The sequence below is a fragment of the Oncorhynchus tshawytscha genome, linkage group LG07 (assembly GCF_018296145.1).
Source record: "Oncorhynchus tshawytscha isolate Ot180627B linkage group LG07, Otsh_v2.0, whole genome shotgun sequence".
NCBI lineage: Eukaryota > Metazoa > Chordata > Actinopteri > Salmoniformes > Salmonidae > Oncorhynchus > Oncorhynchus tshawytscha.
This window is the reverse complement of record NC_056435.1, coordinates 3,837,430-3,906,637: the sequence shown is the minus strand read 5'-3', so window position 1 is coordinate 3,906,637 and position 69,208 is coordinate 3,837,430. Positions and strand designations below refer to the sequence as shown.

Below are 69,208 nucleotides of genomic sequence, written 5' to 3'. Positions count from 1 at the left end.
GCGACAGGCACACACACTCCCTCCATGTAGGATCACACATAGACCCTTGTTTTAATCAGCACACACACTCCCTCCATGTAGGATCACACATAGACCCTTGTTTTAATCAGCACACACACTCCCTCCATGTAGGATCACACATAGACCCTTGTTTTAATCAGCACACAGTTTGGTCCCATACATCTTTATTATGGTCTTATTATTAACCACCCACTTCATACATGTGTGTGAGTGTGTGTGTGAGTGTGTGAGTGAGTGTGTATGCGTGAGTGTGTGAGTGTGTGTATGTGTGTGTGTGTGTGTGTGTGTGTGTGTGTGTGTGTGTGTGTGAGTGTGTATGCGTGAGTGTGTGAGTGTGTGTATGTGTGAGTGTGTGTATGCGTGTGTGAATGCGTGAGTGTGTTTATGTGTGAGTGTGTGTGTGAGCCACGCGTAGGCCAGACTACCTCCCATGCATCTTTCTTTTCCTTTATTATAATGAACGATTGGTACAGCACCCCTGTCTCCGTGACAAATGAACACCTTGTTCTCTGTAACCCAAACTGTGATCCTCTGTTTGTTGTAACGCACCAGAGCAGTGCTTGAAAAATAGCTCCCTCTGAAATAGGCCTTCTACCTGACCTGGGAGAGTTACTGTATTCACACAGGACTACTCTTATTGTAATCTATTCCTATGGGGTTAAGTAGGAATAAGTTGGTTTATTACATTTTTTTATTTGACCTTTTTTTAACTAGGCAAGTCAGTTATGAACAAATTCTTATTTACAGTGACGGCCTACACCGGCCAAACCCGGACGACGCTGGGCCAATTGTGCACCACCCTATGGGACTCCCAATACAGCCTGGATTCAAACCAGGGTGTCTGTAGTGACGCCTCTAGCACTGAGATGCAGTGCCTTAGACCGCTGCGCCACTTATATCACCTTTACAAGCTGCATTGTCCAAATCTACAATTGGATTGAATCCCAGACATAGTTTCAGTCACCAGAAAAGTTGATAATTGCGTAACGTTGGTTTCCTGATGTGAAACCTTCATGTTCTACATAATAAGACATTCTGGCTTCCTGTCCTTGTAAATGAAAGGTAGTCTTTAGAAATAATAACTCAATCGTTTCTACTTTATAGTGTGGACCTACTGTGGTCATTGTGGAGAGGGAGGAAGAAAGAAAAGAGAAAGAGCTAGACAGAGAGAGAGAGAAACAGGGAGAGAGAGAGAGAGAGAGAGACACAGGGAGAGAGACAGAGGCAGAGACAGAGAAACAGATACAGAGAGAGAGAGAGAGATAGAGAGAGAGAGAGACAGGGAGAGAGAGAGAGAGAGAGAGAGAGAGAGAGAGACACAGGGAGAGAGAGAGAGAGAGAGAGAGAGAAACAGGGAGAGAGAGATACAGAGAGAGAGACACAGAGAGAGAGACAGGGAGAGAGAGAACAGAGAGAGAGAGACAGGGGAGAGAGAGAAAGAGAGAGAGAGACACAGGGAAGAGAGAGAGAGACAGGAGAGAGAGAAAGAGAGAGAGAGAGACACAGAGAGAGAGAGAGAGAGAGACAGAGAGAGAGAGAGAGAGAGAGAGAAACACAGGGGAGAGAGAGAGAGAGAAACAGGGAGAGAGAGAAACAGGAGAGAGAGAGAGAGAGAGAGAGAGAAACAGGGAGAGAGAGAGAGAGAGAGAGAGAGAGAGACACAGGGAGAGAGAGAGAGAGAGACAGGGAGAGAGAGAGAGAGAGAGAGAGAGAGAGAGAGACACAGGGAGAGAGACAGAGGCAGAGTGGCAGAGACAGAGAAACAGATACAGAGAGAGATACAGAGAGAGAGAGAGAGAGAGAGAGAGAGAGAGAGAGAAACAGGGAGAGAGAGAGAAACAGGGAGAGAGAGAGAGAGACACAGGAGAGAGAGAGAGAGAGAGAAACAGGGAGAGAGAGAAACAGAGGGAGAGAGAGAGAAACAGAGGAGAGAGAGAGAGACACAGGGAGAGAGAGAGAGAGACACACAGGGAGAGAGAGAGAGAGAGAGAGAGAGAGACAGAGAGAGAGAGAGAGAGAGAGAGAGAGAGAGAGAGAGAGAGAGAGAGACACAGGGAGAGAGACAGAGGCAGAGTGGCAGAGACAGAGAAACAGATACAGAGAGAGATACAGAGAGAGAGAGACAGCGAGAGAGAGATATAGAGAGAGAGACAGACAGACACAGAGAGAGACATTACAAGAGTATTTCCATTCACCATTTAAAGACAATATAGTGTACAATTATGGTCTAGATCAGTGGTTTTCAAACTTTTAGTCCCGTACCCCTTCAAACATTCAACATCCAGCTGCGTACCCCCTCTAGCACCAGGGTCAGTGCACTCTCAAATGTTGTTTTTTGCCATCATTGTAATCCTGCCATACCCACAATATACAATACATTTCTTAAACATAAGAATGAGTGTGATTTTTGGTCACAACCTGGCTCGTGGGAAGTGACAAAGAGCTCTTATAGGACCAGGGCACAAGTAATAATAGAATAATTATCAATCATTTTGCTCTTTATTTAGCCTTCGTTACATATAAAACCTTGTTTGTGAATAAAAAATGGTGAATAACTCACCACAGGTTAATGAGAAGGGTGTTCCTGAAAAGATGCACATAACTCTGCAATGTTGGGTTGTATTGGAGAGAGTCTCAGTCTAAAATTATTTTCCACACACAGTCTGTGCCTTCATTTAGATTTCATGCTAGTGAGGGCCGAAAATCCACTTTCACATAGGTACGTGGTTGCAAAGGGCATCAGTGTCTAAACAGCGCGATTTGCCAAGGCAAGAAACTCTGAGCGCAACCCTATCCAGGAATCTGGCAGTGGCTTCTGATTAAATTAAATTTTCACAGAACCGCTTGTTGCAATTTCGATGAGGCTCTCTTGTTCAGATATCGGTAAGTGGACTGGAAGCAGAAGGAAGGGATGACGAATCCAGTTGTTTGTGTCATCCGTTTCGGGAAAGTACCTGCGTAATTGTGCACCCAACTCACTCAGGTGCTTCGCTATATCACATTTGACATTGTCCGTAACCTTGAGTTCATTTGCACAAAAACAAATCATACAATGATGGAAAGACCTGTGTGTTGTCCTTGTTAATACAGACAGAGAAGAGCTCCAACTTCTTAATCACAGCCTCAATTTAGTCCCGTACATTGAATATAGTTGCAGAGAGTCCCTATAATCCTAGATTCAGATCATTCTGACAAGAAAAAACATCACCCAGATATGCAGTCGTGTGAGAAACTCGTCATCATGCAAGCGGTCAGACGTGTGAAAATTATAATCACTCAAGAAAACTTTAAGCTCGTCTCTCAATTTTTTTAAAACGTGTCAATATTTTGCCCTTTGATAACCAGCACACTTCTTTCTGTATGTTGTAAAAGCGTTACATGGCCGCTGCCCATATCATTGCATAATGCAGAAAATACATGAGAGTTCAGGGGCCTTCCTTGCTTTATTAACAAAGTTCACCACTTCCACTGTAGTGACTAAAACGTCTTTCAAGCTTGCCTGTCCTCGCCACTCGGTAGCTCACCTTATAAGACACTTCTAGCCCCTTCTTATTAATGGGGTCTGTTGCTTTTATACATTAATGGTATCTGTCTTACTACTCAAAAGTAGTCTTTATTCTTGCTCAAAAATCTCCCGTGGCTTATTTTTTTTAAATAGTCATGTTTCGTTTGTAAATTTCTGCACAGAAGTGAAGGTTTCCCGCGTGAGAGTAACGGTTAATGTGATTGGATGTTAATTATTTGACTAGGCTACCTGTATTTGACATTGTGTTGTTATTTCGCTGAACACTAGATGGTTTCATTGTATTTTTTGGCAGTGAAACGAGGGTACTCAGGCCTGGAGGGGTCAGGGACGACAAGTGGATACGATGCCATCCGTAATTTCGACTAAGACATTAATGAGCGAGCTAGGACGGACATAGTCAATATAACTATTTGTTCAGCAAAAGAATTCAGAACATGGGCCGTTCTTACAGTGTTCTCCCTGTACACCAAGTCAGAACCGTAGGATAAATAGATGGGGCATATAAACAGACAATGAAAGCTCTTACAATATTCAGTGATTATATTTATCTAAAACAGGTTATAGGCTATTTATACACCACCAAGTTAGAACAGTAGACAAAATGAAGAGGTGAAAATAGACCAAATTATTAGGGTGAGGCACATTGAACGCCATTTGGGTCTTTGCGTGTCAAAAAAGAAACACGTCACATAACACTATTTGACGCGTTAAGTCAAATCAAATGTATTTATATAGCCCTTCTTACATCAACTGATATATCAAAGTGCTGTACAGAAACCCAGCCTAAAACCCCAAACAGCAAACAATGCAGGTGTAGAAGCACGGTGGCTAGGAAAAACTCCCTAGAAAGGCCAAAACCTAGGAAGAAACCTAGAGAGGAACCAGGCTATGAGGGGTGGCCAGTCCAGGAGATTATAACAGAACATGGCCAAGATGTTCAAATGTTCATAAATGACCAGCATGGTCAAATAATAGTAATCACAGTGACAGGTCAGGGTTCCATAGCCGCAGGCAGAACAGTTGAAACTGGAGCAGCAGCACGGCCAGGTGGACTGAGGACAACAAGGAGTCATCATGCCAGGTAGTCCTGAGGCATGGTCCTAGGGCTCAGGTCCTCTGAGAGAGAGAAAGAAAGAAAGAGAGAATTAGAGAGAGCATACTTAAATTCACACAGGACACCGGATAAGACAGGAGAAATACTCCAGATATAACAGACTGACCCTAGCCCCCTGACACATAAACTTTTGCAGCATAAATACTGGAGGCTGAGACAGGAGGGGTCAGGAGACACTGTGGCCCCATCCGATGATACCCCCGGACAGGGCCAAACAGGAAGGATATATAACCCCACCTACTTTGCCAAAGCACAGCCCCCACACCACTAGAGGGATAACTTCAACCACCAACTTACCATCCTGAGACAAGGCTGAGTATAGACCACAAAGATCTCCGCCACGGCACAACCCAAGGGGGAGCGCCAACCCAGACAGGAAGACCACGTCAGTGACTCAACCCACTCAAGTGACGCGCCCCTCCTAGGGACGGCATGGAAGACCACGTCAGTGACTCAACCCACTCAAGTAACGCGCCCCTCCTAGGGACGGCATGGAAGACCACGTCAGTGACTCAACCCACTGAAGTGACGCGCCCCTCCTAGGGACGGCATGGAAGACCACGTCAGTGACTCAACCCACTCAAGTGACGCTCCCCTCCTAGGGACGGCATGGAAGACCACGTCAGTGACTCAACCCACTGAAGTGACGCGCCCCTCCTAGGGACGGCATGGAAGACCACGTCAGTGACTCAACCCACTCAAGTGATGCGCCCCTCCTAGGGACGGCATGGAAGACCACGTCAGTGACTCAACCCACTCAAGTGACACTCCACTCCTAGGGACGGTATGGAAGACCCAGTGACTCAACCCACTAAGTGACGCGCCCCTGCAGGGACGGCATGGAAGACCACGTTAGTGACTCAACCCACTCAAGTGAAGCGCCCCTCCTAGGGACGGCATGGAAGACCACGTCAGTGACTCAACCCACTCAAGTGAAGCGCCCCTCCTAGGGCGCATGGAAGACCCTCCTAGGGACGGCATGGAAGACCACGTTAGTGACTCAACCCACTCAAGTGACGCTCCACTCCTAGGGACGGCATGGAAGACCACGTTAGTGACTCAACCCACTCAAGTGACGCGCCCCTCCTAGGGACGGCATGGAAGACCACGTCAGGGACTCAACCCACTCAAGTGACGCTCCACTCCTAGGGACGGCATGGAAGACCACGTCAGGGACTCAACCCACTCAAGTGACGCGCCCCTCCTAGGGACGGCATGGAAGACCACGTCAGTGACTCAACCCACTCAAGTGACGCGCCCCTCCTAGGGACGGCATGGAAGACCACGTCAGTGACTCAACCCACTCAAGTGACGCGCCCCTCCTAGGGACGGCATGGAAGACCACGTCAGTGACTCAACCCACTCAAGTGACGCGCCCCTCCTAGGGACGGCATGGAAGACCACGTCAGTGACTCAACCGGCATGGAAGAGCACTAAGTAAGCTTTTAATTTAACACGTCAAATAACACAATTCTATTACAGAATGTTGCGTGTGCTGAGTTTACACCTGCAAGCCAAGCACCACAACTACTAAAGTTATGTGTTTACAATACCACGTTGGTAACAATAGACCCAATTATTAGGGTGAGGCACATGGTCTGCTAACAGCTTACTTTCTTAGCTACAGTATATATATCTCTCTGCCATATTACGTCATTTATGCAGCAGCATACAACACATTTTTGGACTCACCTTGTTGTGCTGTGCTCACTTGAACAGGAAGGTGGTGCGGCTGTCCATCGTGGGAAAATTTTGACATCAAACTTTGTCATCAAAGTCTGGCATCCTCTGGATTTAGGGTGGGAACATAACCACTCCAAAACAAAGCCACTCCATTGAATAGCAGGCTAACGTTAGTGGTTTCTTTGAAACACTTGCAGTTAGTCAGTGTTCCTTCCAAACGACTCTTTGTTGAATTTGCAATTTCCAACTTGTTGTGTAATCTTTATGCCGATGAGCACCGATACAGTTTATCTATAGTTTCTCATCATTATTTATCTTCATATGACAAGGATTAAAAAGGATTTGCCAGTAGATTGTTGACAACTGATGTTGACATGATCAGTCCTACCAAAGCTACTGTAGATATAACGTGATTTGATGTCATTCTACCTGTGGCCAATGACCTTGAGCCTTCTTGGATGGGCACTTCTAATATAACTCTATGGCAGAACCCAAGATAAAAAATTTTTTTAGCTCTAACCTTAGAATTGGGGATGTACTGGCAAGCCCCCCCCCATGTGGTGCTCTGCCCCACCTGCCCTGAATGACAGGTCACCACTGTATAGAACACAGATAAATAGATGGGGAGATAGTTAGATGGGGAGATAGTTAGATGGGGAGATAGTTAGATGGGGAGATAGTGAGACCAAAGGAGAATAAATTGCTAGGTGGGATACATGCTTTAGGAGTGAAAGTGAGCGAGGAAGGGAGGGAGAGATGGAGAAAGAGGGCAGAAAGGGGATGGAGTGCAATTCTGAGGGGTGCTGTGGCAGTGAAACAAGGGGTGCTGAGGCAGTGAAACAAGGGGTGCTGAGGCAGTGAAACAAGGGGTGATGAGGCAGTGAAACAAGGGGTGCTGAGGCAGTGAAACAAGGGGTGCTGAGGCAGTGAAACAAGGGGTGCTGAGGCAGTGAAACAAGGGGTGCTGAGGCAGTGAAACAAGGGGTGCTGAGGCAGTGAAACAAGGGGTGCATATCGCTGATGTCAGATAGCAAGGTTGCTAGGTTGTTTTAGTTTAACTTTGTGAAAATATGTGTATTTTGTTTTATATGACTTTATTCTAGTTGAATATTTTGACAGTGGGAGGCTAGGAGACATTTGTGTTGTATAGTATCTTTTGGCACGTCATTTAATTTCTTGCCACTGCAGGCAGTAATAGATAAGGTGATGAATCAGGTTATTTGTTAGGTCAGGTTTCAATTATAAAGTCAATCTCAATGTGACTTGGATTTAAAAGGAATAACGACAGGTGCAAAAATATGGTGGAGGGAAACTATCCAGCCCATGTTTACACTAATCCAATGCTTTTTAACTTTAGCAGTACAAGAAGAATCAAGTTAGCAACCTAGCCAATGTTTCCCCTGTTCAGTTATCTCTCTTGGACAGATTCTGCGGGATACGTAAGGATAACCAGCAGCAGTAGTTTTGGTGTTTAGGTTTTTTTGTCACTGGTTATTAGGACAGATAATGATTTGGCAGGTGTTAGCATCTTTAGAATTTCAGAAGGGGAGGGGACATTCCGCCTAGAGACATGCCCGTAACGTGCAAAGATAGAGGATGGAGGTCCTCGTTCCAGTTCCACTCCTCGTTCTAGCATCTCTTCATCGCTTCTCTTAATATGTATGGACCCAGAAGTTAATCGAGCAGCTGACCAATTACGCAAGGCTTTAGTTTTAACCAAGATTAGCGAAGCATTTAGCTGGCTGATTCAGTAAACCCCCTAAAAGCTTGAAACCCCCATTCAAACCCCCATACGATTTTTGCCCAAAGTTTCGAGAGAAAAAATCTAACTGAACATAATTCATGATGTTTTTTTATTTGACTTTAGTTTGTTTTGAAGTCAAATATAATATTTTCAGTTTAGTTTTAGTTTTTCAAACGGGTTTGTTAATTATTTTATTTCATTTTACTTTATACTTTTTTTCAGATCAGGTTTTCCTTTCAGTTTTCGTTTACTATAATAATCTTGACACACACACACACACACACACACACACACACACACACACACACACACACACACACACACTGACACAACGCCTTTGTTCAGAGGAATTCATTCAGGTTTTAGTGGTTCAAATGATAACACATAACACTCTGTCCTGCTCTTTCTTTCTATCTTTTTCCACCCATCTGTGTTTTATCAGTGACCTTGGCCGTAGAGCCACCAGGTATATTAAAACATTTATAGCCAGCAGCCTGGGAGAGTCCTGAGGGGCTAGTAGAGGTTTATAGGCCTAAAGCAGTCCACCACACACACCGTACCAGCATACAAGCATGAGCACTCGGACACAACAAGGCCCCTCCTCTCACTCTACCCCTCTTTCACCTTACCCCTCCCTCCTCTCTCTCTCCCTCCTCTCTCTCTCCCTCCTCTCTCTCCCTCCTCTCTCTCTCTCTCCCTCCTCTCTCTCTCCCTCCTCTCTCTCCCTCCTCTCTCTCTCTCTCCCTCCTCTCTCTCTCCCTCCTCTCTCTCCCTCCTCTCTCTCTCCCTCCTCTCTCTCCCTCCTCTCTCTCTCCCTCCTCTCTCTCCCTCCTCTCTCTCCCTCCTCTCTCTCTCTCCCTCCTCTCTCTCCCTCCTCTCTCTCTCTCTCCCTCCTCTCTCTCTCCCTCCTCTCTCTCCCTCCTCTCTCTCTCTCTCCCTCTTCTCTCTCTCCCTCCTCTCTCTCCCTCCTCTCTCTCCCCCTCTCTCTCCCTCCTCTCTCTCTCTCTCCCTCCTCTCTCTCCCTCCTCTCTCTCCCTCCTCTCCCTCTCTCTCTCCCTCCTCTCTCTCTCCCTCCTCTCTCTCTCCCTCCTCTCTCTCTCCCTCCTCTCTTTCCCTCCTCTCTCTCCCTCCTCTCTCTCCCTCCTCTCCCTCTCTCTCTCTCCCTCCTCTCTCTCTCCCTCCTCTCTCTCTCCCTCCTCTCTCTCTCCCTCCTCTCTCTCCCTCCTCTCCCTCTCTCTCTCTCCCTCCTCTCTCTCTCCCTCCTCTCTCTCCCTCCTCTCTCTCCCTCCCTCCTCTCTCCCTCCTCTCTCTCTCTCCCTCCTCTCTCTCCCCCTCCTCTCTCTCTCTCTCCCTCCTCTCTCTCCCTCCTCTCTCTCTCTCTCCCCCTCTCTCTCCCTCCTCTCTCTCTCTCCCTCCTCTCTCTCTCCCTCCTCTCTCCCTCCCTCTCTCTCCCTCCTCTCCCTCTCTCTCTCTCCCTCCTCTCTCTCTCCCTCCTCTCTCTCTCCCTCCTCTCTCTCTCCCTCCTCTCTCTCTCCCTCCTCTCTCTCCCTCCTCTCTCTCTCCCTCCTCTCTCTCCCTCCCTCCTCTCTCCCTCCTCTCTCTCTCTCTCCCTCCTCTCTCTCCCTCCTCTCTCTCTCTCTCCCTCCTCTCTCTCCCTCCTCTCTCTCTCTCCCTCCCTCTCTCTCTCCCTCCTCTCTCTCTCCCTCCCTCTCTCTCCCTCCTCTCTCCCTCCTCTCTCTCTCTCTCCCTCCTCTCTCTCTCCCTCCTCTCTCTCCCTCCTCTCTCTCCCTCCTCTCTCTCTCCCTCCTCTCTCTCTCCCTCCTCTCTCTCCCTCCTCTCTCTCTCCCTCTCTCTCTCTCCCTCCTCTCTCTCTCCCTCCTCTCTCTCTCCCTCCTCTCTCTCTCCCTCCTCTCTCTCTGTAAAGGTTATAGTAGCTCCATGAATAAGCTGTAGATTTATTAACCTGCCAACTCCCAACAATCACTGTGACCGGGCGCTCACACAAGCACGCTGACTCGCTCACTCACTCGCTCACTCACTCACTCACTCACTCACTCACTCACTCACTCACTCACTCACTCACTCACTCGCTCACTCACTCACTCACTCACTGACCCACTCACTCACTCACTCACTCACTCACTCACTCACTCACTCACTCACTCACACAAACACTATGGTAATGAAACCAAAATGACACTGTGATAATAGTTTGTCCTGTGAATATTGCCTAAACTAGACATACTCACACACTCAGCTCTCCTCACTGCATCTCTCTGGTTTTCCTCACACCTAAAAACTCAGTCGCAGGAGTCTCCTCACCCCTTCTCCACCTCCCCCTCCCTGTGTGTGTACTCAACCATTCTTGTCACCCCTTACCACTCATCCTCACCCCTCCTCCTCGCCCTCCTCCCCTCTCTCCCGCTCCATGCATGTGTACTCCCCCTTCACCCCTCCCCCTCTTCACCCCTCTCCTCCCCCTCCACTTCTCCTCACTCCTTTCCTCTTCTCCTCCCCCTGCCTAGCCACCCCTCCTCCCCACCCCTCTCCTCCCCCTCCACTTCTCCTCCCCCTGTCTACCCACCCCTCTCTTCTTCACCCCTTTTCTCCTCCCCCTGTCTACCCACCCCTCTCCTCTTCACCACACTCCTCTCCTCCTCCCCCTGCCTGTATGTGTATTCAGTTCTCCTCTCCTGAGTCAGAGGTGTTGGGTTAAATGCGGAAGACACATTTCAGTTGAATGTATTCAGTTGTGCAACTAACTAGGGTATCCCCCTTTCATTTCCCTTTCCTCACCCCTCGTGTGTGTACCCTGTCCCAGAGGTGTTGGTTCATAGTGAGGTCAACCTCCAGTCAAACCGTCTGGATTAATATTTCACTAGGAGACTGATGCATATTTCATCACATCCATGTCTTCCCCATGTCACACACTCTTCAAATTACCCCCCTCTCTCTCTCTCTCTCTCTCTCTCTCGCTCTCTCCCTTCCTCCTTGTCCCTCTATCTTTTCCATTGTCATCTCTCCATTGTTACCTTGTGGATTGTTCACTCTCTCATGGTTGTTCTCTATTAAATGTAACACGTCGACAGATTGTCCACAAATGGTTTAACTGCCTGTTCAGTGGTTTAACTGCCTGTTCAGGGGCAGAACGTCAGACTTGTACCTTGTCAGCTCGGGGATTCAAACTTGCAACCTTTCGGTTAACTAGTCCAACGCTCTAACCACTAGGGTACCCTGCCACCCCTATACAAAGAGTTTTATTGAACAATTATTTGAGCTTAATAGAGTTGATAAGTAGACAATACTATCATAGTATTAGTAAGACAAATTCCTGCAGACTGCCTGGATTGAGACAGTATATAGCATGAAATAATGAACCCCAGTGGTCTGCTTCCTGTATGTCTAAACCACATCACCTCTCTACCACGACCTTCTGATGCCTTCCATCTGATCTCCTTCAGTAGGTTACGCAGGCAGGCAGGCAGGCAGGCGCGCACACACACACACACACACACACACACACACACACACACACACACACACACACACACACACACACACACCTCGGCAGAGTGCATCAGATGCTTTTCGGTAGTAGTCTCAGTCAGTGAACTCTGGCTGACCTAACTGATAACTGGTTTCACCCAGCTACGACCTTACACACTCTAGTGTCTCCATCACACCCCTGGAGAGCAAGATACACACACAAAGGCACACACACAAACCAACACACTCACTTTGCACGCTGTCGTGATCTCCAGTCCAGTTAACTGGTGAGAAAAAAGAGACACAAAGAGAAGAGATGAGAGGCTAGATGGTACAGATTTAAGCAGCCATGAAGCCAGTGAGCTCTGAGGTGTCCTGTCAGTTTGAAGGAATGTGTCTTTAGAAATGATGATGAAACACCTCGATTGTCTCTCTCTCTCTGTCATGTTTTAGAGAAGAGATATTGAGGGAGGGATTTAACAAAGAGAATAAAAGAGAAGGACGAGGGTTGACAGAGGGGAGGGGAAGTACTGTAGGGTGTGTGTGTGTGTGTGTGTGTGTGTGTGTGTGTGTGTGTGTGTGTGTGTGTGTGTGTGTGTGTGTGTGTGTGTGTGTTGTCAGGGCGATAAGATGCTCTCCGTTAACAGCTCTGATTTTCTCTACATTTCCAATTAACATGTTTAATTAATAATGAAAAGCTCAATCTCCAAACACACACATGAACACACACACACACACATGAACACACACACACACACAAACACACACATGCGCAGGGAAAGAGAGAAAGAAAGAGGACAGACAAAGGGAAAGACAGAAAGGTTAAGAGGGAGAGGAAAAGAAAGAAAGAGGGAGGGAGTGGTTGAGAAATGGAAGAATAGAGGGATAAATAGAAAGGTCATTAGAAATGGGTAGAAAACAAGAGAATGACAGGAATGGAGAGATTAAAAGAAGGCAGGAAAAGAGAAATGGAGGGAAAGACAGATAAAGGTTAAGAAGGATTTCTGTAATACATGTTCCTTATTCCGCCATCCAGTCTTAATAGCGGTCTTACCACTTTGTGACGTAACCTAGGTTACCAAACACTGTAGTTTGACAGCAGATATCACTTACCACACACCACACACACACACACACACACACACACACACACACACACACACACACACACACACACACACACACACACACACAGCCCCCAGGTTCCAGTAAATGCAGTGCCAGTGTGATCGAAGTGATTGCTGGGTGGGAAATGTAACGACACTATCATTCCCAGGTTGTGTGTGTGTGTGTGTGTATTCTGTTATCATTCCCAAACTCATCATACCCAGGTAATTTCCAGCTCTAGCTCCTGCAACGGTGCTTAACTTAACACATACAATCATGCGTACACACACACACGTGCGCCTCCACTTGTGCATGCCACACACACAGACACACACACACACACACGTGTATAGTGATGGCCCTAGGGTACCATCTAGTGTCTAAAATGTGTGTGTGACGGGGGAAAATACGTCTCATGTCTAATCTGACTCATATTCTCACTGTGAACTATGGAGAAGAGGGGGAAGGAGATATACAGAGAGATAAAGAGAATGTGACTTTGGGGTAAATGAACAGGTAAAGGGGGAGAGAGAGAGGAGGGGGTATGAGAAAGGGAAGGGTGGGGGGGGCGAGAGAGAGGAGGGGGTATGAGAAAGGGAAGGGTGGGGGCGAGAGAGAGGAGGGGGTATGAGAAAGGGAAGGGTGGGGGGGCGAGAGAGAGGAGGGGGTATGAGAAAGGGAAGGGTGGGGGGCGAGAGAGAGGAGGGGGTATGAGAAAGGGAAGGATGGGGGGTGAGAGAGAGGAGGGGGTATGAGAAAGGGAAGGGTGGGGGTGAGAGAGAGGAGGGGGGTATGAGAAAGGGAAGGGTGGGGGGGGCGAGAGAGAGGAGGGGATATGAGAAAGGGAAGGATGGGGGGCGAGAGAGAGGAGGGGGTATGAGAAAGGGAAGGATGGGGGCGAGAGAAAGGAGGGGGTATGAGAAAGGGAAGGGTGGGGGGGTGAGAGAGAGGGGGGGTATGAGAAAGGGAAGGATGGGGGCGAGAGAGAGGAGGGGGTATGAGAAAGGGAAGGGTGGGGGGGGCGAGAAAGAGGAGGGGGTATGAGAAAGGGAACGATGGGAAGAAGGAGGGAGAGATTTTAGGGTCTACTGCACTAAAAGCATATGGAAACACGGTGCCAAACTCATTATCCACACACAGTGTACACACTTCCCTTGACTAAGCAGAATTGACCTTTCAATACAGCCAACCACTTACCGCAGTGTGTGTGTTAGTGTGTGTGTTAGTGTGTGTGCGCGGGCATATGTGTGTGCAAGCGAGCATGTGTCTGTGTGTGTGTGTGTGTTAGTGTGTGTGCGCGTGGGCGTGGGGGTTATCAGTAGTGTAAAGGATGGGTGGTAATTGAATACCTGATGGATCACCTGTCACTTCTCTGTCCTCCATCCCTCCATCCTTGTCCTCTCCTTTCTTTCAATCCCACCATCCACAGCTTCAAGTCAAATCAGCCGTCAGCAGTGTAAGTAGGCTAAAGGCCCAGGTGTGTGTGTGTGTGTAACCCCCTTATAACGGCGCCTAGAATCCACTTCTTCCAAAGCAAAGACGCCTTTGACAGCATTTTGTCACCATTTCTTTAATATATTTAAAGAGGTTGCAGAACTACAAATACAAGCAGGTGAAGAGTATTTACACACAGGTCTCTTTCGAACAATTTATATCCTGAAGACAGACAGAAAATACTGTAGTGTCACAGCACCAATATACCTCCGTAGAGTGAGTGACTACGGGTACAACATTAACAAAATATAGAGGTCATAAGGAATTGTTTTGATAGAGAGAACATTCTCCAGAAGAAATGATAGAAAAAAATTGTAATTCCTGTTCATTCAATGATTTACAGTACAAACATAATTTCAGTGGCTTCAAACATCTTATCACATCTCCAACATTTCATCACCTTCCAGGTCAATCAAATCACTCTGGAGACATGGTTTAACGCAGTCAGCATTTGTTTGAATTGCTGTGTATAGAGTATCATGGATTACTGCTCTGGGCAGAAGTTCCTATTTTAGCACAGATCTAGGATCAGCTTACCTTACCAAAATGGAACATGAACCATTATGGTTAAAAACATTAACCTGACCTTAGATCAGTGTCTGGTGGTGACTTACAGCTGTAATCCCCTCTCTGTCAGGTGTAGAGTGACTAGCATGGTGGTTTGCTATACCAACCGTGGGAACGCAGTGAACCAAGGAACCAACACACACACACACACACACACACACACACACACACACACACACACACACACACACACACACACACACACACACACACACACACACACACACACACACACACACACACTGAGTTAATGACATTGATATTTTTATAGGAGGAAAAGTGACTACTGGAACTGTGTGGGAGGAAATAAACACTCCGGATATCTATGTAGGGAGGGAAGGGGGCGAGGCGAGGATGTAGGGATGGAGGGAGGGAGGGGGGGGGGCATGTAGGGAGGGAGGGAGGGGGCATGTAGGGAGGGGGCATGTAGGGAGGGGAGGGGGCATGTAGGGAGGGAGGGAGGGGGCATGGAGGGAAGGAGGGAGGGAGGGGAGGGGATGGAGGGAGGGAGGGGGCATGGAGGGAGGGGGATAAGATATGGAGGGAGGGAAAGAAAGATGTGGAGAGATAGTGAGGGGAGAGATGGAGAGGATGCTGGTTGATTTCTTTCTAGATGGATCAGCACAAACCTGTGGGAAGAAACACAAGACATGAAAGAATGAAACCACACTGTGTCTCTTTCTCTCTCTCCACTCTCTCTCCACTCTCTTACTTTCACACTCGAAGGCCTGCAGGACCGTGGTGTATGTAGGACCCAACCAGGAAGTGTAACTACCCACAACCCTGAGCAGGTGGTGGGTGGAGTCAGAAAACAGGAGATCTGATTGGGTGTAGCCTACTGAGCTGAACATGGTGGTGTTCCCAAACACATTCTATAGAGAGAGAAGAGAGGGGGAGAGATGTCAAAAAAAAAGTACACACACATACATACTTAGACAAGCGCACACACACACCTGTAGACGTTCCAGGTATTTCCAGACTCTACACTTGTCCTCTAGGCGTACCACCACAGCGTTAGCTGGTACCACAGCCAGGTGACACGTCTCATGGTCAAACGGCCCAGCCTCGCTGCCATCCGGGCACAGCAGCTTCAGGTCCTCCAGTTCCAGGTCCATGGCCCATGATTCCATATTGTTGCCTAGGGTAGAGTAGAAGAATTGGTGAAGTGATGTGAAGGAGGCTGACCAGAAAAACTATGAAATACTGACACTTAGTGTCTCGAGCGAGAAATACTGAAGTTTGTTTAGAGAGGAGACATTCTGAATGTTGGTGTTTGGTTAGATTTCAGACTCTCACCATCCATGTTGTCAGAAATGGTGGTGTGTTTGACAAATGCCACATCACCCAAATTCTCAGCCACACACCTGGAAGAAAGACTCAAGTCAAACACAGCTAGTTAAATAAGACACTGTTTCTCAAACCAGTCCTCTGGGATCCACAGCAATTCGACCTGATTCAACTAATCAAGGGCTTGGTGATTTGTTGACTAGTTACATTTGTAGACTGGTGTTGGAATATATCAAATATGTGGGATGGTTAGGGGCCCCCATGGACTGATTTGAGAAACTTTCAAGAAGGAGAAATAGATCCTTTCCTCCTCTCGTCTCATCCCTATCGCCTCTCCTCCTCTCCCTCTCTTCCCTACCTCAGTGACCCAGCCTCCCTCTCTCTCCTCCCTACCTCAGTGCCCCAGCCTCTCCCTCTCTCCTCCCTACCTCAGTGCCCCAGCGTCTCCTCCTCTCCTCTTCTCTTCCCTACCTCAGTGCCCCAGCCTCTCCCTCTCTCCTCTCCTCCCTACCTCAGTTCCCCAGCCTCTCCCTCTCTTCCCTACCTCAGTGCCCCAGCCTCTCCCTCTCTCCTCTCCTCCCTACCTCAGTGCCCCAGCCGCTCCCTCTCTCCTCCCTATCTCAGTTCCCCAGCCTCTCCCTCTCTTCCCTACCTCAGTGCCCCAGCCTCTCCCTCTCTCCTCTCCACCTCAGTGCCCCAGTCTCTCCTCCTCTCCTCCTCTCCCTCTCTTCCCTACCTCAGTGCCCCAGCCTCTCCCTCTCTACTCCCTACCTCAGTGCCCCAGCGTCTCCTCCTCTCCTCTTCTCTTCCCTACCTCAGTGCCCCAGCCTCTCCCTCTCTCCTCCCTACCTCAGTGCCCCAGTCTCTCCTCCTCTCCTCCTCTCCCTCTCTTCCCTACCTCAGTGCCCCAGCCTCTCCCTCTCTGCTCCCTACCTCAGTGCTCTAGCCTCTCCCTCTCTCCTCTTCTCCCTACCTCAGTGCCCCAGCCTCTCCTCCTTGCCCTCTCTCCTCTCCTCCCTACCTCAGTGCCCAAGCCTCTCCCTCTCCTCCCTACCTCAGTGCCCCAGTCTCTCCTCCTCTCCCTCTCCTTCCTACCTCTGTGCCCAAGCCTCTCCTCCTCTCCCTCTCCTCCCTACCTCAGTGCCCCAGCCTCTCCTCCTCTCCCTCTCCTCCCTACCTCTGTGCCCAAGCCTCTCCTCCTCTCCCTCTCCTCCCTACCTCTGTGCCCAAGCCTCTCCTCCTCTCCCTCTCCTCCCTACCTCGGTGCCCCAGCCTCTCCTCCTTACCTCAGTGCCCCAGCCTCTCCCTCTCCTCCCTACCTCGGTGCCCCATTCTCTCCTCCTCTCCCTCTCCTCCCTACCTCTGTGCCCAAGCCTCTCCTCCTCTCCCTCTCCTCACTACCTCAGTGCCCCAGCCTCTCCTCCTCTCCCTCTCCTCCCTACCTCAGTGCCCCAGCCTCTCCTCCCTACCTCGGTGCCCCAGCCTCTCCTCCTTACCTCAGTGCCCCAGCCTCTCCTCCTCTCTACCCTACCTCAGTGCCCCAGCCACTCCTCCCTACCTCTGTGCCCAAGCCTCTCCTCCTCTCCCTCTCCTCCCTACCTCGGTGCCCCAGCCTCTCCTCCTTACCTCAGTGCCCCAGCCTCTCCCTCTCCTCCCTACCTCGGTGCCCCATTCTCTCCTCCTCTCCCTCTCCTCCCTACCTCTGTGCCCAAGCCTCTCCTCCTCTCCCTCTCCTCACTACCTCAGTGCCCCAGCCTCTCCTCCTCTCCCTCTCCTCCCTACCTCAGTGCCCCAGCCTCTCCTCCCTACCTCGGTGCCCCAGCCTCTCCTCCTTACCTCAGTGCCCCAGCCTCTCCTCCTCTCTACCCTACCTCAGTGCCCCAGCCACTCCTCCCTACCACAGTGCCCCAGCCTCTCCTCCCTACCTCAGTGTCACAGCCTCTACTCCCTACCTCAGGGCCCCAGCCTCCTCCTCCTCACCTCAGTGCCCCAGCCTCTCCTCCCTACCTCAGTGCCCCAGCCTCTTCTCCCTACCTCAGTGCCCCAGCCTCTCCTCCCTACCTCAGTGTCCCAGCCTCTCCTCCCTACCTCAGTGTCCCAGCCTCTCCTCCCTACCTCAGTGTCCCAGCCTCTCCTCCCTACCTCAGTGTCCAAGCCTCTCCTCCCTACCTCAGTGCCCCAGCCTCTCCCCATCTCCTCCATACCTCAGTCCCCCAGCCTCTCCTCATCTCCTCCCTACCTCAGTGCCCCAGCCTCTCCTCCTCTCCTCCCTACCTTAGTGCCCCAGCCTCTCCTCCTCTCCTCCCTAGCTCAGTGCCCCAGCCTCTCTTTCTCTCCTCCCTACCTCAGTGCCTCAGCCTCTCCTCATCTCCTCCCTACCTCAGTGCCCCAGCCTCTCCTCCTCTCCCCGCTACCTCAGTGTCCCAGCATCTCCTCCTTACCTCAGTGTCCCAGCCTCTCCTCCTCTCCTCCCTACCTCAGTGCACCAGCCTCTCCTCCACTCCTCCCTACCTCAGTGCCCCAGCCTCTCCTCATCTCCTCCCTACCTCAGTGCCCCAGCCTCTCCTCCTTACCTCAGTGTCCCAGCCTCTCCCAGCCTCTCCTCCCTACCTCAGTGCCCCAGCCTCTCCCTCTCTCATCCCTACCTCAGTGCCCCAGCGTCTCCTCCCAACTTCAGTGTCCCAGTCTCTCCTCCCTACCTCAGTGTCCCAGCCTCTCCTCCCTACCTCAGTGCCCCAGCCTCTCCTCCTCTCCTCCCTACCTCAGTGTCCCAGCCTCTCCTCCTCTCCTCCTACCTCAGTGTCCCAGCCTCTCCTCCTCTCCTTCCTACCTCAGTGCCCCAGCCTCTCCCCATCTCCTCCATACCTCAGTGCCCCAGCCACTCCTCATCTCCTCCCTACCTCAGTGCCCCAGCCTCTCCTCCTCTCCTCCCTACCTTAGTGCCCCAGCCTCTCCTCCTCTCCTCCCTACCTCGGTGCCCCAGCCTCTCTTCCTCGCCTCCCTACCTCAGTGTCCCAGCCTCTCCTCATCTCCTCCCTACCTCAGTGCCCAAGCCTCTCCTCCTCTCCCCCTACCTCAGTGCCCCAGCCTCTCCTCATCTCCCCCTACCTCATTGCCCCAGCCTCTCCTCATCTCCTCCCTACCTCAGTGCCCCAGCCTCTCCTCATCTCCTCCCTACCTCAGTGCCCCAGCCTCTCCTCCTCTCCCCCTACCTCAGTGCCCCAGCCTCTCCTCCTTACCTCAGTGTCCCAGCCTCTCCCTCTCTCCTCCCTACCTCAGTGTCCCAGCCTCTCCTCATCTCCTCCCTACCTCAGTGCCCAAGCCTCTCCTCCACTCCTCCCTACCTCAGTGCCCCAGCCTCTCCTCATCTCCTCCCTACCTCAGTGCCCCAGCCTCTCCTCCTCTCCCCCTACCTCAGTGCCCCAGCCTCTCCTCCTTACCTCAGTGTCCCAGCCTCTCCCAGCCTCTCCTCCCTACCTCAGTGCCCCAGCCTCTCCCCCTCTCCTCCCTACCTCAGTACCCCAGCGTCTCCTCCCAACTTCAGTGTCCCAGTCTCTCCTCCCTACCTCAGTGTCCCAGCCTCTCCTCCCTACCTCAGTGCCCCAGCCTCTCCTCCTCTCCTCCCTACCTCAGTGTCCCAGCCTCTCCTCCTCTCCTCCTACCTCAGTGTCCCAGCCTCTCCTCCTCTCCTTCCTACCTCAGTGCCCCAGCCTCTCCCCATCTCCTCCATACCTCAGTGCCCCAGCCACTCCTCATCTCCTCCCTACCTCAGTGCCCCAGCCTCTCCTCCTCTCCTCCCTACCTTAGTGCCCCAGCCTCTCCTCCTCTCCTCCCTACCTCGGTGCCCCAGCCTCTCTTCCTCGCCTCCCTACCTCAGTGTCCCAGCCTCTCCTCATCTCCTCCCTACCTCAGTGCCCAAGCCTCTCCTCCTCTCCCCCTACCTCAGTGCCCCAGCCTCTCCTCATCTCCCCCTACCTCAGTGCCCCAGCCTCTCCTCATCTCCTCCCTACCTCAGTGCCCCAGCCTCTCCTCATCTCCTCCCTACCTCAGTGCCCCAGCCTCTCCTCCTCTCCCCCTACCTCAGTGCCCCAGCCTCTCCTCCTTACCTCAGTGTCCCAGCCTCTCCCTCTCTCCTCCCTACCTCAGTGCCCCAGCCTCTCCTCCTCTCCTCCTTTCTTCCCTACCTCAGTGCCCCAGCCTCTCTCCTCTCCTCCCTACCTCAGTTACCCAGCCTCTCCCTCTCTTCCCTACCTCAGTGCCCCAGCCTCTCCTCCTCTCCTCCTCTCTTCCCTACCTCAGTGCCCCAGCCGCTCCCTCTCTCCTCCCTATCTCAGTGCCCCAGCCTCTCCCCCTCTCCTCCTCTCTCCCCTACCTCAGTGCCCCAGCCTCTCCCTCTCTCCTCTCCTCCCTACCTCAGTTCCCCAGCCTCTCCCTCTCTTCCCTACCTCAGTGCCCCAGCCTCTCCCTCTCTCCTCCCTACCTCAGTGCCCCAGCCTCTCCTCCTCTCTTCCCTACCTCAGTGCCCCAGCCTCTCCCTCTCTCCTCTCCTCCCTACCTCAGTGCCCCAGTCTCTCCTCCTCTCCTCCTCTCCCTCTCTTCCCTACCTCAGTGCCCCAGCCTCTCCCTCTCTCCTCCCTACCTCAGTGCCCCAGCCTCTCCTCCTCCCCTCCTCTCTTCCCTACCTCAATGCCCCAGCCTCTCCCGCTTTCCTCTCCTCCCTACCTCAGTGCCCCAGCCTCTCTTCTCCTCCTCTTCATCTCCTCCCTACCTCAGTGCCCCAGCCTCTCCCTCTCTCCTCCCTACCTCAGTGCCCTAGCCTCTCCCATTCTCCTCTTCTCCCTACCTCAGTGCCCCAGCCTCTCCTCCTTGCCCTCTCTCCTCTCCTCTCTACCTCAGTGCCCCAGCCTCTCCCTCTCCTCCCTACCTCGGTGCCCCAGTCTCTCCTCCTCTCCCTCTCCTCCATACCTCTGTGCCCAAGCCTCTCCTCCTCTCCCTCTCCTCCCTACCTCAGTGCCCCAGCCTCTCCTCCTCTCCCTCTCCTCCCTACCTCAGTGCCCCAGTCTCTCCTCCTCTCCCTCTCCTCCATACCTCTGTGCCCAAGCCTCTCCTCCTCTCCCTCTCCTCCCTACCTCAGTGCCCCAGCCTCTCCTCCCTACCTCGGTGCCCCAGCCTCTCCTCCTTACCTCAGTGCCCCAGCCTCTCCTCCTCTCCTCCCTACCTCAGTGCCCCAGCCTCTCCTCCCTACCTCAGTGCCCCAGCCTCTCCTCCCTACCTCAGTGTCCCAGCCTCTCCTCCCTACCTCAGTGTCCCAGCCTCTCCTCCCTACCTCAGTGCCCCAGCCTCTCCTCCTCTCCTCCCTACCTCAGTGTCCCAGACTCTCCTCCTCTCCTCTCCTCCCTACCTCAGTTCCCCAGCCTCTCCCTCTCTCCTCCCTACCTCAGTGCCCCAGCCTCTCCTCCTCTCTTCCCTACCTCAGTGCCCCAGCCTCTCCCTCTCTCCTCTCCTCCCTACCTCAGTGCCCCAGTCTCTCCTCCTCTCCTCCTCTCCCTCTCTTCCCTACCTCAGTGCCCCAGCCTCTCCCTCTCTCCTCCCTACCTCAGTGCCCCAGCCTCTCCTCCTCCCCTCCTCTCTTCCCTACCTCAATGCCCCAGCCTCTCCCGCTTTCCTCTCCTCCCTACCTCAGTGCCCCAGCCTCTCTTCTCCTCCTCTTCATCTCCTCCCTACCTCAGTGCCCCAGCCTCTCCCTCTCTCCTCCCTACCTCAGTGCCCTAGCCTCTCCCTCTCTCCTCTCCTCCCTACCTCAGTGCCCCAGCCTCTCCTCCCTACCTCAGTGCCCCAGCCTCTCCTCCTTGCCCTCTCTCCTCTCCTCTCTACCTCAGTGCCCCAGCCTCTCCCTCTCCTCCCTACCTCGGTGCCCCAGTCTCTCCTCCTCTCCCTCTCCTCCATACCTCTGTGCCCAAGCCTCTCCTCCTCTCCCTCTCCTCCCTACCTCAGTGCCCCAGCCTCTCCTCCTCTCCCTCTCCTCCCTACCTCAGTGCCCCAGTCTCTCCTCCTCTCCCTCTCCTCCATACCTCTGTGCCCAAGCCTCTCCTCCTCTCCCTCTCCTCCCTACCTCAGTGCCCCAGCCTCTCCTCCCTACCTCGGTGCCCCAGCCTCTCCTCCTTACCTCAGTGCCCCAGCCTCTCCTCCTCTCCTCCCTACCTCAGTGCCCCAGCCTCTCCTCCCTACCTCAGTGCCCCAGCCTCTCCTCCCTACCTCAGTGTCCCAGCCTCTCCTCCCTACCTCAGTGCCCCAGCCTCTCCTCCTCTCCTCCCTACCTCAGTGCCCCAGCCTCTCCTCCTCTCCTCCCTATCTCAGTGCCCCAGCCTCTCCTCCTCTCCTCCCTACCTCAGTGCCCCAGCCTCTCCTCCTCTCCTCCCTACCTCAGTGCCCCAGCCTCTCCTCATCTCATCCCTACCTCAGTGCCCCAGCCTCTCCTCATCTCATCCCTACCTCAGTGCCTCAGCCCCTCCTCCTTACCTCAGTGCCCCAGCCTCTCCTCATCTCCTCCCTACTTCAGTGCCCCAGCCTCTCCTCATCTCCTCCCTACTTCAGTGCCCCAGCCTCTCCTCCTCTCCTCCCCACCTCAGTGCCCCAGCCTCTCCATAGTGTCTCTCTCGGTGGTTGTTAACACATATATGTCTCTCGTTGTCGTCTCCTATGCAGGCTTCACACAGGTTCTTAGGGTTGTTTCCTCTGGGGTCGTGTTCTCTGTCCTTTACTCCTGGTACACAGCTGTAGCCAAAGAAGTCCCCCGCCGCTGGAGGGACACACAATAACACCAACAATACACACAAAGAGTCAGGGCCACACAACACACACATACACCCCTACACACACACACAGATCTCACCTTTAGGAAAGTTGCATTGTTCATCGACACTGATCTGTGAGGTGTTGACCAGGAAGCCAATAGGAACAGTCCAGCCCACCGTGGTACGGATCCCTGGGTGACAGGAGCTACAATATCCAATCAATCAATCAATGAGTCAATCATTCAAATCACAAAGTTGGTGTGGAAGAGGCACGTTTTTTTCCCGCTATCTATAAGAACAAGCCACCTGGTACCGACAACCTGGATGGTAAGTTGCTGAAGCTGGATTCCTCTTTGCCACATCTTCAGTTTAAGCCTAGAAGACAGTATGTGCCCTCAGGCCTGGAGGAAGGAAAGGGTCATTCCGCTATCCAAGAATAGCAAACCACCCTTTAATGGTTCAAACAGCCGACCAATGAGCCTGTTACCGGTGCTTAGCAAACTTTATGAAATGATCGTGTTTGACCAAATACAATGTTATTTTACAGAAAACAAATTAACAACACTGTATTTACACTGTATTTACACTGTATTTACACTGTATTTCTGATCAATTTGATGTTATTTTAAAGGACAAAAAAAATGGCTTTTCTTTCAAAAACAAGGACATTTCTAATTGACCCCAAACTTTTGAATGGTAGTGTACATTCAGCATGACGATCGGGAAAGGCACTCAACATGCTCGGCACTGACACAAATGACTGATGATTGGCTGAAATAATTTGATAATAAGAAGATTGTGGGAGCTGTTTTGTTAGATTTCAGTGCAGGTTTTTGACATCATTGATCATGACCTATTACTGATAAAAACGTAGGCGTTATGGATTTACATCCTAATCATGGATTCAGAGTGATCTAATAGAACAAAGAGGGTTTTCTTTAATGAAAGATGCAAATTAAATTGAGTGTGATATACCGCAGGGCAGTTTTTACGAATGACCTTCCACTGGCCTTGAATAAAGCCTGTGTGTCTATGTACGCTGACGACTCAACCGAATACACATCAGCTACAACAGTAGAATAAATAACTGACACCCTTAGTATAGAGCTCCCGTCCGTTTTAGAATGGGTAACTAGCAATAGGCTGCTGCTAAGTATCAAAAACTAAAAACCTTGTTTTTGGGATAAATCACTAACTCAACCCAAAATCTCATCTAGATCTATTATTGAATAATGTGGTGATTGAGCAGGATGAGGAGATTAAACTGCTGGGTGTAACCCTAGATAGCAAGCTGTTACGGTCAAAACATATCGACTCGATGGTTGCTAAAATGGGAAGAGGTCAGTCCGTGATAAGGCGTTGCTCTGCTTTCTTGACACCTCAGTCGACCAGACAGGTCAGGTCTACTGCCCAGTTGTGTGGTCATTTACGGCAAAGAAGGATATAAGTAAATTGCAGTTTGTCCACAACAGAGCAGCATGTATTGCACTTAGATGTACACGGAGGGTGAATGTCAATGCATGTCTCCTGGCTCAACGTTGAGGAGAGATTGGCTGCATCACTATTGGTCGTTGTGAGAGGTATTGATGTGTTGAAGGTACCAAACGCTGTCAGAAAGTTCGGAGACTCATCAGTACCACACAAGACATGCAACCAGAGGTCTCTTCACAGTCCCCAGGTCCAGAACAGAGGCTGGTAAACACACAGTATTAAATAGAGCCATGACTACATGGAACTCTCTGCCACCCCAGGTAAATCCAGCTAGCAATAAAACCAGTTAAAAAACAAGATAAAAGAACACCTTACGGCACAACGGGGACTGTGAAGAGACAGACATTTTTATATACTACGTATTGTATTAAGTCTTGTATTAAGTCTTGTATAATGTGTTGTATTAAGTATTTTATATTGTATTATGTGTTGTATTAAGTATTGTATGATGTATATTGTATTATGTATTTTAGTATGTATTCTATTATATATTCTATTTTGTATTGTATATTGTATTATATATTGTATTATAGTGTTATGTATACTATGCATTTTATTTATTTGTTTTGACCTCAGGAAGAGCAGCCACTGCCTTGGATCCTAATAAAATAAAATAAAATCTAACAAACAATCAATCAATCCGTCTATCTGTTCTCACCTGCGTTCATGCATCTCCAACAGGGACAGGTCACTGGAGGAGCGACGAGCCAGAGCTACAACATAGTAGCTGATACCATCTGAGAGAGCAGACAGGATAAGGTAAGACAGGTTCAACGTTTACACACGGTTTCCTTCTCCCCGTCTCCCCCCTCCTCTTCACTCACCCAGTCCGTTGTAAGACTCTCCAGCAGCCAGTTCAAGTCCAAAGCACCAGCCAGCTGTGTAGATGTCATCAGCAAACATGGCTGCTGCATCCGCTGTACCATTCTGAACAGACATAGGTCATATTACATGTTGCACAATTCAACTACACTTTCTCTACAGGTCGTTTAAGGTTGCACAATTCTGGTAACTTTCCAGAAATCCCGGTTGTAGGGTTCCCGAATTCTTTTGTAATTCCATGGATTTCTGCAGCCCAAAGGCTGTTTTGCCACACACCTTGATCTTCTCCATGCAGTCTGTGGGACTCTGGCCACGGACGCACAGCAGCGTTCCTCTGATATTCCGAGCTGTAGCACTCCCAGCCAGATCCAGACACTTCTGCTCCTCTGCCTCCGACACTACACACCAGGAGACTGGGAAAGACAAGGAATGTTTTGAACTGAATTGAACTGTGTTCAACTTTATTCTCACTGGAAAAAACAGGTACAAGCATTGTACCTTCGCACCTGTTGCAAATGCTACAGAAATGCTCAATAGCCTTCACATTATGATGAGGTTCATCATAACCGAGGTGAAAACACAGAATACATCTGACCTAAAGACTCCCAGACTTACCGGAGGTTTTCTGAGTAGAGAAAGAGATGAATGAGAAGAGGAGAATCATGGCCAGCCTTCTGTCCCGATGAATCATGTTGACTGACAAAATCAGAGAAATCTTCTCCCTCTCACACACACTCTGTGAAGACGAAATCTCCTCTCACACACGAGACACACTCCAACTGAATGCTACAGTGGAGAAACCAGTAACCTGAGGTTTTATCAGGAAAAAATGCTTTCACATCGACCCCCTCTTATACCCTTGTTCTTAGGAACCCTCAAGCGGAGAGATGGATGGGGGAAGGGGGGGGGGGGTGTCAGGTAAGAAGAAAACATTTCATTATTGTCCTCCATTCCAAAAATTCTAACCCCTGGTAGATAATCTCCTGATAGCTGTCTAATGTTTCTCTTTCAATTATCCCCTTAGCTTTAGAAAGCAAGAGGAAGGGAGAGAGAGATGGGAGGAGATGGGGAAAGGAGAGGAGAAATGCAAGGGGAAGGGAGAGGAGAGGAAGAGAAAGAGAGAGAGAGAGGGTAGAGAGAGGTAGAGGAGGGGAGGTGACAGAGAGAGAGAGAGGAGGGAGAAGAGAAGGAGGGAAGAGGAGAGGAAGAGAACGAGAGAGAGGGTAGAGAGAGGTAGAGGAGTGGAGGTGACGGAGAGAGAGAGGGGAGGAAGAAGAGAAGAAGGGAAGAGGAGAGGTAGAGGAGGGTAGAGAGAGGTAGAGGAAGAGAGAGAGAGGAGGTAGAGAGAGGTAGAGGAGGGGAGAGAGAGGGTAGAGAGAGGTAGAGGAAGGGAGAGAGAGGATAGAGAGAGGTAGAGGAAGGGAGCGAGAGGGTAGAGAGAGGTAGAGGAGGGGAGAGAGGGCAGAGAGAGGTAGAGGAGGGGAGAGAGAGGGTAGAGAGAGGTAGAGGAGGGGAGAGAGAGGGTAGAGAGAGGTAGAAAAAGAGAGAGAGAGAGAGAGAGAGAGCGAGGGTAGAAAGAGGTAGAGGAAGGAATGGAAGTTGATGGAGATGGTGGGGGAAAAGAGAGAGAGGGGAGGAAAGGTAGAGTGGTAGAGGAGGGAAGGGGAGGCAGGCTGACTACTTGGCTTGGCATACCCTCTCCAGTACACCTGGCATATCCCAGCAATCTCTCTAATTAAAAGAGTGACGCAGACAGAGTGTCTCTGTGTGGAAGTCTGGTGGGAGGCCTTGCCAAGGAGAGTGGATACTCCCTGTCCCCCGCTCTGCCTGGGCTGAGATTAAAGATGTAGCCTAGCCACCATAACAGGCTGTGTATTGTTCAGGTGTACGGTAGCCAGTCAAGGAAAACGTATTGGCTATCTGATACCGCTTCCCCTCTCTCTGGGTCTCAGCTCACAAGCAGGCAGGTACACATACACGCACAGACACATGTACATAAAGTCTAGCTCTACCTTGACTTAAGAGATTTTAAATCTTGTTTCTACATCTGGAATAGGCTCAAAACTGGTAAAACCACTAGAAACAACAGTAGCATAAAATCATGTGTTTGTTACCCAAACCGCTTTAACTATTGCAGCATCCAGGGTGCAACTTTCACTGGGGACAGCGGGGGGGGGCCACAAGATAAATTGTGGCCACAAGATTTTTGGTTGTAGCTAATGGGGATGAGCTAAGAAGAGGAAAATGTCAGTCAAAGCTGCAGTTGAGCTTAATGGAGGGAAGCGGCCCTAATGCAAACAAGTAAAATAGCACAATCGATATGGATGCAGTCCATATTGATCAACAGTCTAATGTCAAAGCCTCTATAAAGGGCCTAGTGGTTGAGGCCAGGGGTCGGTTTGATATTGGGCAGTACGTTTAGTAAAAGTAGGCTACCTGTATGTTGGCTGTAAGGCATTGCCTATATTGGTGAAGACTTTGGTGTAGATCAGATTGGTTTCAGAACTGAAGGGTCCTACTGCTCCTGAATCAGTCAAAGCCACATAGAAGGCCACCTTCGGTCCGTCTTGTGAACACAGGAGAGAAAGTATACTTATTTAGGACAATTCACTGAAAACACGCAGAAATTCCAATTTAGAAAAGATCTTTACTTATTAAACCTACTTAGTTTCTAATGTGGTGTTTTTTGAAAGTGTAGAGAAATTCTCCAATACCATAATTGAACAACATGGGAACAAGTGAAGTTTTCAGACAATGTTTCACCTCTCTTTACCTCCTCCTCCTTGCCCTTCCTTTTCATTCTATGAGACAATGAGGAACAATATACACTATTTACATTTCTGGTGGCCAAAGAAATGACAGATTTTCATTTAGACTCAAATCTGCATACGGCATCTTCCTTCACATTTGTACTCAACATGTATTCCATTGTTTTCTATAAAGGCATGTTCTGTCATATTAAATAAAGTACATTGCCAGTATTCTTGGTATTTAGCTCCTTCACCTTCCTCTCACTCAGTCTTGCTGCCAATGCTAGAATGATTTCAGCAGAAACACTGCTTACCTCACAGTTAAAACTGAGAGACACATTAAATGACCAACCCACTGTAGAACGTGAACTGATACACACGATCATATTTGCATTTTCACTCTCACTGGCAGTCAATCCAGTTCAACTTTATTAATCATATTGATTCTCCCACTAATTCAAGAATAAGCTTTTCTACACTACCTGTGTTCTACACTACCTGTGTTCTACACTACCTGTGTTCTACACTACCTGTGTTACTGGCTTACAGTCTGGCCCTCATATTCCACAGCTCCACTCTCTGTTCAACGACCATGTCTCTCAGCGCTCTCAGCTCAGCCCTGACATCAGGTGGTTTGGTTGTGCGTCGTGCCTGTAGCTTCAGTTCTTTATCTGAAATTATCTGAAATTCTCTCACCATATTCTGTTCCCCTGTCCGTTGACTTATGTCTTTCTCTCTGACCTCTCCTCTCTACTCCTTAGGCTATGTCCCAGACAGACAGAACACCCTCCTCTCTCCTCCTGAGGCTATGTTCCAGACAGACAGAACACCCTCCTCTCTCCTCCTGAGGCTATGTCCCAGACAGACAGAACACCCTCCTCTCTCCTCCTGAGGCTATGTTCCAGACAGACAGAACACCCTCCTCTCTCCTCCTGAGGCTATGTCCCAGACAGACAGAACACCCTCCTCTCTCCTCCTGAGGCTATGTTCAGAACACCCTCCTCTCTCCTCCTGAGGCTATGTTCAGACAGACAGACAGAACACCCTCCTCTCTCCTCCTGAGGCTATGTTCCAGACAGACAGAACACCCTCCTCTCTCCTCCTGAGGCTATGTTCCAGACAGACAGAACACCCTCCTCTCTCCTCCTGAGGCTATGTTCCAGACAGACAGAACACCCTCCTCTCTCCTCCTGAGGCTATGTCCCAGACAGACAGAACACCCTCCTCTCTCCTCCTGAGGCTATGTTCCAGACAGACAGAACACCCTCCTCTCTCCTCCTGAGGCTATGTTCCAGACAGACAGAACACCCTCCTCTCTCCTCCTGAGGCTATGTTCCAGACAGACAGAACACCCTCCTCTCTCCTCCTGAGGCTATGTTCCAGACAGACAGAACACCCTCCTCTCTCCTCCTGAGTCCATGCCCCAGACAGACAAAACACTCTCCTCCTGAGTCCATGCCCCAGACAGACAGAACACCCTCCTCCTGAGTCCATGCCCCAGACAGACAAAACACCCTCCAATCTCCTCCTGAGGCCATGTTCCAGACAGACAGAACACCCTCCTCTCTCCTCCTGAGGCTATGTTCCAGACAGACAGAACACCCTCCTCTCTCCTCCTGAGGCTATGTTCCAGACAGACAGAACACCCTCCTCTCTCCTCCTGAGTCCATGCCCCAGACAGACAAAACACTCTCCTCCTGAGTCCATGCCCTAGACAGACAGAACACCCTCCTCCTGAGTCCATGCCCCAGACAGACAAAACACCCTCCAATCTCCTCCTGAGGCCATGTTCCAGACAGACAGAACAGCAACACAAGCAGAGCTACAGCACCCCTCATTCTGAAACAATGCTTCTTCAGATATGATATAGTCTACAGAGCTCAGTTCCCTTCCTTATACACAGAGAACACACATCGTAGTGAACCACAACATGGGACACAAGCTACACGTGTTCTAAAAGGTGAAGTCTAGACAATAAAACCAAAGACTGGTAAAATACAAGACAATTGGGAAGGTGTTTCCTTAAAACTTCTTTGGCCAACATCCGGTGAAATGGCAGAGCGCCAAATTCAAATTAAATTACTATGAATATTAAACGTTCATGAAATCACAAGTGCAATACATCAAAATAAAGCTTAACTTGTTGTTAATCCAACCAAGGTGTCAGATTTCAAAACGGCTTCCAGCACACAAATGCATAACAAATCATTTTCAACCAGGGAGTTGCGACACGAAAGTCAGAAATAGCGTTATAATATGCCTTACCTTTGAAGATCTTCTTCTGTTGGCACTCCAAAAGGTCTCAATTACATTACAAATGGTCCTTTTGTTCGATAAATTCCTTCTTTATATCCATAAAAACTCAGTTTAGCTGGCGCGCTTCAGTCAATAATCCACTCGGTTTGCCTCCTTCAAATTGCATACAAAATTAATCACAAACGTTACCAATAAACTTATCCAAACAAGTCAATCAACGTTTATAATCAATCCTTAGGTACCCTAATACGCAAATAAACAATACAATTTAATACGGAGAATCGTTATAGTCTTTACCGAAAATGGGAGCCACTTAGAAAAACTACAACTTCTCCCTCATTTTTCCAAAAACCAGCCTGAAACTCTTTCTAAAGACTGTTGACATCTAGTGGAAGCCCTAGGAACTGCAATCGGGGACGATTTCGCCCTATTATAAAAGTGCCAGGCATTGAAAGCAGTGGTATGCTGAATATTCTTTTGTTTGATGGTTTGTCCTCTGGGTTTCACCTGCCATTTCAGTTCTGTTATACTCACAGACATTATTTGAACAGTTTTAGAAACTTTAGAGTGTTTTCTATCCAAATCTACCAATTATATGCATATCCTAACCTCTGGGCCTGAGTAGCAGGCAGTTAACTTTGGGCAGGCTTTTCATCTGGACGTTAAAATACCGCCTCCTATCCCAAATAAGTTTTGAAAGCAGGTCATTTCGATCAATGAGGCTACGAGACTGCTTGTTGTCATTGTCTGTCATTTGCCAGTCGCCAAGGTCATCAGATTTCAGGTTGAAAACATTGGTCCAGATAACAGAGAGGGTGCTAAGATGATAGGACCTGAAAGGGCATGGACACAGAGCCAAACCCAGAGCAGTGTACAGAGAAGATATCTGCTGTGCCCTCCAAACTTATTTAAATTAGACTAAAGTACAGAATGTCACCTTTTATTTCTTATGTTGGTCCTGTGTGTGTCTCAGCTGGTAGAGCAAGGCCCTTACAATGTCACGATTGTGGGTTGGTTCCCGCTGGGGCCACCCATAAGACAATCTATCCATGCACTACTGTAAGTTGCTTTGGATAAAAACATCTGCTAAATGTCATAGTCTATATTATTATAGCGAAGACGTTAATTAGGGAAAAAGAGTGCAAAGTTGTCTGCCCAAGTTATTGTACCGATCGAGCATGCATGCATTAAATTGCTGAAGAGAAGACTGAGGTAAAACAAATATTGAAAAGCGGTGTGATAAAAGCTGATCAAGGCATCGGTGTCCAAAGACCTACCTTTATTTGACCTTGATTATTTATCCAATGAAAATGCTTCATAATAAAGCAACAACAAATAAGTTGATATCTGTCCAGATACCGGAGGGCGCTGTAGTTCATCTAACTCTAGGCCACCACCAAGAAGACTATTTCTCTCTAGAGCTCCCTACTGTATGTCCTTGGATCCATACTGCTAAACAGTCAGTCAGATACCAACACCACCAGATGGATAGTAACATTGCCGGTAAACGATTTAGTTATATGGGTGATTTAATTGGCATCTAAGGGGGCAGAGTTGTACTTGTTTTTCCCCCCAGATGAAAATAAACAGGTTTAAGGTCTAATTAAAAGGTTAAAAAACTATAAGGAGTATGGTATTGAGGTAAAGCGTAAATTAGAATTTGAGTTTTACTTCGTGCTAATGATAGGTACATTTGGGCCTTGTTGTGGACAGACTATGTCATGACTCTATAATGTAACCTAATCATCCATCCCAAACCTTCCTCTCCCCTTCTTCCCACCAACCAGAAACACTGAGCTCCTGTCATGTTGAACTAATTAACACATTCATCAGGATGTCATACAGACTGCAAAACATAAATAATACAACATTCTGCTTTTAATGATGCATTTATTAATACGGGAGTCATTTTGGCTCCAAGAGGCCCTGACATACAGACACTTTACTAGAGACCATTACAGCATCCATGATGTTCTCACACTGTGAAGAGCAGGAAGCCACTGAAGATGTTGTGATTATTTGAGTTATCATAGAGCCGGTTGCTTGCAGGGATGCGCATGTACACCACGTCTCCCTCCTCCAGCTCTAGACTGACTCCATTAGACAGTGTCTCATAACCGCCAGCATTATATCCCTGACTATACATGATTTTCTGTCCATTCTTATACATGTATGCAGAAAAGTAAAACGAGGTCTGGACACTCATGGCAGTGAAGCTAATGTAGTAGAGTCCTCTCACTGGTGCTGTGAAGACACCTGTATCAGAGGAGAGTAAAGAGGAATCAACACAAAGCCATTGGCACCTGATAGCTAAACAAGAAAAGTTAACTTTGTAGCTACAGTAAGTACCAGACTACTTAACCTCCTAGCCCAACGGCCATAAGAGCGACTGGCCTCAGAAGCACAGGCTTACAAAGGAGGGTTTGGAAGGATGGCCACGCATGACTAAAGATCGACAAATACATATCACATTTGCAAGGAGCATTCAAAAAGGGACAAAGAGTTGGTTTGAAATCAGGCCAGAGATCAGTGAAAGTAGACTACCTGTAGCTGGGTTGTAGGCCTTGCCAATGTTTGAGAAGATTTTGGTGTATACCAGTGTGGTTTCAGCAACAAAGGGTCCAACAGTTCCTGAATCAGTCAAACCAGCAGAGAAGGCCACCCTTGGCCTGTCTGCGAACACAGGAAAGATAACATACAGATTGAATGACAGACTGTACTTCTAGTATTCTCAAGTACACAGTGAAAACTGCATTACACCCTCTGGCAAAAGATTAAACGTTGTTAATAACCCAAATCCAGATAGCTGATGTTCTGAAAGAGCTGCAGAATCTGGATCCCTACAAATCAGCTGGGCTAGACAATCTGGACCCTCTCTTTCTAAAATTATCTGACAATATTTTTGCAACCCCTATTACTAGCCTGTTCAACCTCTCTTTCGTATCGTCTGAGATTCCCATAGATTGGAAAGCTGCCGCGGTCATCCTCCTCTTCAAAGGGGGAGACACTCTAGACCCAAACTGCTACAGACCTATATCTATTCTACCCTGCCTTTCTAAAGGTCTTTGAAAGCCAAGTTCACAAACAGATTACCAACCATTTCGAATCCCACCGTACCTTCTCCACTATGCAATCTGGTTCCAGAGCTGGTCATGGGTGCACCTCAGCCACGCGCAAGGTCCTAAACTATATCATAACCACCATTGATAAGAGACATTACTGTGCAGCCGTATTCATCGACCTGGCTAAGGCTTTCGACTCTGTCAATCACAACATTCTTATTGGCTGACTCAACAGCCTTGGTTTCTCAAATGATTGCCTCGCTTGGTTCACCAACTACTTCTCCAATAGAGTTCAGTATGCCAAATCGGAGGGCCTGTTGTCCGGACCTCTGGCAGTCTCTATGGGGGTGCCACAGGGTTCAATTCTCGGGCCGACTCGTCTCTGTATTCACCAATGATGTCGCTCTCGCTGCTGGTGATTCTTTGATCCACCTCTAAGCAGACGACACCATTCTGTATACATCTGGCCCTTCTTTGGACACTGTGTTAACTAACCTCCAGATGAGCTTCAATGCCATACAACTCTCCTTCCGTGGCCTCCAACTGCTCTTAAATGCAAGTAAAACTACATGCATGCTCTTCAACCGATCGCTGCCCGCACCTACCCGCCCGTCCAGCATCACTACTCTGGACGGTTCTGACTTAGAATATGTGGACAACTACAAATACCTAGGTGTCTGGTTAGACTGCAAACTCTCCTTCCAGACTCATTAAGCATCTCCAATCCAAAATTACATCTAGAATCGGCTTCCTATTTCACAACAAAGCATCCTTCACTCATGCTGCCAAACATACCCTTGAAAAACTGACCATCCTACCGATCCTCAACTTCGGCGATGTCATTTACAAAATAGCCTCCAACACTCTACTCAACAAACTGAATGCAGTCTATCACAGTGCCATCCGTTTTGTCACCAAAGCTCCATATACTTACTACACACCACTGCGACCTGTATGCTCTCGTTGTCTGGCCCTCGCTTCATACTCGTCGCCAAACCCACTGGGTCCAGGTCATCTACAAGTCTCTGCTAGGTAAAGTCCCCCCCTTATCTCAGCTTACTGGTCACCATAGCAGCACCCACCCGTAGCACGGGCTCCAGCAGGTATATCTCACTGGTCACCCCCAAAGCAAATTCTTCCATTGGCCACCTCTCCTTCCAGTTCTCTGCTGCCAATGACTGGAACGAACTGCAAAAATCTCTGAAGCTGGAGACTCTTACCTCCCTCACTAGATTTAAGCACCAGCTGTCAGAGCAGCTCACAGATCACTGCACCTGTACATAGCTCATCTGTAAATAGCCCATCCAATCTACCTCATCCCCATACGGTATTTATTTATCTTGCTCCTTTGCATCCCAGTATCTCTACTTGCGAATTCATCTTCTGCACATCCTACCATTCCAGTGTTTAATTGCTATATTGTAATTACATCGCCACCATGGCCTACTTATTGCCTTACCTCTCTTATCCTACCTCATTTGCACATGCTGTATATAGATCTTTCTACTGTATTATTGACTGTATGTTTGTTTACTCCATGTGTAACTCTGTGTTGTTGTATGTGTTGAACTGCTTTGCTTCATCTTGGCCAGGTCACAGTTGATAATGAGAACTTGTTCTGAACTAGCCTACCTGGTTAAATAAATGTGACATATTTTTAAAAAACAACTAAAAACATGTATGTATGTATGTATGTATGTATGTATGTATCCGTGTTGCAGAGTGAAAACAGCACAATGCTAAATGTTGGAGCAAGAGCTTTGAGTGAGATCTCAGGGAGAGTGATGTCACCATATGACAGAACTCTTCTACTGTGGCAGATGTGACATTTTTGGGAGTAGGGGGGAGCTGAATACAGCCAAACTGGGAGAGAGTAGAGAAGCTTTGTGGTGTTTGGATAGATTCGAAACTGAACAGAGCAGGCAAATCAACTGCTACATTTTCAATTGTGTGTGTGTTGTAGAGTTTAAACTGAACTGTGACATCACCCTCCTAAGATCGAAGACTCAACTGTGGCTCTCAGAGAGACAAGGTAATGTTTTGCGAGACGTGTGTATGTTTGACGCAGATGTCAAGGCAATCATCTGTTTTACCTGCAGTTGCTCTCTTCAGCTCCTCCACCTGGCTCTCACTAGCACTCAGTCTGGTCTCCAGGGCTGAACAATCATTACAAAGTCAGGACTACTCTTATGTATAATGCACTTCCTATGAACAGTAAGGTTAAGTGCAGTAGCGCTTTTAATATATATTATGTAAACATACCTGCAAGATACCACATATTCCATAGAATTATTACAAGGTAAAGAAATATTCAAGTATTTCTGTCATTTAGGTGAACTATCCCTTTTTAACAACCAGTAAATCACTCTTACTTATTACCTGCATTCTCAGCCTCACTGGCTGTCACTCTGTCCCCCATGGCTGATAGTTCAGCAGCTTGGGCTAAATTTATGGAAACATAAGCTATTCAAGTTTATGTAAAACGGGTGAGTAATAAGCATAATCATTCAGATAAGCAATATAGAGAATGACCTGCATTCTTTGTCTGCAGCTCCTCCACCCAGGTCTTACTGCCACTCAATCCAGCGGTCAGGTCTAGAATGATAGAAGAAATATGAAAAACAATTAATGTTGACCTTTGTGGAAAGAGGTGCCTGAAATGTTTTATTAAAAAAAAATCCCAGGACAGGAAATATGGCAGACATTGTTGAGGCTTCATGTGCCTTTGGCGTAATAAGGCCTAAGTACGTAAGTGCCTTACAAACTAAACTGAAAGAAACGTCCATCCAGAATGTTAAATGTTCATTATTTCCACTTTCGCTGACAATCAAATATAACTTCAGTTGACTGTAAAGCAATAAATAATAAGTTTAAATGACCTGTGTTCTCTTTCTCCACTTCCTGCACTTTATTCTTGGTGAGCATCAGCGCCACCCTAAGATCGGTCACTGTGTTTCTCTGCTCCTCAGCCTCACTGGCTGTCACTCTGACCTCCATGTTCCTCAGCTTCTCGCTCTGCTCCACCACAGCGGTTCCCAGGTTGTGCACCATGTCTCTCAGCTCCTTCATCTCAGTCCAGATGTCAGGCGAGGTGGTCGTCTGTTTGTTGGTTTTCTCTGAAGCGTCAGTCATTTGGCTCTCCATCTGAACCTCTCTCACCCTGCTTGCTCTCCCTGCACTGTGTCCCTGTTGAGTGATGTCACTCTCTCGGACCCCTCCACTCTCCTCCTGAGTCCATGCCCTAGACAGACAGATCAACACCAGCAGAACAACAGTACCCCTCATTCTGAAACGATACCTGTTCCGATATGATACACTTTATGAGGCTCAGACCCCTGACTCATATACACACATCTCAGTTAAGCAGTACGTGTACAAGAGACACGTCATACTCAGTGGAAAAATACTAAAGCCATAAGGATGTTCCGATACATTTTTTTTAAATCAGAAGTTTCAACACAGCAGTTAAATCGATGTTGCGTAAGACTGTGAGAAGTCTGCAACTGCAGTGATCTCATGTCTCAGTACAGTTTGTACTTGGGTCACTTTGACATTATTCCAACTTATGATTATGGATATGATCGGGGAGGGGACGCTGATCCTAGATCTGTACCTAGGGGAACTTCATCCCAGAGTTTATGATAGGTGTGACTGGCCATTGTCAGATCTCATCCTAATAGGTTGGATCTAAGCATTATGGCGAAGGTCCATTGAGCACTCTAGGCAAAGGGAAGGTTAAGCCCTACTGCTTCTCCACCTATCCAGTGTTTCATCTCTGCATTCTGTAAACACAGAAGGGGATGGAGGGGTCAAGGGACCAAGAAAGCTGATAAAGAATGAGTGCAAGGCAATGAGTTATAAATATATTAGATAAGTGAACTTGCTTTGATCTGTCTAGCTACCTGGCTGTCTGCCCCCTGCAGAGTTGAGCTACATCAGACACTCATTGTAAATGCTTCAATGAATTACATGAGATGTGTGTACAAAAACACCTAAACAAAAATAACTTTGTAATGGGGAGAACCCCAAAATGGTTTGAGGACTGGGGTACCCACAATGCATTATAACGGGAACGTTGTTGTGACGTCATGTTGTTGCGCTAGAACTGCACGACCCAACAAGAAGCCTGTGGGTGGTGGTCGGTTCGTTCAGCCTTTTTATAGTAAAAGCAACTGAACTAACTAGCACGCTAATTTGGACTAGCCCTACCAAAGTCAGTTAATTAAGCCCAGGTAAGCACCATTTCGCAAGCTTTTGGGGAGCTAGCTGCTACTAGCCAGCTAAGGGCATGCTAACGAAGCTGAGCTAGAACAAGTAACGTTAAGATGGTTCAACGTTAGCGTAGCGAAATTGCCAATAGCTTATAGTGAATTGTAATAAAACAGCAAGTAAACGTTCGCTAACTAGAAGTTTTGATACAATAATACAGTGCATTCAGATAGTGTAGACCCCTTGACTTTTCCCAAATCTTATTCCGTTACAGCCTTATTCTAAAATTGATTAAATTGTACCCCGCCCCCAATTCAACACACAATACCCCATAATGACAAAGCCAAAAGGAAAACAAATATTTTTGCAAATGTGTAGAGAATACAAACTGAAATATCACATTTTACATAGGTATTCAGACCCTTTACTCAGTACTTTGTTGAAGCACCATGACTCTACAAGCTTGGCACACCTGTATTTGGGGAGTTTCTCCCATTCTTCTCTGCCGATCCTGTCAAGCGCTGTCAGGTTGGATGGGGAGCGTCGCCTCAGATATTTTCAGGTCTCTCCAGAGATGTTCGATCGGGTTCAATTCTGTGCCACTCAAGGATATTCAGAGACTTGTCCCGAAGCCACTCCTGCGTTGTCTTGGCTGTGTACTTAGGGTCGTTGTCCTGGTGGAAGGTGAACCTTTGCCCCAGTCTGAGGTCCTGCACTCTGAAGCAGGTTTTCATTAAGTATCTCTCTGTACTTTGCTACGTTCATCTTTCCCTCGATCTGCTGAACAACATCCCCACAGCATGATGCTGCCACCACCAAGCTTCACCGTAGGGATGGTGCCAGATTTCCTCCAGATGTGCATTCAGGCCAAAGAGTTTGAGTTTGGTTTCATCAGACCAGAGAATCTTGTTTCCTTGTTTCCCATTTTCTTCGGGACCTTCAATGTTGCAGAGATTTTTTTGTACCCTTCCCCAGACCTGTGCCTCGACACAATCCTGTCTTGGAGCTCTACGGACAATTCCTTCGTTCGCATGGCTTGGTTTTTGCTCTGACATCCACTGTCAGCTGGAGGACCTTATATAGACAGGTGTGTGTCTTTCCAAACCATGTCCAATCAATTGAATTTAACACAGGTGGACTCCAATCAAGTTGTAGAAACATCTCAAAGATGATCAATGAAAACAGGATGCACCTGAGATCAATTACAAGTCTCATAGCAAAGGGTCTGAATACTTATGTAAATAAGGTATTACTGTTTTATTTTTAATACATTTGCAAATAATTCTAAACCTGTTCGCATTGTCATTATGGGGTATTGTGAGTAGATTGGATATCTTTTTAAAATACATTTTAGAATAAGTCTGTAACAGAACAAATTTTGGAAAAAGGGAAGTTGATTATCCCTTTTATACCATGGTTATAATTGAACACGTTTGCTGCTAGAAATGTGTTAAAACATCCAGTTGAAATAATGCACGCTCTAGAATGCCCTTCAAGTATTCAACATGGTATAATGGTATAATGGTATAATTAAGCAATAAGGCTTGAGGGGGTGTGGTATATGGCCAATTTACCACTGCTAAGGGCTGTTCTTAGCTGTGGTATATTGTCCAAATACCATTTTTTATTTTTTTTACCATAAACCAATACATGTTTTGTCATACCTGCGGTACATGGTCTGATATACCACGGCTGCCAGCCAATCAGCATTCAGGGCTTGACCACCCAGGATATAATGCCCATTATAAACTGGGTGGTTTGAGCCCTGAACACTGATTGGCTGACAGCCGTGGTATATCAGACTGATACCACGGGTATGACAAATTATTTTTACCGCTCTAATTACATTGACCAGTTTATAATAGCAATAAGGCACCTTGGGAGTTTGTGGTATATAATCAATATACAAAGGCTAAGGGCTGTATCCAGGCACTGCGTTGCATCGTGATAAGAACAGCCCTTAGACGTGGTATATTGGACATATACCACACCCCCTCGGGCCTTATTGCTTTAAATAACGCACAGTTTATTCGATGGCTAAGTTCATTCTTAGATGTTCGAGCTGCTTTTGAAAGCAAAAGGTTAATTGAAAACATTATTTTCGTTGCTGAATTAGATTTTCATAATAGCAAGCTAGGACTGATGGTTTGGTTAGCTGAACTAGCAAGTCTTTTTGGTTACCAAGTCTACTCTAGCTACTCTAGTAAACTAGCTAGCTACTATATGTTAAACACATTCATAGCAGCAAATGTGTTAAATTATAGTCATGGTATGAAAGGGATCATGAACTCGGGGCTCTATGCGTTCTCTAAAAAAATAATGCAACTCTGTGGAATGTTAGTTCACTCTTCTAGTGAGTTGTGGAACACACCTCCCACGTCGTTCATTATTTTCCACAGAGCTCATTGATTATCCCTTACATAATGCACACTCTAGAATGTTCTTCAAGCCAATCAGGAGTATTCAACAATGCTAGCGAAAATGTTCTAGATATCTAGTTGGCTAGACATGATTTGTGTCATGCCGTAACTAGCTAGCCTGCGTTAGTGAACAGTAGCTAGCTAGATGGCCGAGGAGAACAGCTGTGTGGAGACTGGCTGCTAGCCAGTTATTTTCCACTAAACCTTGCAGGGCATGACACAAATCATGTCCAGCCAACTAGATATCTAGAACATTTTCGCTCGGTAGCTAACGCTGTCTAACTAGCTATGCATGTTTTATGGTGACTGAAAGAGTCAAACCAGTAACTTTACCACAGTGTTGGTTTTGTACTTCCTAGACTGATGTACATCACATCATTAATGTGTTGTGCAGTTGAGAAACCCGGCTATAAAATAAGCAGTAATACGTGTATGATGGCTACCTGATATGAGAATGTGTCTAACTGAATCCTGCTACTGTTTGGCTTCTCTCCTGTCCCCTCCGGAGATTTGTAGAGGCCAGACTGGCTATGTCTGAGCCCTAAGGCACAGCAAAGCATCCCAACTGGACCACTACAAGTAAGACCTGCTAGTAGTAAGCCCATATCTAACCAGGGCTTGGGTCAGTTCCAATGCAATTCAGTCTATTCAGAGAGTGAATAGCAATTCAGTTTCAATTCCTCTCTAAATAGAAATTAAATTGACCCAATCCATGGTCTAATGTGGTTCTTATATTCTGTCATTTGTTTATTTTTAAATGTTTTATTTAACCTTTATTTAAGTAGGCAAGTCCGTTAAGAACAAATTCTTATTTACAATGATGGCCTACCAAAAGACAAAAGGCCTCCTGCGGCGACGGGGGCTGGGAATAAAAATATAGGACCAAACACACATCACGACGAGAGAGACACTACAACACTACATAAAAAGATCCCTAAGACAACAACATAGTGTGGCTATGTATTTTTCCCTGTCAATATTGTGAGTTGCAGCCCAGTTTAATTCACTCACACGCTGCGGAGGGTCGATCAATTGAGACAAAAGCCATTGTGTCCCTTAAAGAGAGGAAATAAAATGACTGTGACCAGTTCTGAGAGCTGACCGTCTCCCTCTCCCCTACAGTGCAGTGAACCAAATGGGTCGTTGTGTCTTTCTGTTCCTGCTGCTACAGACCCTGCAGACATTGGCCGAAGGTAGACGTAAAGTATATCTACCGCTCTCTCATATGGACATTTGCTTTGCATGTGTGTTAACTCTCTCCCCTTCTTCTCTCGCTCTATTAGATGGCCAGTTGCTGTGCGTGTGTGAGGGCAGCGGCTGCCTCAACTCCCCCCAGTGCGAGGGCTCTCAGTGCTACTCGTCGGTGGCGGTCAGTAGCCATGGGGCCGTAGTAACACGGGGCTGCCTGCAGGGATCAGAGAAGACCCGTTTGATCTGTTCTACGGCCTCCTCCCTCAGCCATGCCTTGCTCTGCTGCTCCAGCTTCATGTGCAACCGCAACACCACCGCCAGCTCACTACTGCCCCTCCTCGCTACAGGCGGGAACTGCACCCTTTAAACTACTTTTAAGAAAAGCAAAGACTTGCTTGTTTCATGGCATGCTGGGTCCAGTTATAGTGATGTAACATTTTCTCTCTCCCTCTTCTGCCTTTCTCTCCCTCCAGCTCCAGAAGAAGAGCCTGTGAGGTATCGTGTGGAGACTCTGGCCCTGTTTGTATTGGGTCCAGTAGTGATCCTTACCCTCCTGTCAGTCCTATCTGTGTTGGGCTGCAGGAGGCTGCACCACGGCAGGCTACAGCGACTACAGGAGTTTGACCCAGAACAGGATGCGATTGACGGACTCATCACCTCTAATGTTCGGGACAGCACTCTGGCTGTAAGAAGAAAAGACTTGATGAGTTTGTTTGCGTGTATTTTATAGAGAGAACCCTGATGACCTCTGTCTCTCCCCAACTTCTCTCTCTAGGAGCTGTTGGACCACTCCTGTACGTCAGGCAGTGGTTCAGGCCTGCCCTTCCTGGTCCAGAGAACTGTGGCCAGACAGATCAGCCTAATGGAGTGTGTAGGTACGTAGAAACGCAACAATTAGATCAGCCTAATGGTGTGTGTAGGTACATAGAATCACAACACATATAACAGACAAACACATACAGTGGGGCAAAAAAAGTATTTAGTCAGTCACCAATTGTGCAAGTTCTCCCACTTAAAAATATGAGAGAGGCCTGTCATTTTCATCATAGGGACACTTCAACCATGATAGACAAAATGAGAAAAAAAAATCCAGAAAATCACATTGTAGGATTTTGAATGAATTTATTTACAAATTATGGTGGAAAGTAAGTATTTGGTCACCTACAAACAAGCAAGATTTCTGTCTCTCACAGACCTGTAACTTATTCTTTAAGAGGCTCCTCTGTCCTCCACTCGTTACCTGTATTAATGGCACCTGTTTGAACTTGTTATCAGTATAAAAGACACCTGTCCATAACCTCCAACAGTCACACTCCAAACTCCACTATGGCCAAGACCAAAGAGCTGTCAAAGGACACCAGAAACAAAATTGTAGACCGGCACCAGGCTGGGAAGACTGAATCTGCAATAGGTAAGCAGCTTGGTTTGAAGAAATCAACTGTGGGAGCAATTATTAGGAAATGGAAGACATACAAGACCACTGATAATCTCCCTCGATCTGGGGCTCCACGCAAGATCTCACCCTGTCGGGTCAAAATTATCACAAGAATGGTGAGCAAAAATCCCAGAACCACACAGGGGGACCTAGTGAATGACCTGCAGAGAGCTGGGACCAAAGTAACAAAGCCTACCATCAGTAACACACTACGCCGCCAGGGACTCAAATCTTGCAGTGCCAGACGTGTCCCCCTGCTTAAGCCAGTACATGTCCAGGCCCGTCTGAAGTTTGCTAGAGAGAATTTGGATGATCCAGAAGAAGATTGGGAGAATGTCATGTGGTCAGATGAAACCAAAATATAACTTTTTGGTAAAAACTCAACTCGTAGTGTTTGGAGGACAAAGAATGCTGAGTTGCATCCAAAGAACACCATACCTACTGTGAAGCATGGGGGTGGAAACATCATGCTTTGGGGCTGTTTTTCTGCAAAGGGACCAGGACGACTGATCCGTGTAAAGGAAAGAATGAATGGGGCCATGTATCGTGAGATTTTGAGTGAAAACCTCCTTCCCTCAGCAAGGGCATTGATGATGAAACGTGGCTGGGTCTTTCAGCATGACAATGATCCCAAACACACCGCCCGGGCAACGAAGGAGTGGCTTCGTAAGAAGCATTTCAAGGTCCTGGAGTGGCCTAGCCAGTCTCCAGATCTCAACCCCATAGAAAATCTTTGGAGGGAGTTGAAAGTCTGTGTTGCCCAGCAACAGCCTCAAAACATCACTGCTCTAGAGGAGATCTGCATGGAGGAATGGGCCAAAATACCAGCAACAGTGTGTGAAAACCTTGTGAAGACTTACAGAAAACGTTTGACCTCTGTCATTGCCAACAAAGGCAATAACAAAGTATTGAGATACACTTTTGTTATTGACAAAATACTTATTTTCCACCATCATTTGCAAATAAATTCATATAAAATCCTACAATGTGATTTTCTGGATTTCTTTTCTCATTTTGTCTGTCATAGTTGAAGTGTACCTATGATGAAAATACAGGCCTCTCTCATCTTTTTAAGTGGGAGAACTTGCACAATTGGTGGCTGACTAAATACTTTTTTGCCCCACTGTATAACAGAAATGTAAACATGGGTTTTGTAACGAATGAGGTCTCTCTCCCCATGTCTTTAGGGAAGGGGCGTTATGGAGAGGTCTGGAGGGGTCAGTGGCAGGGGGAGAACGTGGCTGTGAAAATCTTCTCCTCCCGGGACGAGAGGTCATGGTTCAGGGAGACTGAGATCTACAACACAGTGCTGCTGAGACACGAGAACATACTAGGTGAGTAGGAGTTCATCTCGCTCTCTAACCCACATCCAGCTCCCACATACTGTATTGGACACAAGCACACAACAGCATATTGAACAATGTTAAGATATGAAATGGTAATATTCAAATAATATTTAATAATGGTCAGCGTTCTCCCCAAAGAATGTAAGAGGGGTGGTCTTATCATATACAGTGCCTTCGGAAGGTATTCAGACCCCTTGATCTTTTCCACATTGTTACTTTACAGCCTTATTCTAAAATGGACTAAGTCATTTTCTCCCCCCAATCTACACACAACACCCCATAATGACAAAGCAAAAACAGGTTTGTAGAAATGTTTTCACACACAAAAAAAGTGAGGTTGGATAGGGAGCGTCGCTGCACAGCTATTTTCAGTTTTTTTGGTACCCCAGATCTGTGCCTCGACACAATCCTGTCTTGGAGCTCTACAGACAATTCCTTCGACCTCATGGCTTGGTTTTTGCTTTGACATCCACTGTCAACTGTGGGACCTTATATAGACAGGTGTGCGCCTTTCCGAATCATGTCCAATTAATTGAATTTAACACAGGTGGTCTCCCAAGTTGTAGAAAGATCTCAAGGATGATCAATGAAAACAGGATGCACCTGAGCTCAATTTCAAGTCTCATAGCAAAGGGTCTGAATATGTATGTATATAATTCTCTTATTAATACATTTACAAAAATGTCTTAGCCTGTTTTCGCTTTGTCATTATTGGGTATTGTGTGTAGAATCCATTTTAGAATAAGGCTGTAACGTAACAAAATGTGGAAAAAGTCAAGGGGTCTGAATACTTTCCGAATGGCCTGTAAGACCATTACAGGTGTTAAAAATCTCCCGCCGTACTCAGCAGCAGCACCTTGTTAAAAATTCCCGGGGAGAACCCGATGGTAATATTAAAATAATAGTTATTAGTTAAGATATTTGACCTCTCCGTTTCCTTCCAGGCTTCATGGCGTCAGATATGACGTCTCGTAACTCCAGCACCCAGCTCTGGCTTATCACACATTACCATGACAACGGCTCGCTCTACGACTACCTCCAGAGGGTTCCCGTGGAGACGGGGGAGGGCCTAGCGATGGCGACGTCGGTGGCGTGCGGTTTGGTGCACCTGCACACGGAGATCTTCGGCACCGAGGGGAAGCCGGCCATCGCTCATCGAGACCTGAAGAGCAAGAATATACTGGTGACCAAGGAGCTACATTGTTGTATAGCTGATCTGGGTCAGTAGTGTGTGTGTCTGAGTGTCTGTCTTTACATGCTACTAATTAGCGTCGGTACTTAAATCCAATGTGAAAGAAATATGTCAGAGGTTGATAGATGCAGAGCCATATAACAAAAAATAAACAGGGCACCCAGTCACACACAGTAGCCATTTTGTGCCTGTACTGACCAGTTTCTCTCCTCTCACCCTGTTCCCTACAGGCCTGGCAGTAACCCACTCCCAGTCAGACAACCAGCTGGATGTAGGAAACAACCCAAAGGTGGGCACCAAGCGCTACATGGCTCCTGAGGTGTTGGATGAGTCCATCCAGACAGACTGTTTTGATGCTTATAAGAGAGTGGACATCTGGGCCTTCGGTCTGGTGCTGTGGGAGATCGCTAGGAGAACCTACAGCAACGGTGACGACTAATAATGTTTTTATTACCTAAAATAGTTCAGAAACCTCTGACGTCAAGTGGCTTCCTCTCCTCGTCCCCTTTCCTTCACCTAGCCCCTGTAACCCTTGACCCTAACACTAGATGTCTTCTTACCCCTGTGATCAGGTATTGTGGAGGAGTACAAGCCTCCGTTCTATGACCAGGTGCCTAACGACCCCAGCTTTGAGGACATGAGGAAGGTAGTGTGTGTGGAACAACAACGACCGTTCATCCCCAACCGCTGGTTCTCCGACCCTGTGAGTATGACCACTATATGACCGTTAAATGACCACACACACTGGTACCATGACCTTAACGGTAACACTACATTAAGGTAATCCGTTCTCAGGTTTCTGTGTTTCAAACCCTGTCTTCTCGTGTATCAACTTACAATGACCCTCTCCATCTCTCTCCCCTTCTCCTCTTTCTCTGTCTCCCTATCTCTTTCTCCCCCCCACCCTCTCGCTCTAGACCCTGTGTGCCCTGGTGAAACTGATGAAGGAGTGTTGGTACCAGAACCCCTCGGCTCGCCTCACAGCCCTGCGCATCAAAAAGACCCTGAACAAGATCCATAGCTCCCTGGAGAAAGGAAAGAAGTCGTGAGGAGAGGAAAGGAGGACGACTGCCAGAGGAGCGATAGAAAGAAGGCAGGAGAGTAGAGATGCCAGATCAGATGGACACAGCTGCTGCTACTGAACATGAATGTTGATATCCTTATTGGCTGAATGCTGAACTGAACTACTTAGTCACTCCGTGTGAGAGATGGTGTTACCGTAGCCTTACCCTGCTTTAAAGGCCTGTACACGCTGCAGGGGTCAAGGCTGGGGCTCAGACCCTCTACACACACGCACTTCTGCCCATTTGTTGTTTCAATGTTCAGCCAATCATATTATGTTGCTCTACTCAGACAATCAGATGTGTATTCCAATGTAGCTACACACACGAACAAAGACACACACAATCTTGAGTTCAGTTACACAGGAACAGAGCCAATAGGATCAAATGAACGCTGTGGTTGTGAACTCTATATTAAAATATTTATGTAGTGTGCTTTATGTGTAGGGTGGGACTATGATGATTTGTAATGTTATGACTAGGAGTTTGGGAGTTGGTCTTGGTAAGGGAAAACTGATTACATTACAAGGAAACTTTATGTACCCATGTAAATGCAGATTTTTGGCTGGTAAGACATTGTGTATTTACAAAGGAAGTCAGGAGACATGCCTCCACATGCTTTGAATTGTGAGCTGTGAATGCATTATTGTTATAAATATTGGAACCACATACTGATTCAGTATTGTATGCTTTGTACAATTCCACCCAGTGCTCTTGATTTACTTCAGACCTGCGCCATGTTGGCAGAGTTTTCACCTTGACTGGTTTCAAAAGTGAAAAACTCTCCCAACCCAGAGTGCAGCCTTTGAGGCTCTAAGCCAGATTTGGTTGTGGGGCCCCCCACCTTGCAACAAAACATTTTATTGGCCCCCCTCTTTACGGAGGAGAGAGAATGTTTTTTTGAATGTGATTTTCCTGTGTAGTAGCTGTTTGGAATTTCAGCCTGTTTTGGTGGAAGTTTCAGCCTTCCATGGTGACATCACCATGTGGTAAATGTGTTAATAGACCAATAAACACTTTTAGTTTTCCACTCAGACAGTGCTAGTAACGTTTTTTTGCTTTAGAAAGTGCTCTTGCTAAGAAGCTATTTTTGACCATTTTAATTAAACAATCACAGGTACTTAAAGGGATCCTTCTGTATTTTACCAATGAAGCCCTTTATCTCCCTCCCCAGAGTTGGATGAACTGGACACCATTTGTATGTCTCTGCATTCCGTATGAAGTCAGTTGGAGGTAATCTCGTGAGCCAATGCTAACTAGTCTAAGGTATCTACTAGCAGGTGCTAATTCTAGCTAGCAATCGCACTAACGCTAGTTAATAACTTCCTTCAAACGGCACGTAGACACATGGTATCCACGAGTTAATCTGACTATGGGGAAGTAGAAAAGGTATGGAATTGTATTCACTCACTACTGTAAGTCGCTCTGGATACTGTAAATCGCTTTTTGTCATCTAGTGTTAGTGTTTACATACTGGAGAGGGAATGCAAAACAACGACGCTGGACAGAGTGGAATCAGGTGTATCAAAAGGCAATTTATTGAGTCAAAGATATTTTGTCCTGCCGTTATCGTGCACGGACCTAAGGAATGTGACTCTGTGAGGAGTCAGAATAATTAGGCTGCTCAGCCAGAGTTTACAGCAGAATGTATACACAGAATAATGTAGGTGGAGTCTCATCGTGTTGGTCTTCTGAATGGTCCTTAAGAGTTGGCGGTGGGCCTTGCTCTAGCCAGAGCGGGCCCCATTGGTGCACAGCAAAGTCCTTTTCTCTTGGCACCCGACCAGTAGGGGGGGTAGAGTGTGAGTGTACAGTGCTTCATGAGATGTATGTGTGTCCAGGAACCGTGGATATTGGTAATGTCTGCTTTAGGCTCAGGTGTTTCCTGTTTATGCAGGAGTGCATGTAGGGTTCAATGTCAGTGAGATAGCTTGGCACTTCTAAGCTCGTTAGTGTTGCAGGCTGCTCTTTGTAGTTTACAGGGGAGTATATTTGCGTGATGGCAGCTGTGTGTCCTTCGGATAATCATGTTATTGCACGTAGGCTCTAAACTTGACTGAGGACACTGGGCCCAGAGTTATCTGAGGGCATCCGGTTTAACCAGAGTGTTGGTCTGCTAGTAGTGCTCGATATTAGAATTATTTATATAACACTAGCATCTGCTAAAAGACAACAAAAAGGGGGCTTATTGCCAAAATCCTGAAGTATGCCTTAAATGATACCCAGAAATGATTTGATATTGATATATAAACGGCTGGATTGGACCTCAGAAGTTTGGGGCGAGAGAAAACGGAAACATTAACACATTTTGCCAATTTCCTGTAATTCTACACTGCACTATTAACACGGCATGTTAATATGATATCTGAGTGAGAATGACAAACAAAATCTATGGGGCCCCCCTGCATGTGCCCTGTCGGTATTTGGCCATGTTTAGATAGCTGGCTAGACTAGCTGACATGGTTAATTGAGTGACTGTCAGCGACTGACATAAGAGAGAAACTGCTGTTGCACAACAACATTTCTAAATTGCAGCTGGTATATTCTGCTATTCTTACTCTCAATAGTAAATTGAGACCCGGCTGAGTTCCTGTTTTGGGGGGGATCCCGGAGGCCCTTAGTGCCCGCTCATGTCACTTATGCCTGGAACCGGCCCTGCCGGAGTGTCAGGCAAGTTTAATCACATGTACCTAATGATTCTGCTCAACCAGGACTTTCCCTGATCGGGATTAGTGGACAGGATCGCCAATGCATAGGAAACAGACTTGTTCCTTTTGAGAGAAAGTTTTACAGGAAAAAAACAGGATTAAATCAGATCCGCAGTAGCCTGGTTAGCTGAAAAACACATTGCTCCTTTTGGGGGTCGGAGGTGTAACTGATTGGATTGAATTCTGACCTTAAATTTGTAAGGAACAGTGTCTGTGGAAAATGTATTTGTAATAAGGTTGTACTAGTAAAGTTGAGCCCCTTTATAAGACTCTGTGAAGTGATCTGTTTTCACACTGGTACTGAAGCTAACAGGAGTCGCTCAATTAAGGTTCCAGGTAGAATTTTCCCCTAACCACAGATTACCATGCTACCCACATCCTAACCTTAACCACTACGGGGATGACATATCAGACCCTGTATCAGGCAACTTCTACCTACTGAAGGAGGTCAAGAGAGAAAATGTGTTTTAAATGCAGATTAGTGTATTTCTAGGGGCTGGATTAGATCCGTATCGCGGAAGATCCATGTTAGAGGTCGATTGAAATGTAAAGGTAACGTTCCTGAGTTCTCTGAGACTGTATTCACCGTAAACGCCATTGTCTCACGTCAGATGGCGTCAGCACTCCGCGTCGCTCGTCCCTCAACCAATATCAGTGCATGCCGAATCGTCTCCCTACCTGACGTAAGACAATGCGGTAAACGCTGCATATGTATGACCTTGACATTTTAACGCGGATCTTCCACTACACGGAATTAATCCAGCCCTTATACATAGGGCAGCTAACTAATGTGATTGGTTACGTTAAAGCAAGAAATATGAATGGAATTAGAAAACAACCACTGTGAACATCAGGGCATCAACAAGATCAGAACGTGACCTTCTGGTCCCTGTACCTAGTCCATTGCGCCACTAGGGGGAGCCATCAGTCTTTTTACTGCACATATATAACACTGTTCAGTCAAGTCTGTCAGAATGACAGTAGATTGGGAATGTGATTGGTTAATAAGTATGCTGGGTTAGTGAACTGAAACCACACTGGGATTCGAACTAGTGACCTTGTGTCAAAACTAATTCTGTACACCCTCTACCGCTCCCAAGTGGCGCAGCGGTCTAAGGCACTGCATCTCAGTGCTAGAGGCGTCACTACAGACACTTTGGTTGGAATCCAGGCTGTATCACAACCGGCCGTGACTAGGAGTCCTATAGGGGGGCGCACAATTGGTCCAGCGTCGTCCGGGTTTGGCCGGTATTGTAAATAAGAATTTGTTCTTAACTTACTTGCCTGGTTAAATAAAGGCTGAATAAAATAAATTGTTTTAACACCTAACAAGCCTTTCTTTATTTGACATTCACCTGTTGCTGCAAACTCTGCCTACATCCAACCAATCACATTTATTCTGCCCTCAGAACAAGATTGAAAAAGGAGAACTCCACTGAGCTTTTAACATCAGAGGGCCAGGTGCAGCCACCATATTGCTTATAGTGTAGGGGTTAAGGGTCAATTTGGGGAAACGAGCATGCACAATTATTTACATAAAAAGAACCAACCATACATCTAGCTTTTAGAGATTCTGTATTCATTCACAAAATGAGCTTATGTTGTTGCTGTACATTTAAAAAATATATATATATATTTTACATGTAATAAAACAATATCTGCACTGTTACCAAACACCATCTGCTGTCTTCAATTCTGGTGGTAAAATAATAAACTGATTAGGTAAAAAATGATAATCTGCTCTATTTACAATGAATGTACACAGATTATACTTACATTAGAAGTTGATCAGACACGTGTACAATGAGAGAACTATGGCCACGGTTATCAGACTGGTCTACTGGGGCCTCATCAGTGCAGGGTAGAGTTGCGTATCAGAGGTAGTTCACTAGGGCCGGGATTCAATCCGATCGCGGACTTGGACAATGCGCCACTTAAGGTCATTTCCGATTGAGCAGACATATGCAGGGTATACTGTGAACGTGGTCTCTGTGAACTCGTAAACATTGCCTTTAAAACGTGCACTGCCGACAAAGTGAGATCAGATTGAATCCTAGCCTAGACAAGCCTTACAGTACCTTTACACAACAATAACACCCTACCAGAGACCTGGGCCCAGATTCACAAAACACTTCTTATGCAAAAAAGTAAGACATTTCTTGTTAAGAAAGTTTTGTGAAACTGGGCCCTGGAGTCAGCAGTGGAGGTGGTCTGAGTCTGTAGTCTGGAGGGGGGTTTGGGTCAGGGTTCATTGAGTTCATCGGGTATGGTCGTGCAGGGTGAAATGTCAACTGGTAGTGTCTTATGAGAGTTGAGTGAAGGTCAGGTCAGGTGTTTAAGTTAAGTTAATCAGGGAAGGAGCCATATGGTCATTGCAGGTCGTCCGGCAGGGTCTTATAAGGGTTGAGAATGCCTTTGGGATCTAACATGATCTTAATGTTCCCCATCAGAGCGACAGCCAGGCTGGCTTTACTGTAGTAAATATAGTTCCTCTTCTTCAGGCCCAGGCCGTGCTCTGCACTGATGCTGCCCTGGAAACGGGCCGTCCACTCATAGACAAAGGGTTCGATGGACGCCAGGAGGTCGGGATCTTTGGTAGGAGAGGTGATGTTCAGGTGGAGGTTACCATCACCTGGTGGGAAGAGAGTACACACACAGTCAGGCATGCACACACGCACACACAGTCAGGCATGCACACACACACACACACACACACACACACACACACACACACACTTACCAACGTGTCCGTATCCCACCACACTCTTGGCCCTGTCTCCCAGGTGTTCTCTCATATCTGTGACCAGCTGGTAGATCCGTTCCACAGGAAGTGAGATGTCGTATTTATATGTGAAACCATCATGAGTTAAAGCCTCTGTTACCCGCTCGCGCAATGACCAGAGAGCCTAAACACACACAGTAACACATACAGGAAATCACATTGAGGCAACATGTCTTGCACCCTCCAATGTTTTATCATTCTTTTTAATGATTCTCTTTAATTTGATAAACATATTCATAAATGAAAGTCACCTTGATTTTGGCCTCCTCCGTTGCTACGGTCCCGTCGATAACCTGGGATGATGTCATGGCCTCCTCCAGAAACTGGTGCAACTTCTCCTCATCGTGGGTGGGGTTAGAGCCGGACGTTTCTATGACGATGTAGAACGGACAGTCTGCGGAACAAAGCAAGAAATAGATAAGAGGCTTTGAACCAATCAGAGTTAGAATTACTCAAACAAACAATTACTAGAACGTTCAAAAGCATTAGAAAATCTGTGTGTGTGTGTGTGTGTACCTGTGATGGGGTTAGCCAGTTTCAGGTGTGTGTTCAGCAGTCTCATACACTCTCTGTCCAGGAACTCAAAGGCTGAGAGGATCTCTCCCAGCATGCCTCTACACAGCTGGAAGGTCTGCAGCAGCTGCTCAAAACTCTCACAGCCTGGACACACACACAATCATATCATCACATTAAATTGTCATGACGATCATCTCACAGAAGAAACACATCACATGCGTCATATATTGGACTGCGTGAGAGTGTGTAAACATAAATAAGTCAAAAGGAGGATGCATTTGTGACATCAGATGATCACTAGTTACAAGGTCATGAGGGGTCATGAGGTCAGGTCACACCCACCCAGGAAGGCCACGTTGACGGCTTTAGGTTTCCGTGGACACAGGATGGTTACGGCGGTGATGACCCCCAGCGTGCCCTCTGACCCGATGAACAGCTGTTTGAGGTCATATCCTGTGTTGTCCTTCCTCAGGGTGGCTAGGCAGTCCAGGACCCTCCCGTCTGCTAGCACCTACACACAAATACACACAGAGTATTGGTGCTGTCCTTTATAGTTAGTTGAATTTCAAAAGGCATAGCCCCCTGCCCCCAACTCCCCTACTGACCACCTCTAGTCCTAATACTGTCCCTCGTAGGGATCCGTAGCGTAGCAGCCTCAGTCCTCCAGCGTTAGTGGCCACGTTGCCTCCTATATGGCAGCTTCCCTTTGCCCCCAGGTCCAGAGGCATGATGTAGTCACTGTCCTCTAGGTAAAGAGACAGGTTCTCCAACACACAACCTGCTTGGCACGACAGAATACCTAGCAGGAGAGGAAGAGAGAGAGGAAGAGAGAGAGAGAGGAAGAGAGAGAGAGAGAGAGAGAGAGAGAGAGAGAGAGAAGAGAGAGAGAGAAGAGAGAGAGAGGTGAGTCTGGCTCAACTGGATTGGACTGTAAAACACCAGGGCAAAACTTTGAGAATTGGAACAGGAAATTTGACGTGTAACTGACCAATGAATAGTGACAGTAACCCTAGAGTTACAGACAATACTGACCGGAGACAGAGTCGAAGTTGAGGACATTGTTCATGAGAGCGGTAGAGAGGATGATCTCATCATAGACAGGAACACTGCCTCCCACCAGCCCTGTGTTACCACCCTGAGGACTCACTGCCAGGTTACGACTGTTACAGTACCTACAGGAGAATCACAACACAACATTAGAACACAGGTACACTGCCTGCTACCAGTCATGTAACACTGCAACAGTAGAGGAAACCTGGCTTCATACACTAGAAGACTGGAGAATAATACCCAAGGATCTGAGAAACTTCCTCTGTAGTCTGGGGCCTCAGCAGAACCTCACTGAAACCTGCACAGACAGAGAGAGGAGATCACCACATCAACTCAATACAACAATAACATAAACAGTTCCTAACAACCATACAGAGGAGACAAAGATAGCAAGCTCTTTCCTCCACAATCTCCCTCCTCTGACCTATCTTTCTACATTTGAGTTATTTAGCAGACACTCTTATCCACAGTGACTTAAAGTAGTGAGTGCATACATTTTCACATTTGTTTGTACTATTTGTTTCTCTCGCTCGCTCTCCCTCTCTTTCTTTCTCACCTCTCACTGACTTGAGCCAGTCCACATTACTGGCCTCCAGTATATCTGGGTCAGTGATGGTCCTGCCTGGTATTATCTTGCTGAAGAAGGCCATGTCCTCTGGAGTTACCCTGGAGAAAGGCCTCCTCTCTGGGGCAGCTGTGGGTGACGGGGTGGGTCTCTCTTCCCCAGCATGGAGCTCCCGACAGTGGACGCCACAAGACACGGGCCTGGGTGTCTGGAGCAGGCCGCTGCTAAAGCCTGGGGGTAAAGTTCTGACTACGGCTGGAGGTGAGGCAGTGCTGAGAGGACTCATCCACCTGAGAGCAGTCCTCAGACGCAACCTTCTGTGGAAGAGACCAGCCATGGCTGGGGAGAGAGTGGATGCCTAGAGTGGATGGAGAGGGATACTTAGTTACATTGCAAAGTGTATTATGTGGATGTTTTACATGCACTGACTTTAATTTAAGTTTGACAAATTATTCTTGCAGAACTAAAACCAATCATATAACTACAGAATTTAATGTTGTAAATCTAACCACAATCTAATGGTTTAAACACACACACACACTACAGTAAGCTAGTGCCATGCAACAATGCCATGCTTCCCATTGTTAACCCACGTGGTGCAGCGGTCTAAGGCACTGCATCTCAGTGCTTGAAGAGTCACTACAGACACCCGGGTTCGAATCCAGGCTGTATCACGTCTGGCCGTGATTGGGAGTCCCATAGGGCGGCGCACAATTGGCCCAGCGTCGTCCGGGTTTGGCCGGTGTAGGCCGTCATTGTAAATAAGAATTTGTTCTTAACTGACTTGCCTAGTTAATTAAAGGTTAAATAAAAAAAACTATATTTCGTTAACATACTGTACCTGTCGTATTGTTTGTGCTTTTCTTAGATTCTTAGAATGTACACCATTCTCATTAGATGGACGACGTTTTCCTTGAAAGCAACAGCACTGCAACTTTACACGTCAACCACCGAAAAATACAAGATGTGGCTATAGCTAGCAAACGTTAACGTTACTTCGTATAACATTTGCTACCAATCAATCGGGGAACGTTGTTGGATGCAAGTGTCTCTATTAATGTCGCAAATATAGCTGTCGCAAAGTTCAAGGGCAGGTTAAACTACAACCTCAAGATTGTTGTGGTCAATATATTGTTTACATCCGGGACAGCTAGCTAGGAACCAAGAACGTAAGAACAATTGGGAGGTCAGGACCGTTTAGCTGAAAACACAGTTCTGAGTAGGTGCAACACAAAAAGGGTATTTCCGGTTTTGAATCAAATAAAAGCACAATAAAAGCTTATGTCTGATAAAAACGCTCCTAAAACGTTAGAATAATATTTTGTTTTATTATATAACATTTCAATGGCCACTGTTCTATGAATGATATCTGGGTATAACAAAACAAATCATAACAAAGGCAGGCTTTTATTTTATCAGCAGTTCATCTTCTGAATTTGATAATAAATGAGTCTCCCTAGGCAGACAAGGTTGGGTTGCATACCTCCCATAATGTTAACAATGTTCCATTGCCCTAGGTCTGGGATTGCCTAGACTAATACATCATTTTAAGAAAGTATGATCAACTGTAGAAATAGGAAGTCACACAGTGCCCTCCTGAATTATTGTCACCTTAGGTAAATATGAACAAAAAAGACTGTGAAAAAATGTCATTGTTGTTTATCAGCTTGATCTTACATTCAAAATATCATATGAATATAACCTTTAACTGAGTTGAAATAGTTTTTAAAAAATGTATCGTAATCAAAATATATTATTTTATTCACAATAATTGTCACCCTTTCATTTAGTACTTTGAGCACCCTCCCTTTGCCAAGATAACAGCTCTGAGTCATCTCCTATAATGTTTGATGAGGTGGGAGAACACACCCTCCCTTTGCCAAGATAACAGCTCTGAGTCATCTCATATAATGTTTGATGAGGTGGGAGAACACACCCTCCCTCTGCCAAGATAACAGCTCTGAGTCATCTCATATAATGTTTGATGAGGTGGGAGAACACACCCTCCCTTTGCCAAGATAACAGCTCTGAGTGGTCTCCTATAATGTTTGATGAGGTGGGAGAACACACCCTCCCTTTGCCAAGATAACAGCTCTGAGTCATCTCCTATAATGTTTGATGAGGTGGGAGAACACACCCTCCCTTTGCCAAGATAACAGCTCTGAGTCATCTCATATAATGTTTGATGAGGTGGGAGAACACACCCTCCCTTTGCCAAGATAACAGCTCTGAGTCATCTCATATAACGTTTGATGAGGTGGGAGAACACATAGGAAGAGAACGGATTTGAGACCATTCCTCTATACAAACCCTCTCCAGATCCTTCAGAGTCCTTGGTCCTTGCTTGTGGACTCTCCTCTTCAGCTCACCCCACAGTTTTTTCAATGGGGTTTATGTCAGGGGACTGGGATGGCCACTGCAAATGCTTGATTCTGTGGTCAGTGAACCATTTTCGTGTGGATTTGGAGGTATGCTTTGGATTATTGTCCAGCTAGAAGATTCAACGACGACCTAGTTTTAGCCTCCTGGCACAAGTCAAATCTTCTGGTACTTGATGGAGTCTATGATGCCATGTAACCTAACAAGGTTCCCATGGCCTTTGGAAGTAAAAGAGTGTGGATTAGGTTATTTTCTGCATGGCCATGGCACTTTTTACACCAAACCCACCTCTGGTGTTTGTTGCCAAAAATCTAGATTTTAGTCTCATCAGATCATAGAAACTGGTTCCAATCATAGTTCCAATGACATTTAGCAAACTCCAGCCGCTTACGTTTGTGGTTTGGAGACAGCAGAGGCTTTCTTCTGGCAACCCTTCCAAATAACTTCTTGGCATGGAGGTGGTGTCTAATTGTAGTTTTGGAGACTTGATGACCCCAAGATGTTACCAACTTCTGCAATTCTCCAACTGTGATCCTTGGAGATTTTTGTTGCCACTTAAACCATCCTTCTCACTGTGCGTTGGGGGGCAAAATACACTGGCGTCCTCTTCCAGGAAGGTTCATCACAGCTCCAGGTGTTTTACATTTCTTAAGTATTGCCCTATTAGTGGAGATGGGCATTTTCAGACGTGTAGCTCTCTACATTACCCCAGACGACAGTAGTTCATTTGACAATGGAAAAGAGCTCATGAGATTTGTTTTAGAATTTTCTCTACCTATCCCAAATGTATAAGCACTGGTAATGGATCTACCATTCCCTCTGATAGGCTATGTTGGCCATATTACACCTATATCTCCCTGTACACCTATGAAATACTTTCAAGATGTAGGAGTGTTTAGTGTTAATACTGTGTTATACAGTATGCCTTGCAGTCGAGGGATTTTTATAGAACGCATGCTGGTAGAGAAATAAGATGTGCTGGATGGGTAATTATCTAGGCCTGAAACGTTTGATTGATGAGTAGGTTAAATCAAATCAAATGTTATTTGTCACATGCGCCGAATACAACCTTACAGTGAAATGCTTACTTACTTAGCCCTTAACCAACAATGCTTTAAGAAGTTTTAAGAAAAAAAAAGTGTTAAGTAAAAATGTATAAATGAAAGTAACAAATCATATTCCTCTCTATCATATTCCCCTCTATCAAATTCCTCTCTATCATATTCCTCTCCATCATATTCCTCTCTATCAAATTCCTCTCTATCATATTCCTCTCCATCATATTCCTCTCCATCATATTCCTCTCTATCATATTCCGCTCTACCCTCCATCTATTCCCCCCCTCCCCCCTTTCCGTCCTCCTCATCTCAGCACAGCTCCGCTCCATCGGTTCGATTTGGAATTCAACATTTTAACAGTGCAACACTCCCCAGATTTGTGAAATGTAAACATTGTGTTTATACTGTGTTATACAGTATGCCTTGACAAAAATCAAACAGAGAGTAAACCTTTTTATTGATTTTTTAAATTATTTTTTTCATTGCATGCAAAAATATCGTATACCTCCCTGCTCTCTCTCTCTAAATACCCAGTCTACTCATCCATCTTCAAGCTTTCATCCTTTCCCTGCTCTTCTATCACCCTCTCAGTTCCACCTCCAGCTGGCTCCCTCTTTTTCTTCTTCTCTAGTCTCTTCCTCTCCTCTTTCTTCATCTTTTCTCTCTTCTTCTCCTCCTTTTCTTGAATCTTTCTCTCCATCTCCAAGAACTCAGCTTGAGCTTTCTCTCTCTTTTTCAGCTCCTCAGAACACTTCTTCTCTTTCTTAATCCTGTCTTTCATCATGTGATTATGCATCTTCATCAGCCCCTCTAACCTCTTTTTCTCTGCCTTTTCCTTCTCTTTTCTTTCCTTCTCTCTCTTTTTCTGTTCTAACTTCTCCCTCTTTTTCTCAGCCTTCATGACTTTCTTCTGCTCTTTCTCTCTCTCATTCATCTCTTTCTTCTCCCTCTTTTTGTTCTCCTCCTCCTTGTTTTTCTTCTCCTTTCTCTCTTTCTCGTCATCTTTCAACTTCTTATGCAGTTTCTTATTTTTCTCTTTTTCCTTCATCTTCAAAAATGGGATTTTCTGCATGTGGTTCATGACCAGAAAGCCCACTCTTCCAAGGATGGTCTCTGCTCTCTCTGATGACGGCATCCCATTGGAGCTCTTGGAATGGGCACAGTCCGCCTCACGCTTCAATCCCTCCCTCTGTCTCACCTCCTCCTTGTGGTCTTTGTCATGGATGCATCCCAGGATTGGAGGAATTGCTCGGACAGGGCTTTTATCACAAGTCAGTTCCTCTCTCTTAACAGTGGATGCAACTGCACTTGCCTCGGTGTCAACTGAGCACTCTGTGTTGTCCTCAACTGTCTCGTCTGGCAGTTGGTGGTCGTTGTTGTTGTGGATGCATGGCAGAACTGAAGGACTTTTATCTTCCCAAGTGTAAACGGCAACAGTTGCTTCTTTGTCTACTGAGAACTCTGTGTTGTCCTCAACTTTCTCCCATAGCTGTTTGTGGTCAATGCTGTGGGTGCAGGGCAGCCTTAGAGGCAGTGCTGCGGGTGCAGGAAGACTCTTATCAGCTGAAAACTCCTCTTGGAGGACAGCGGACACGGAAGCGACAGATTCACTGGCGACTGGACACTTGTTGGTTCCCTCTACTGCCTCCTCTGGCAGTTTGTAGTCATTGTCAAAGACAGGTGGCAGACTTGGAGGCAGCATTGGGACAGGGCATTTAGCTGTTGATCTGTCCACTCCATCAACAGTAGCTGTGCCTGAAGTGTTCTCTGTAGCACCTGAGACCTCATAGGCATCCTCTACTGTCTGCTCTGTAGGCTTGAAGTCATCGTCAAAGACTGGTGGCAGGCATGGAGGCAGCACTGAAGGAAGACTTCTGGCTGCCCATCGGTTCTCTCTCTTGACAGTGGCTGTGTCTGCAGTGGCATCTTTGGCAACTCGGCACTCTGTGGCTGAAACAGCAGGCTGGGAGGTTTCTGGGACAATTAATGAATTGCCAACGAACCGCTGAGCCAGTGGTGGGAGGGAGAAAGGATAGAATCTGTCCTCTTCCTTTATATTAGATATTGCCACTGGAGCAACTGAGAGCTCAGTGGTTCCCTCTACTGTCTGCTGTGGTGGAATGGAGTCATCGTTAAAGAAGTGTGGCAGGTATCGATGCAGCATTGAGGAAAGATGTGTATCTGTCAATAAGTCCTCTCTTTTACCAGTAGATACATCTGCTGTGGCCTCTGTGGCAACTGGGCACTCAGCAGGGACAAAGTATGAAAATACAATGAACCGCTGTGCATCCTGAGCGCGTATGGCCAATTGAGAGGGGGGATGTAACATGGTTGGTATAGGCCTCCGATTGGTGAAAGCCAGCGGTGGGAGGGAGTCAATACAGGGAGCCATGAACTCAGTGAGTGGACGGTTGGTCACATCTCTCACATTCTGCGGGAGAAAAGAAACAGACATGTTGAAAGTGATCACATTCACGACATACATACTTTATGAGTCAACGCTATTTACTTATACATCACATATACAGTTTCTTCGGAAAGTATTCAGACCCCTTCACTTTTTCCACATTTTGTTACCTTACAGCCTAATTCAAAAAAATTTAAATCGTTTTTTCAATCTACACACAATAGCCCATAATGGCAAAGCAAAAACAGAATTGTTCCAAATTCATTACAAATAAAATGTGAAATATCACATTTACATAAGTATCCAGACCCTTTACTCAGTACGTTGTTGAAGCACCTTTGGCAGCGATTTTAGCATAGAATCTTCTTGGGTATTAAGCTACAAGCTTGGAAATCTTGTGTTTGGGGAATTCTCCCAATCTTAGGAGAATCCAAGTTAGGTTGGATGGGGAGATTTTCTGCACAGCTATTTTCCGGTCTCTCCAGAGATGTTCGATCAGGTACAAGTCCAGTCTCTGGATGGGCCAATAAAGGACATTCAGAGACTTGTCCCGAAGAAACTTCTGCGTTGTCTTGGCTATGTACATAGGGTCATTGTTCTGTTGGAAGGTGACTCTTCACCATACTCTGAGGTCCTGATTGTTCTGGAGCAGGTTGTAATCAAGGATCTCTCTGTACTTTGCTCTGTTCATCTTTGCCTAGATCCTGACTAGTCTCCCATTCCCTGCAATTGAAAAACATCCCCACAGCATGATGCTGCCACCACCATGCTTCACCGAAGGGGTGGTGGCAGATTTACTCCAGATGTGACCCTTGGCATTGGGGCAAAAGAGTTCAATCTTGATTTCATCAGACCAGAGCATCTTGTTTCTCATGGTCTGAGAGACTTCAGGTGCCTTTTGGCAAACTCAAGCAGGCTGTCATGTGCCTTCTACTGAGGAGTAGCTTCCATCTGGCCACTCTACCTTAAAGGCCTGATTGATGGAGTGCTGCAGAGATGATTGTCCTTCTGGAAGGTTCTCCCATCTCCACAGAGGAAATCTAGAGCTCTGTCAGAGTCACCATCTGGTTCTTGGTCACCTCCCTGACCAAGGCCCTTCTCCCCGATTGCTCAGTTTGGCTGGGCGGTCAGCTCTAGGAAGAGTCTTGGTGGTTCCAAACATCTTCCATTTAAGAATGATGGAGAACAGTGCGTTCTTGGGGACCTTCAATGTTGAGGAGAGGTTTTGTACCCTTCCCCAGATCTGTGCCTCGACACAATCCTGTTTCGGAGCTCTACGGAGAATTCCTTCAACCTCATGGTTTGTTGTTTGCTCTGACATGAACTGTCAACTGTGGGACCTTATATAGACAGGTGTGTGCCTTTCCAAATCATGTCCAATCAGTTGAAAATACAACTGGTGGATTCCAGTCATGTTGCAGAAACATCTCAAGGATGATTAGTGGAAACAGGATGAACATGAGATAATTTACAGTCTCATAGCAAAGGGTCTGAATACTTACGTAAAAAAGGTATTTCAACATTTCTAACAAACGGAATTTACTTTGTCAATATGGGGTATTGTTTGTAGATTGCTGAGAATTTGCATATATTCAATTAATTTTAAAATAAGGCTATTAGGTAAAAAAGGTAGAAAAGTCAAGGTGTCTGAATTCTTTCCAAAGGCACTGTATATATCTAGTGTCCTCTCAGATGCTCTGCACCAGTCTGTACCAACCCTGGGTCTTCTAGCCAATGGGTCAACTAATTGTAAAAATACATGCCCCACACCCAGCATAACATTTGACATTTTAGACATCTAGCAGATGCTTTTACCCAGAACGACTTACAGTTAGTGCATTCAACTTAAGGTAACTAGGTGGGACAACCATATAATCCTGATATGAAGGTCTACGAGAGATTGCTTGGTCTAGTTATTTTTATTTATTTAAGACAACCATAGGAACTGAGGACTATGTCCATAACAATACTCAAACAGAGAGACAGACACGATACAACACAAGAAAAGATGTCAGACAAAATATTGTTAGCTTACAATTCATGGCATATCATTTTGCCCGGATATTGACATGTATTTGCTTTAATCAATATTGTTCAATAGAACTCTAGTCAACTTTGTCAAAGTTGGTCTTGTTACCTCCTCAATCAGGCTTGGCATTTTCCTCGTCTCAAACCAAATCCTCTTCATCTCCTTCTCCTGCTCCCTCTGGATCTGTCTCACCAGAGCCAACCTGGCTCCCAGCTCCATCATGTAGTCTGTCTGGATCTCCCTTTCCTTCAACTGACACTCAGCCCTCCTCTGTGTCAGCATTGAACCCTCCATGTCTTCCTCCTAGCTAACAATAACTCTGAAAAATACACGTTGTAGTAAGTGGCGTGTTGCTCACCAAAGAATAATGCATCTCTTTACAATGTGCACACATTTTCTTCCCATTTACTTACAATGAAGCAAGTGACAATCCTGATCCAGAGATGATTACGCAATAGGCCTATCTGAATTACAAGTAAAAATTTGGCTACCTGAAACTCGACCAAGTTCAAATGAATCAAATTTTTGCCTTTCCTATCATTATGTGCACAATATCCTTTATGACATCATCATTGTGATGCAAGGCGTTGCCATTGGAGATGACAAAGCACAACACAGACTTTAAAAAGAAAACTTCAGTCTCCCTCTGTACGTTACTACTGAGCCTTATCCAGTCATTTTCAACCCCCCCCCACTCCTCCATATTGGGCCTGGTTTTCACAAAACACACTAATCACTTATATCATATCATTCAAAAAAGGTTTGGGGTAGAAAATGACTCTGTATCCATGCAAGACCTAACTTATTGTACAGTTTCATATATTGTATAAAACAAGGAGGTAAACACTCCAGTCTTCTCTTTGAGTGCCCCTGTGTGCACCTTCATGTAAAGAGTAAAGATCAATTCAACCATTTGAAATGGATGACCATTCATTTAAGAAAAACTGATTTTCATTAGCAATTTAGCAACTACAAATTAGGTAGGTGACTTGTTTTTTTACATAACCTTCCCTTTTGGTACATATTTATTCAGATAATTGATTACAATATCAGTTGTTATTAACAGAGAGAGGGTTCTCTTTCATCAATATAATGCATTTGCCATTAGCCTGGCTCACTACAACAACTAACATGTCATCTCAGGTGTCAGGATGAACCATTTTCTCACAAAAATTGGATTCAAACAAACTGTCTCTCGTCAACAGTTTCACTTGTCACCATGATTGCATGTTAGGCCTAAATGAAACGTTATATAAGTACACAAGTAATTTGAAAAGTAGTTATTCTACAGAAACATAGTTATACAGTAAGTTATATTACAACCTACCTCTCCAGTAAGCAGTGTGTTCTCTCTCTCTCTAATGAAATAGGACATTAATAATCTGTCAGTAGTTAGTTGAATCAGTACCTTTACACTGTTCTGTTTGTCTGTACAACAGTTAACCTCCCAGAATCAGAATCTTGTGATGTCACAATGAAGGCCTCATTGCCATGACTACCCACAGAAGCTCTCATGTGTAGTCAAATGCTGGAACAATTCACTTTTTTAGCCTATGCAGCACAGTCATAACTGATATTTGCATTGAATCCATGTAACCACATTTTTTATTCAAATAAAATGCTCTACCTCATTTCAAATGGTTGACCATTCATAATACAGGTGTTTTGACTAATTCAAAGTCAATATGTTTTAGATATCACAACTAGCATCCAGGTTTACTTAGGTTATTTGTTTGATCTCAGCCTACCACTAATGTCAATGTTTACCAGTCAAACGTTTGGACACACCTACTCATTCAAGGTTTTTTTCTCTTTTTTTCTACATTGTAGAATAATAGTGAAGACATCAAAACTATGAAATAACACATACAGTGGGGGGGAAAGTATTTAGTCAGCCACCAATTGTGCAAGTTCTCCCACTTAAAAAGATGAGAGAGGCCTGTAATTTTCATCACAGGTGCACTTTAAAAAAAAATCCATATTATGGCAAGAACAGTTCAAAACAGCGAAGAGAAATGACAGTCCATCATTCCTTTAAGACATGAAGATCAGACAATCAGGAAAATGTCAAGAACTTTGACAGTTCCCCCCCAACCCCTCTTGTACGCTGCTGCTACTCTGTGTTTATCATATATGCACAGTCACTTTAAATATACATTCATGTACATACTTCCTCAATTGGCCCGACCAACCAGTGCGCCCACACATTGGCTAAACGGGTTATCTGCATTATGTCCCGCCACCCTCCACCAGTCAACCCCTATTTTACGCTACTGCTACTCTCTGTTCATCATATATGCACAGTCACTTTAATCATATCTACATGTACATACTACCTCAATCAGCCTGACTAACAGGTATGTAGCCTCGCTACTTTTATAGCCTCGCTACTGTTATTTTTCACTGTCTTTTTACTGTTGTTTTATTTCTTTACTTACCTATTGTTCACCTAATACCTTTCTTGCATTATTGGTTAGAGCCAAGCATTTCACAAGCTCTACACCTGTTGTATTCAGCGCACGTGACAAATAAACTTTGATTTGATTTGAAGAACCATCAAGCGCTATTTTTTTTTTTTTTTTTTTTTTACCTTTATTTAACCAGGCAAGTCAGTTAAGAACAAATTCTTATTTTCAATGACGGCCTAGGAACAGTGGGTTAACTGCCTGTTCAGGGGCAGAACAACAGATTTATTTGTACCTTGTCAGCTCGGGGGTTTGAACTTGCAACCTTCCGGTTACTAGTCCACCGCTCTAACCACTACCCTGCCGACATCAAGGCCATGATGAAACTGGCTCTCATGAGGACCGCCACAGGAAAGGAAGACCCAGAGTTACCTCTGCTGCAGAGGATACGTTCATTAGAGTTACCAGCCTCATAAATTGCATTCCAAAGAAATGCTTCACAGAGTTCAAGTAACAGACACATCTCAACATCAACTGTTCAGAGGAGACTGCATGAATCAGTCCTTCATGGTCGAATTTCTGCAAAGAAACCACTACTAAAGGACACCAATAATAAGAAGAGACTTGCTTGGGCCTAGAAACACAAGCAATAGACATTAGACCAGTGGAAATCTGTCCATTTGTCTGATCAGTCCAAATTTGAGATTTTGGTTCCAACCGCTGTGTCTTTGTGAGATGCAGAGTAGGTGAATGGATGATCTCCGCAAATGTAGTTCCCAGCGTGAAGCATGGAGGAGGTGTAATGGTATGGAGGTGCTTTGCTGGTGACACTGTCTGGGATTTATTTAGAATTCAAGCACACTTAACCGGCATGGCTACCACAGCATTCTGCAACGATCCGCCATCCCATCTGGTTTGCACTTAGTGGAACTCTCATTTGTTTTCAACAGGACAATGACCCAACACACCTCCAGGCTGTGTAAGGGCTATTTGAACAAGAAGGAGAGTGATGAGTGCTGCATCAGATGACCTGGCCTCCACAATCACCCGACCTCAACCCAATTGAGGTGGTTTGGGATGAGTTTGACCACAGAGTGAAGGAAAAGCAGCCAACAAGTGCTCAGCATATGTGGGAACTCCTTCAAGACTGTTGGAAAAGCATTCCAGGTGAAGCTGGTTGAGAGATCACCAAAAGTGTACAAAGCTGACATCAAGGCAACGGGTGGCAACTTTGAAGAATCTCAAATGTATAATATATTTTGATTTGTTAATTTTAGATAAAACGTATCGGTGCTCATTGGCCATTGGACTCAACAATGAGTGGTTTGGGAGGAATCAGTGGCTAACTGTGGCTAACTGCAAGCCTTGCAATGCAATCATTAGCCTGCTATTCACTGGAGTGGCTGTGTAGTCCCAAGTCTAAGCTTAAGGGTCTCTTTTCCTAGTTTAAAATCATAAACATTCAACATTGGCCATGCTGTCAATGAAGCATTATTTGTGCCGCGCTCAAAACAACTGTTAACTCGGAACTGCAAAATCTGACTTTAGTAAGTTCAAGACATCTGGGAACTCGGGAAAAATGAGCTACGACTGGGAAAATACGCTTTGAACTTTCATCCAGCTCAGAATTGTACATTCGAACTCAGGCCTCATTCTAGAGCTACGACCTGAAGATCACTGACGTCATCATGATTCAAGCTTTTTTGTTGTTGTTGAGTTCCCAGTTTTCTTGAAAGCACCATGAATCCAGAGGATACCAGACTTTGATAACAAAGTATGCTGACAAAATTTTCCCACGATGGACAGCCGCACCACCTTCCTGTTCAAGTGAGCACAGCACAACAAGGTGAGTCCAAAAATGTATTGTATGCTGCTGCATAAATGACGTAATATGGCAGAGAGATATATATACTGTAGCTAAGAAAGTAAGCTGTTAGCAGACCATGTGCCTCACCGAATGAATGAACTATTCCACTACCAGACAAGGCTTTGCTGATAGCCAGGTGCAGCAGTTGTACTGATGTTGGGACTCAGCTGTTGGGACAGCTTTATGTAGGCTCTAACAGTATGTGGGCACCATCTTTCACCGTTAGTGCAATTAATGTATTGTTTAGTGTTGTATTGTGTAGTGGTTTTGTTGGCATGCATCCAACATTTTTTCTTTTCTTTGCCCCACCAAGATATACAAACTAAAATCGTCACTTATCATATTCCCTCTATCATATTCCCCTCTATCATATTCCCTTCCATCATATTCCCTCTATCATATTCCCTTCCATCATATTCTGGGAATTATATTCCCCTCTATCATATTCCTCTCTATCATATTCCTCTCTATCATATTCCTTCTATCATATTCCCCTCTATCATATTCCCTTCCATCATATTCTGGGAATTATATTCCCCTCTATCATATTCCTCTCTATCATATTCCCCTCTATCATATTCTATCATATTCCTCTCTATCATATTCCCTCTATCATATTCCCTTCCATCATATTCTATCATATTCCCCTCTATCATATTCCCTCTATCAGGGGAAATCATATTCCCCTCTATCATAGGCCCGGGCTCTATCATATTCTCTATCATATGAAGGGTCTATCATATTCCCTCATCATACCCAGCATCATATTCCCATATCATATTGAGCCATCATACAGAACAGTTTACTGTATTCCCCTAGTATCCAGCCTTGAGTCCATCAATGCCCTACTGTAGGACACAGGCCCCCTCAGGAGACGTGGAGGAGGCCGTGGAGGGCAATCAACCCTTCCATCATAGGGGATTATATTCCGCCTTTGTGCAAGGAGGATCATAGGAGCACTGCCAGATTCCAAAATCATATTCCTCCAGCATCACATTGTGCATGTGTGTCTGCTCAAACGGTCAGAAACAGACTCCATGAGGGTGGTATGAGGGCCCGACGTCCACAGGTGGGGGTTGTGCTTACAGCCCAACACCATGCAGGACGTTTGGCATTTGCCAGAGAACACCAAGATTGGCAAATTCGCCACTGGCGCCCCAGCTCTTCACAGATGAAAGCAGGTTGACACTGAGAACATGTGACAGACGTGACAGAGTCTGGAGACGCCATGGAGAACGTTCTGCCCCAACATCCTCCAGCACGGGGGCATGGCGGTGGCAAAGTCTGGTCAGGGGGTGGCATTTCTTTGGGGGTCCCACAAGCCAGTCTCGGCGACATGGAGCTTTCCAGGTGTCCTTTGAGCGCTGTACCCATTAACCGCACAGATGGAGCAGATGAAATGCCATGGGGCAGATCTGTAGCCCAACACACGGTGAAGAGGGAACATGTTCTTCAGGAGTTCCGGAAGGGTCCAATGCAGTCAAAAGGAACATAATCTAACTAACTGGCCAGTAAAAAAACTACTGCCTACAGTACACAGTGTAAGGGGAGGGGTAAAGAACATGTACATAAGGAGTCTGCAGGGAATGAGTGATGGTACAGAGCAGGATAGGCAAGATACAGTGGATGATATCGAGTAACCATCCACCGAGGAGATGAGACCCAAGTGGCCATAGTTGGCCAAGTGGCGGGGGAATGCCTGAGGAAGTGCAGTCGATGATATAGTGGGTCCACAGCGTCTGTGAGTGCATATGCCATGGCTGACTTCCATTATATGTCAGTTTAGAGTGGCTTGTACCCATTCACTCTACCATCAGGGAGACCAGTCTGACTCTAACATGCCTGGGGCCAACTTGCTGGTAGCCCAACACCACTGAAGAGGGGCACATGGAAGTCTGTGGCTGGAAGGAGTGATAGAGCCTTGAGAGCCAGAACGGATTAGTCGCCCAGTCCTGGCCGGTCCTGGCCATATGAGGGGCTGAGCTGACCTGCCACATCCTGGTTGAGAGGGACCTGCAGGCACTGGCAGGTGGAAGACATGGGTAAACATGGCCTCCGCAGTCTGCAGGGCTGTAGGGAGACCGGGCGGATTCCGGGATGATGCAGGGACTTCGAGACAGGATCCCCGACCATGACTTCCTTGGGACGGGGAAGGACCTCCATGATGATCTTTATGGCCTTCCTGTAGCGATGACATGGTGGGTAGGGTCCTGGGGGCAGTGGGTAGTCACGGACCCCCTAGGATCATAGAGACGGGGCGCGGCCTCAGTACCCTCTGGAGAGCCAAGTGACGGATGCCTTGCTCTGAAGTTGCCAGGAGGACATGGTTTACAATCTCCACCTAGCCCATACTACTCAGGGTGGCCAGTCTGTAGAGAAGGTGAACTGTTTGGGGACAATGCCAGGATTTCTGGTCAGCCTCCAGAGGTATGAACGGAGGACGCTAGGACAGCGCCCTCACCCCAGGTCTGTGGGACCTGGCCCCTGAATTCACACTGTGAAGCCGGAACTTAAAACATTGCCCCTCTCCCTACTGTCCACCATCATGTGGAGGCTGCCCGGTTCCCTCTGGAGTTCCTCGAAAAGAAGGCCATGGGATCATCTCCTTAGTTTTAGAGACGGGACAGCTGAGGTTAGTCTTTCCTGACCCCAGCCCGGGGCACCTGCCACTGGAGACCGAAACCGGGTAAAGAACATGGCCCACCTAGCCTGCGGATTCAGTCTCCTTGCCCTCGTCGTTGTCCTGGTAATCAAGCCTACCACTGCCAGATTGAGAACAGCAAACTAGCCCCCATGATTGCTGTCTCCAGAGTCTGCCCGACTCTGCTCCAGGTCCCACAGGCCGGAGGTCCTCCCTGGCACAAGGGGGGGCTTGTGGCACCCCGAGCGCTGGGAGCCCCAGTGCCCGGAACAAACGCACAGGAGTTTTGATAGTAATTGACACGGGCCATTAAAAACCTGAACTGGCCTTCTGGTCACGAAACGTGAAAGTCTGCCAGTCAGCCTGCTGACGGCAACGCAACGCACCGGTCCTCCCCATCATCAGTGAGGTGGGAGAAGCCCACCTGAACAAAACAGCATGTTTGAAGAACACACATTGGCAAACCCTAAAAACCTTGCACATAGGGCAGGTCACCGTGGTCCAGATTGCAGTCATCAAGTACCACGGCGGTAAGCAGAGACACGTCCATCGGTCTAGAGGTGTCAGGTAGGGTGGGGGTCATCGATGGTCCTGACCAGTCTCTGCCGAAACAGCACTTCATGATGACGGAGAACGCTTAGTGCTACAGGAAGGGCGGTTTGAAACACACAGCTCGGCCTTGACAGTTACCCAGCAGTACCTTGGGAACAGGAACAATGGTGCCCTCTTGTACCATGGTGGGA

The 69,208-nt window shown here is 46.7% G+C and overlaps 5 protein-coding genes across 7 annotated transcripts; 1 reads left to right on the top strand and 4 right to left on the bottom strand.

Moving 5' to 3' along the window:
• Positions 1 to 15,281: 15,281 nt before the first annotated feature.
• On the bottom strand, positions 15,282 to 25,922 carry otomp (otolith matrix protein). The gene is made up of 10 exons (XM_024407572.2): positions 25,752 to 25,922; positions 25,413 to 25,549; positions 25,139 to 25,241; positions 24,973 to 25,051; positions 22,922 to 23,028; positions 22,654 to 22,828; positions 16,039 to 16,106; positions 15,696 to 15,880; positions 15,455 to 15,614; positions 15,282 to 15,371 (listed from the first exon to the last, which is right to left on the bottom strand). The coding sequence occupies exons 1-10, from the start codon at positions 25,825 to 25,827 to the stop codon at positions 15,361 to 15,363; spliced, it is 1,101 nt and encodes a 366-aa protein (XP_024263340.1). The 5' UTR covers positions 25,828 to 25,922; the 3' UTR covers positions 15,282 to 15,360.
• A 6,111-nt stretch (positions 25,923 to 32,033) lies between these two features.
• LOC112239062 lies at positions 32,034 to 36,791 on the bottom strand. Its single transcript, XM_024407570.2, has 6 exons — positions 36,084 to 36,791; positions 35,737 to 35,799; positions 35,584 to 35,646; positions 35,298 to 35,360; positions 32,687 to 32,815; positions 32,034 to 32,398 (listed from the first exon to the last, which is right to left on the bottom strand). Exons 1-6 carry the CDS (start codon positions 36,487 to 36,489, stop codon positions 32,118 to 32,120), a joined length of 1,005 nt encoding a protein of 334 aa, XP_024263338.1. The 5' UTR covers positions 36,490 to 36,791; the 3' UTR covers positions 32,034 to 32,117.
• Positions 36,792 to 37,283: 492 nt separating this feature from the next.
• LOC112239060 (activin receptor type-1-like) lies at positions 37,284 to 47,094 on the top strand. 2 transcript variants are annotated; one of them, XM_042323917.1, is made up of 11 exons: positions 37,284 to 37,436; positions 40,342 to 40,412; positions 40,956 to 41,026; positions 41,117 to 41,371; positions 41,498 to 41,709; positions 41,800 to 41,899; positions 43,647 to 43,793; positions 44,750 to 45,025; positions 45,228 to 45,425; positions 45,570 to 45,700; positions 45,915 to 47,094. In XM_042323917.1, exons 3-11 carry the CDS (start codon positions 40,969 to 40,971, stop codon positions 46,044 to 46,046), a joined length of 1,509 nt encoding a protein of 502 aa, XP_042179851.1. In that variant the 5' UTR covers positions 37,284 to 37,436; positions 40,342 to 40,412; positions 40,956 to 40,968; the 3' UTR covers positions 46,047 to 47,094. The 2 variants fall into 2 exon arrangements, with proteins under 2 accessions (XP_042179851.1, XP_042179850.1); XM_042323916.1 differs by having other exon boundaries at positions 37,285 to 37,436; positions 40,350 to 40,412.
• Positions 47,095 to 50,324: 3,230 nt separating this feature from the next.
• d2hgdh (D-2-hydroxyglutarate dehydrogenase) lies at positions 50,325 to 54,843 on the bottom strand. 2 transcript variants are annotated; one of them, XM_024407569.1, is made up of 10 exons: positions 54,521 to 54,843; positions 53,671 to 54,037; positions 53,355 to 53,412; positions 53,097 to 53,236; positions 52,670 to 52,863; positions 52,407 to 52,575; positions 52,065 to 52,208; positions 51,800 to 51,942; positions 51,507 to 51,672; positions 50,325 to 51,398 (listed from the first exon to the last, which is right to left on the bottom strand). In XM_024407569.1, exons 2-10 carry the CDS (start codon positions 54,014 to 54,016, stop codon positions 51,136 to 51,138), a joined length of 1,623 nt encoding a protein of 540 aa, XP_024263337.1. In that variant the 5' UTR covers positions 54,017 to 54,037; positions 54,521 to 54,843; the 3' UTR covers positions 50,325 to 51,135. The 2 variants fall into 2 exon arrangements, with proteins under 2 accessions (XP_024263337.1, XP_024263336.1); XM_024407568.2 differs by lacking the exon at positions 54,521 to 54,843 and adding an exon at positions 54,273 to 54,315.
• A 2,802-nt stretch (positions 54,844 to 57,645) lies between these two features.
• Positions 57,646 to 62,188, bottom strand: LOC121846760 (protein split ends-like). The gene is made up of 2 exons (XM_042323915.1): positions 61,661 to 62,188; positions 57,646 to 59,547 (listed from the first exon to the last, which is right to left on the bottom strand). The coding sequence occupies exons 1-2, from the start codon at positions 61,844 to 61,846 to the stop codon at positions 57,652 to 57,654; spliced, it is 2,082 nt and encodes a 693-aa protein (XP_042179849.1). The 5' UTR covers positions 61,847 to 62,188; the 3' UTR covers positions 57,646 to 57,651.
• Between the last annotated feature and the right edge of the window lie 7,020 nt (positions 62,189 to 69,208).

Coding starts and splice junctions, on each gene's coding strand:
- otomp (XM_024407572.2), bottom strand. CDS start 25,827: ATGATTCATCGGGACAGAAGGCTGGCCATGATTCTCCTCTTCTCATTC. Junction 23,029..24,972: donor TTGGAGATGCATGAACGCAG/GTGAGAACAGAT, acceptor TGGATATTGTAG/CTCCTGTCACCCAGGGATCC. Junction 22,829..22,921: donor ACAATGCAACTTTCCTAAAG/GTGAGATCTGTG, acceptor GTGTCCCTCCAG/CGGCGGGGGACTTCTTTGGC.
- LOC112239062 (XM_024407570.2), bottom strand. CDS start 36,489: ATGAGGGGTACTGTTGTTCTGCTGGTGTTGATCTGTCTGTCTAGGGCA. Junction 35,647..35,736: donor GCTGCAGACAAAGAATGCAG/GTCATTCTCTAT, acceptor CCATAAATTTAG/CCCAAGCTGCTGAACTATCA. Junction 32,816..35,297: donor GCTGAAGAGAGCAACTGCAG/GTAAAACAGATG, acceptor CTGTGTTCGCAG/ACAGGCCAAGGGTGGCCTTC.
- LOC112239060 (XM_042323917.1), top strand. CDS start 40,969: ATGGGTCGTTGTGTCTTTCTGTTCCTGCTGCTACAGACCCTGCAGACA. Junction 41,900..43,646: donor CAGCCTAATGGAGTGTGTAG/GTACGTAGAAAC, acceptor CCATGTCTTTAG/GGAAGGGGCGTTATGGAGAG. Junction 43,794..44,749: donor GAGACACGAGAACATACTAG/GTGAGTAGGAGT, acceptor GTTTCCTTCCAG/GCTTCATGGCGTCAGATATG.
- d2hgdh (XM_024407568.2), bottom strand. CDS start 54,299: ATGCAGTGCCTTAGACCGCTGCACCAC. Junction 51,943..52,064: donor ACTGGCTAACCCCATCACAG/GTACACACACAC, acceptor TTTGTTCCGCAG/ACTGTCCGTTCTACATCGTC. Junction 51,399..51,506: donor GGTGGGATACGGACACGTTG/GTAAGTGTGTGT, acceptor TCTTCCCACCAG/GTGATGGTAACCTCCACCTG.
- LOC121846760 (XM_042323915.1), bottom strand. CDS start 61,846: ATGGAGGGTTCAATGCTGACACAGAGGAGGGCTGAGTGTCAGTTGAAG. Junction 59,548..61,660: donor TGCCAAGCCTGATTGAGGAG/GTAACAAGACCA, acceptor TTTCTCCCGCAG/AATGTGAGAGATGTGACCAA.